This window comes from Sceloporus undulatus, chromosome 3 (genome assembly GCF_019175285.1).
Source record: "Sceloporus undulatus isolate JIND9_A2432 ecotype Alabama chromosome 3, SceUnd_v1.1, whole genome shotgun sequence".
Lineage (NCBI taxonomy): Eukaryota > Metazoa > Chordata > Lepidosauria > Squamata > Phrynosomatidae > Sceloporus > Sceloporus undulatus.
Genome location: NC_056524.1, coordinates 111,094,172 through 111,166,260, shown reverse-complemented (window position 1 = coordinate 111,166,260; position 72,089 = coordinate 111,094,172).

The following is a 72,089-nucleotide window of genomic DNA, read 5'->3' as shown; positions in this document are numbered from 1 at the left end:
CCTTACAAAAGGTGCACCTTTAATGTAGAATTACTGAAAGTTCATCTCTACCAACTCTCCTTTTTCTCCCTCTTTATGGATATAGTCACCTCTAGCAGCTTCGGGACCACTTTAAGTACTTGTTTGTGAAGGTTTTTGTTCAAATAAAATCATTCTTTTGAGATGTGAATATGACAAAGCAGGAATAATTCTAATTTGCAGCTTGTGCAGTCGGAGAACTAAATGTATAGTAGAAAATAGATTTTTGTGCAGTTGGCAATGTAGAGTTTAATAAGAAACATGGGTATTTCCTAAAACAAGTAGATAAGGAAAAGGTAAATAAATAAATAAATACTGTTACTTCTCACTCTTTTTGACTTTCTAGTACTGGGACCAGCTGCCTGTCTACATGCTACTTTGGATATGATGGTGTTGTTCCACGCATTGTCAACTACATCCAGCACTCCTTTTGCACCAGAGCTACAGGGTCCCTTGACATTTAGAATGTACTGCTTTTCTTCACCAGATTTTGTGTAGACTTTCATCATTAAGTACATTTTGTTATTCACTGTTTCTTCCACAGTGACATCATACTTCATGGACAGTGCCAAGGTATCTTCGCTTAGTGTCTCAGTGAGGCTATCTCTTGTCACTTTCCATGATGTGCTGCATGCGCATGAAAATATGGTAGGAAGACTGGGGAAAAGTGTCTCTTTGATACCTGTCTTTTGGCTTCTTGTTTAGTAGGAAGAAAAGCTTAGAATAAATTCCGAGGAAAAGATGCATTTGGAATCACATGCACTACAGAGAGGCATTTTTTTTTCCTGCTGCTTCTTCTTGAGTCAGTGGCAAATTCATGTTTTTTAACATGCAGATCTAACAAATCACTGAAGTTGGTATCACCCAGTGCAGGACTGGGAAAGGGCTATGGGGTGGGCAGTGGAGTGCCCTATCCTACTTCTCTCATGCTGCCTTGCTCTCCTGCTCCCCCAGCTGGCAGCTGTGCCAGGCTCTAATGGAAGGTCGTGCCCCCCTGCAGTGGCTGCTGCTAAAGATGGTAGTACTTGGCCTATGGAGCGGGTGTTTGGGGTCTGGCATGGATGCAGCTTGAGTAAGAAAGGTAGACAGCTCACCCAGTAGCTGCACCAGTACCAATGGGTGTAAACTCCCCCTAGAGCATCACTGAGTGCAGTCCACACTCCTTGCACCCACCTAGTAACACCTCTGCCTTAGTTGATGTGAAAAGAAAAGAGAAAACATTTCAGTGTCTTTACTACATTTTAATCCCAATAGAAGATAGGGTCTTTCTTTAAATGTGGTTGACCTATGAAAAGGCATAGAAATACTGGGCTGAAATTAATTCAGTGATAGGGGACATTTATAATGTCAAGACACAGAAGAAATCAGAAGTTCTTCTGCTTGGAATGTTCACTGACATCAAGAAGAAATATAGAAAGACACTGCAATATATGATCATAGCAGAGAGACTAATATATGCTCAGAGACAGAAGAATACTGATACGTCAACACAAAAAAGATTAATAAACATTGTGGTGGGATGAAGACAATTGAACTTACTGAAATGGACAAATTGACAGTGTTGATCAAAGAGAAATCTTAGAACAATTTTTAAAAAGTCTGGGAATTGCTTATTACATATTTGCAGTCTCATCAGGGATATGAATAAGTTATTAGTTTTGTAAAATGAACAGAAGTGGTATGTTGTAGAGACAAATATTTTATGATAAGTGAAATAGTAGTATACATTCCCCAGTTGATGGGGGAGACGAGTCATTAGTGTACATTTATTTTTTGTTTAGTGATTAAATTTAGTTTCTTCACTTTCTGTTCTTATTGGTGGCACAGTGGTTAAATGCCTGTACTGCAGCCACTCACGCACAAACTGCAAGGTTGTGAGTTCAATACCAGTCAAAAGCTCAAGCTCAACTCAGGCTTGCATCCTTCCTGAGGTCACTAAAATGAGTACCCAGCTTTTAAAGAGCAAATAGCTTACACATTGTAAGCTGCTTAGGGAATGCTTAAATGTACTGATAAGTGGTATAGAAATGTACTTGCTATTGCTGTTGCTATTAACCAAACAAGAAGACAGATTGAAAAGGTCTCGAACCTGACATGAAGTAGTCTCAAATGAAAAGGAATGAAGTATGTTTTGCCATAATACTGGCATATATTACTCAAACTCAAGAAAGTTTTAATATTTAATTTGGTTTTAAATCATAGCATAGAATCATAGAAGAGACCACAAGAGCCATCCATTCATATCTAATGTGATATTTTAATGTTACCTATTTATTATTTGTATAGCATACCTATACTTTTTGTGACAATCTATGGTCTTGTACAATAAACGTGATTGATTAGTTGATTGACATTGTTTGTGTGCTTAATATATCTATCAAATTTGTGATTGTGCTTATGTTTAATATATTTTTTAAAATACTGCATTTAATCCCACATTTTCTTGAAGCTCAAGAAAATCTACATTTCCTCCATTGCTCTATTTATCCTCACAGTTATGTCAAGAAGGATGTTAGGTTGAGCAACAGTGACTGGGCCAAGGTCAGCTAATGAGTGAAAGAATAGAAATAGAAGGATAGAAAAATAGAAATCTCTCTAGCCCTATTTTGGCTCTGTAATCATTATAGTCCACTACATCATATCACATTACATCCCACCACAATGTTTATTAATCCAATCAGTCTTTACAGACTGTTTTTCTTAGACTTCAGACAAATGTTCTGCAAAACAGAAAAACTCTATAACAATTCCACTTCTGGTTTCTAACCATTTACTATGGTGTTCAAATGGTCTTTCACTAGTCCTTGTTAAGCAGCTAAAACTTTCTTGCTGAAGGAAAACAAATCCAAACTTGATTTTTTGGGTATGAAGGATTTTTACCATACCAATATTTGTCAAATGTATTATCCATCATGCTTTATAGTTCCATTCCTCCTCTCATACTCAACTGAGATTAGTCATCTTATAAAACCAAATAATAAGAACATTGAAAAATGAAGAAATATATAAATGACATGTGTGCAGATATTTGTAAGGAGGGACAGATTAATTTTAATACTCCTTTTACTATAAATAAAAGACCCCCTTCCTTCCCAGCTGAAAAAGAGTCTCTGCCAAGTAAAATATCAAAGGACATACGACTGGCTATCAACCATGACACCCATCTGCCTTATATCCCTTCCCTTGCTGAGTCTTGAGACAAGATTGCATTGTTAAGAGACCAAAGAAAACAAATACAAGCCGTTCCCTTCTCTTCAGGGAACAGCCTTAGTTTATACATCTTCACACAGCAATGCATACTTTGAGAAACTAAACAAACTGTCCATTCAACAGAATGTAAATTTGTCAATATGGTGTTTGTTCCTCACAGTCAGGACATTTTTACTTTAGGAGACAGAGGTCCTGTTGTTCAGCACCTGTGGCCTTGGGAAAAGCAGCATCTCTTAGCTTTTGAAAGAACATTAGTCTACATCCCTGTTCTAAATGGTCCAAAATAATTATGAACTGTATTACGTAGTCAAAGGTGGGGCATGGGGGATGTTGGATACATTGGACACGGAGAGATAAAACTGGTCAATTAAGAACCATTAACTCAGAGTCAAAGCCGTTACGGATTTCCATAACATTTCCATATGCTATTTTACAAACAGAAAGATAGAGGTATTTTACTTCTAATGGGTATTAGTCTAATAGATCAGTTATTACCAAGGTCTACCCTGAATCCATTTTACAGAATTATGTTTTGAAACAGTGCTTCCATATAGCACAAAGCTATATGGAAACCATAAAGCACATGGTTTTAATAAATTGCCTCTTTATTTTTATTTTTTTGGTGAAAAGATCAGCGAACTTGCAGTGCTACTTTTGGTAAATTCCATTCAATTCTAGTGATTTTTTTTTTAATATTCACTTTTTTAAAAAAAGTGTTTTTAGACCAGCATCTGCATGAAACTTGGGAATATTTAGTAAGGTTCATAGTTGGAGTAAACTTTATGCCCTGAATAGTTGTTTCTGTTTTTCATTAGATGGTAACGTTTAAAAATAAAGCAAATAAATATGAACTGCTTTTGTCAAATAACTGTCAAACCTCATTGTTTGTTTTCTCTCTCAGGGACGAATGAGAAGTGATGTTTTATACACCTTCACATTTAATCTACATTTAAAAAAATTACAAATAGTAGTTATGAAGGTGGGCTGGCAATTATTACAAGTTTGCAGCTGTTGTGGAGCAGGGTTTTAATCTTTTCTTTCTTTTTGTAATTCTGATGAAAACCAGTCTTTTGAGCTGTATTTTGAATGGAGCAGAATTACATCCTTTAGCCCCCTTGAGTCGGATTCTATATCTTTCCAATGGATTCTACAAGAGCCTTGACATTAACAGGTTAATTGTAAAAAGCCTATTTTGATAAATAGCAACTTTTTTGGTATAACAGGCTGGAACTTTTTGTCAGGACTACTTTTCAGTGTGACACAAAGGAGGTTTTGCCTGTTACTCTTTACTGGTATAAGCTCTGGGTGATCATATATCCTCCCTTTCTCAGACATGTCCTACATGTCAATCTGTCCTCCATTTTGAGCACGACTAAGAAGCCAATTTAGTAGCAACACATTTGCTATTCCCTTTCAAGAAATTTCTCTACTTGGCAGTCTGCCCTCATTTCAAATAGGGTGATAGAATGGAGTTTTCCAAAGTTGTTTTTTCCAGCAGCAGACAAGAACTGTCCCCAGGAAGCCAAGTCATATTTGTTTCTCGGAGGGGAAAGGGACAGCAAATGTCTTAGGCAATGGGCTACCTGATGACACAATGCAAATGTTGAAAGGTTTCCCCACCCCTTAAACTCAGTACAATGGACAAATGAAAGAAATAATTTAAAGGTAGGGTTTGTTGTTAGTAAAATACAATTTTAAGCATTCATCTTGCTCAGAGTTCTATAGGTATATTGCAAGCCAACAAGACAATGAAAAGTTGATCAGACAAATATGGTCGAGTACATAATAAAATACAAGATATAGGTAATATAGCTGAAAATAAACCATATGAAATGAGTTTATATTTATGTTGTTTTTTTTAGCTTTTATTTTGTAATGCCTTTCATTTTTCTTGAATGGTTTACATTTTGCACTGTCATGTCCTCCGTTAAGGTTAGGACATCTGGTCACCCTGTATAAGTTGGAAGTGTGAGTTTTAGGAAAGGAAGACTACTATGAGGATTTATGACTGGCTCTTTCTTGACTCCTAAATATGAACTCATATCATCTGCCTAGTGAAAGGGGGAAGAGGGTCATATTTAGAGAAGGACTATGCTTTTGCAGGGCTAGTGTTCAGCAGGTGTCATTTGATCAGCCAGCAGGGCTGGAACAATTGGGTTTAAGGCGCATTACAGACTGCCCAGAAGGGGCAGTCTCGCGCTGCCGCCGGTTGCAGCATCCAGGAACCGCAGCAGCCAAACGGCACTGTTCCCAGACGCTGCAAAGAAGGAGCACGATTTTCGGGCTCCTTCCTGCAGCCTGGAAGAGACGCTGCAAGTGCCAAAGCGCACACTCACGGCGTCACTTCCACTGTGCAACGTGCGGACGCAGAGCGTCCGCTACGTCAAAATGGCGGTGCCCATCTGTATGCGGCACCACCATTTTGATGTAGTCATTACACGCGAGGGGCAAGGCGCGTCAGGAAGTGCCGCCCCTCGCGCGTAATGACAGCACCTCATGGGCCTGTCTGTAACGCGCCTAAGTTAGAAAGACTAAACAGAAGAGACAGTTAGCTCAGTGCAGGTGGGACTGGGAGTCTCTCTCCCTCAAATAGAAGCTGAATAGCCATCTGTTGAAGGTGATAGATCTGGATTTGCTACATAACCAGGGAGTCAGTCAGAAGGCATAGAAGCTCTCATCTAACTCCATGAAAATTATATTCCCAAGGATCCCTTGCTCCCCAGGAAGCAAAGGAAGAAGGTGCCCTCCCCCTAGTAAAATGATGTCAGCAAAAATGAATAACAGGGATACAGTTTTGGCCAATACACTGAAAACTTTTTGGATACCAACTAGTCTGAGGACTGTAGTCCAAAACAGTACCTTTCCAAAGCTTTGGTTCTGATCTGACCTCCACCCTCTGTCAATAGCTGCTGCTGTTTACAGAATCTGATCACAGGTTCTCACTATTGTGTGACTAAATGATGCATGCATATGTGAAAGTAGCATCATGATTGCACTGCAGATGATGATGATGATGATGATAGTTTTGCGTAGCTCTGGAAACTGTGTGGTGTGGTGTAGGAGAAGTCTTCCTGCTTGCTTCTTATATTCACTTAAACAGTTGGTATTGGAAGCCAGTGATACAGAATCAGCAGAGTCATCACTATTTCTGTAAAACTGTTGCAGTGACAATGGTGAAAAGCATAATTTAGGATATCAGAACACTGACCTTCATGGAAAATGCAGCCATGTCCCCACATCCTCCTTTACCCTGTGCTGACAATGCTCTCTTCCAGAGCTATTATTTTCCAGTCAGGTGGGTTGCAGAGGAAACCGGAAGGTAGCTTATGAATTGAGTTGTCACAAGGGTTCTGTGGCTGTCATTGTGACAAATTGCCAGAGTGTAAATTCCATGCATTCTGTCACAATCATTGGCTACCTCTTATATTCCTAAGACTGCCTCTTAACGTTTAAGCTCAACAACATGCAAATCAAGAATATGTACTCAGAACAGAACATATGAGGCCCTTTTCCAAAGAATCTCACAGTACATGTCCGAGAATATTTAAAGATTTTGAAAGAAAATTTTTTTGTAGGCTGCCCTGCAATGTTGTAGTGACAAAGGAGATTTTTGTTGGTTTTGGTTTGGAAAGTGAACTGAGCTAGCACTTACTTTCTGGAGGAATATGTGGGTCACAGCACAGTTATTTTTAGCTCTGCACCAGTGATTCTCAAACTTTAGTCCTCCAGTTGTTTTGGACTTCAAATCTCAGAAACCCCGGCCAGCTTTGCCAACACTCAGGAATTCTGGGAGCTGAAGTCCAAAACATCTGGTGAACCAAAGTTTGGGAATCACTGCTCTATACATTTTGAAACTCAGTTCTCAGCTCAAAAATTGCATTAAAAAGTTATGTGTTAAGGAAAGCTGTGTACAAAAGTAATATGAAGGGTGGCTGCATACAAAAAGACATGAATAAGGCCCCATCTCGATCTAATTCTTTAATAGTGACATTGTGTGAAAATCTTAAATGCAATATCGCATTTTGCATGGGATAATGGGCTGTTTACACCCTGATTTTGCCCTATTTCCGCCATATAATAAAGTCCTTGGTATCAAAAAGAAGCACAGGATCAGAATTGTTGGTTTCAATAATGTTTTCATGCATGATGAGTTTTATGCTGTTGTCTACCAAATGTCAATGAAATGAATAGATAATAAAATATTAATTTTTATGCCGTGCTTCCTAAAATACGTTACAGATATGCAGAAAAGACAGCATTTTTCTGGAACTGCTTCAGGGCCCCAGCTACCTCAACCTGGCTTTGGGGCAGGTTTGTGGAACTAGTGCTGCCAATACTCTGCTCTAATCCAGTGGTAGCGAACTTATGCCACACGTGCCAGAGGGGCACACAGAGCAGTCTCTGTTGGCATGCACCCCATCATCACAACACTGCACCACATTGGCTTTCTTACAGAATCATAGAGTTAGAAGAAACCACAAAGGTCATCCAGTCCATGCAGGTATTTTGTTGCTGCTGCTGCAGCTGTTGTTGTTGTGTGTCTACAAGTCATTTCTGACTTATGATGACTATAAGGTGATTCTATCATGGTCACCTACTATGTCTTTTTTGTGGCACTACAATGATCCAGATCTTTAGTAGTGAGAACTCACTACTGTAGCGATCCAGATTGTGTGAGAAATCATTAAAAAAATTATCTGGTACCCCGAGAATGTCCTCTTCCTCCTTCCTCCTCTTTCTTTTCTCCTGCACCTGCCACATCACACCCTCCTTTTCCTCCTCCCCTTCTTACCTTCTGTTTCACATCCTACCTCCTGTTCTTCCTCCCTCCTCTTACTTCCCCCCCCCCTTGCTTCCTCCCCCCCCCTCCTCCTCCCCCCCCCCCCCCCCCAGCCATCCCATCCTACTTTCTTCTTTATCTTCCTCTCCTTCCCCCGGGATGTGTTGGCACATTGTGATAAATAAGTGGGTTTTGGTTTGCAGTTTTGGCACACAGTCTCTAAAAGGTTTACCATCACTGCTCTAACCTATAAGCAGTCCTGACCCAGGACCCATTTCTTTTCTCACACTGTTCTGGCCAATGAAAATCTAGCAGGCCTCGCTCCTGTGCATTTAAAAAACTGTTTATGTGTGCCTTCAAGTCACCTGTCAGCCAGTGGTGATCTCATGAATTTCATAGGGCTTACTAAGGCAAGGAATACTCAGAGTTGGTTATGGCAGTTCCCTTCTCTGAAATATATTATACAATATTCACTGGGGGCCTCTCATCCAAGTACTAACCAGGACTGGCTCTGCTTAGTTTCCAAAATCAGTCAGGATTTGGTTAGAAGGCCCTTCTGGACAGGCAAATATTTAGAAGGTGAATTTTGTCTAGGCATACATTACAGTGATAGGAAATGCTTCCTTGCTGAATTTCCACTTATCTTGCATATACTTTAATAAAATAAAATAATGGAGAAAATAAAAGAGCTTGAAAAAGTTGTGTTTTGACTACAGATCCCACAATCCTCCATGATGCCTGGGGATTTTGGGGAGTTGTTTATTGAAGTTTTTTTTTTCAAGCTCTACTTATGTTGAATAGTTTGACTGACATCCTAGATCTGTCAGACTATAGACCACACTGACCTTTGTAGTCAGCTTCTCTGTTTGATGTCACTGAAGTTCAGGTACATTAACTGAGTTCCCAAGAAGCAATTGGGAAATATCTGAGGTAAGGATCCTTGACACATAAATAGCTTCTTTCTCCTGCTGTGAAAGATATTATTGTGAAATTCAGTGAACAGCCCCATTTAATGGGGCTAATTATCTGCTGCAGTTTCCACATGTGCCTTTGTTTTTTAAAGGTTACTGAGCTAGGAGAAAGCTGGGTTATTTTATTTATTTATTTATTAAAAAATCCAAAAGCAATAATTGGTCCTCTACTTGTATGGTCACCTGTCAGTCACTGCTTTAATGGATGGATCAATTTTTCTTAGGCATCATGCTCAACGATTGCACTGGACTCTAGCTACTTCTCAGGGGGAATCCAAGTATTTTAGTCATACCCCCTGATTTATCAATGCCTTTGCTTTGCCTTTGGGAAGCACTTTAAAAATGGTTAGGAGGACATAGCTATGCTATAACAACTCTCATTAAGGTCAGTCCTACCATTAGGGTTGCTTTCTGTCTCTCTCTCTCCTTCAGACCTTCACATCTTTAGATGGCACCAGTTTGGCGAGTGCTGATTGACTCCTTGAGGTGTGGGAATATGTGGGGGGGGGGGGGGAGATATATTCATCTTGCTCAATCTTTGCTGTTTCAGCCTTTTTTTAAAAAAAATGTCTGCTGAAACTTTATTGAAAGAGAAAGGTGGAAAATACAGAATGTGAAATCCCTGTAGATGCGTGCACTTGGGAAAAGCTAATAATAGTCAGAGCTCAGCTGGACATGATAGATGATTTAGTTCTACAACAACTGGTAAGAAAAACCTACATCTGGGTTTCATGTAGCTAATGTAGCTGCATTTGTAGAAGAAAAAGTTCAGAGTCAGAACAGACAGGACATCTTATTTCATTGGGACTGAATGTAGTTATAGCATTTGAATCTCATTATAGATTAAAATTGGGCAACTGATTTTACTTGTAGAACATGCCCATGCATCTATATCAGCTAGTTTACAACCCCCTTTGTTACATATCTAAGTAGTGTCTCCTGGCCTGATCTGACCAGTCTCCACTGACTGGGCAGCAGCTGCTGTGAGTGATGGAGATCTGTTCTCCTGTCAATCAAAATGCAGCAGACGGATGTTTCCACCTGCTCCCATGAGTGATCTCCACTGTGTCAGTTGGTAGCAGGATCCCTCTTGCAATTCTCCCTTACATTGGTGATTGCTTGAGTGAGGGGAGAGTGGGAACATCAGTCAGCTGCTTACAGACAGACAGGGGAACAGACTCCTCTTGTTCACAGTGGTTGCTGCCTGGTAAAGGGAGATTTGCAGACTTTCCTAGTCCTTATCTAGTGAATATGAAGCAATCATACATATAGACCAGACATGAATGCATAACTCAGTTATGCATTCATAAAAACTTGGGTTAATTCCAGCCATAGTTCTCACTGTAACACTTTTTGCCATCCCACTTGGATCAACATTCACAGTCAAACCAGACATTAAGAGAAATATGTATTTCCAAGGATTAATGTTTTTCTTTTCAGAATAGAATTTTCTCAGAGATACAGTCTGCTTCAGACAATCTGTAAATTAAGTGGGTATTTGCCTTTCAGTGCCCAGTCACAAAACAAAACATTCCAAATGCAAGATATATAAGAAAGCAGTAGGCGGGTTACAGACGGGCAAAAAGGGATGTACTCATGACGTCATGAAGGTAGAGCCTTCAGACGGGCTTTACCTGAATGCTGTCATGAACACGCCCCCCGCACGCCCCAAGGCGGAAGAAGCGGCATTAAAAAGGTGCTGCTTTTTTCCGCTTCTTTTCTGTTTGATGCGTATCTGCGCAGCTCCGTCTGTAAGCCCCTGCACCGATACGTCAGAATTGCTACGCCGCAAATATAAGTTGCCGGTTTAAAAGCTCCGTGTCAGCTGCGTCGCATAATGGGTCGGGTTCCCGGGACATGCGTGGTTTGCAGTCAAGCTTTAATTGCAACGTCCGCTGCCATGGAGCTGTGGAAGCTGAGGCACAGCTGCGGCGCATTTTAAGCCTCGTAACCCTAACCCTAGAGCCACTTGTGCGCATGCGTTGCTAGAACCGCGGGAAGTTGTAACTTTTGCCGGCGGATGTTTTGGTTGTAGAAAGTGAAAAGGGAAAGTTTGGGATTTAAAGTGACCCCCTACACACATTCCTGCGCCATTCTCACCTGGGAACGGGCACAGTTCGGCTGCTCCTGGCACAGCTGTGTGGCGGCTCCCCTTTGCCACCAGGCAGGATGGCACAGCCATCCACCAGCACCCCGAAAAAAGGCAGGGGGACGTCTTGGTCTCATACTGAGATGGCTGACCTGATAGCTATATGGTCCCAGCCAAACATTTTGCAGAAACTGGAGCAGTCCTACCTGAATGCTGACACATATCGAGAAGGGGAAGAAGCCATGAGAGCTGCTGCACCGGTACACCAGAATTGCTACGCCGCTACTTTAAGTTGCCCATTTAAAAGCTCCGTCGCATAGTGAGTTGGGGTCTTGGAACATGCGCAGTTTGCAGTCAGGCTTTAATTGCAACGTCCGCTGCCATGCAGCTGTGGAAGCTGAGGCACAGCTGCGGCGCATTTTAAGCCTCGTAACCCTAACCCTAACCCTAACCCTAGAGCAACATGTACGCATGCGCTGCTTGGAAAGTTTGGACTTTAAAGTGCACCCCTACACACATTCCTGTGCCATTTTCACCTAACAATAAAAAAACGCTAAAACTGTAAATATTGACATATGTACAAAGGAGGTGAGGGGAGATGGCAGGGGGACAGCGGTGGCAGCGGAGACAGCTGTGGCTGCGCATTGCAGATTCAGCAGGAGCACGGGGACCAAAGGAGAGGAGGCATCTATGATGCTGCTGACACTGGCAAAGTGCAAGCGGACAAGGATGCCAACACCAGCTGATCACCAGCTGGCAGGAGACCACCATTGTTTTAAAGGGGCTTGGGCACTTTAAATGTGCCCATAGGCTTTCTTCTGCCTCGCACCCTCAGAACGTCTGGGCAGCAGCTACTGAAGGTGCCTGGAGCTAGAGTAGTCTCCACCACTCGGAGGACGTTTTCTATAGCTGCTCCAGCCATTTGGAATGCGCTGCCCACAGAGCTCCGCTCGTCCACTACCCTGGCCCAATTTAGGAAGGACCTCAAAACCTTCCTATTCCAACAGGCATTCCCCGAGTAAAATATCCTGTGGGCCTCCCTCCTCTCTTTCGTGGCCAAGAGGTTGGGCTTTGGGGCTTATTGTTGGTTTGTTTTTAATGTATCTGTTTTTAATGTATTTTTATTGTAATGGTTTGCATTTTTAAATATGTTGTAAGCCGCCCTGATCGGAGGAAGGGCGGCATATAAATAAAAATTTTATTATTATTATTATTCTGCCGCCGCTGCTTAGCCCTGCGCAGCTGCGCATTCGCCAGCTGGCAAAGGAAAAAAAAAAGAGACCCCGGAGCTTGAATGTGCCCAAGACCTTTTGATGCCCTCTAAACTTTCCCCCAAAGGCAAAGGGCAACTACAGGGGGCCTGGGCCTGGGATCAAGGGGCAGGGAGCACTGACAAGGCACTAGGTCCCATGATGTCCCATAAAGACATCATTTTGCCTCCCAGGACATGTGTTCCCTCCCAGCCCTATCTACTCTATTCTACCCTTCCTGTTCTCTCCTCCCACCATGCCTGGCTCACTGGTCCCCAAACCAGCAATGTCCAAACTCTGTCCTTCCAGGCGTTTGGACTTCATCTCCCAGAATCCCCAGCCACCTTGCCCTGTGGTCTAGGATTCTGGGAGATGAAGTCCAAACGCCTGGAAGGACAGAGTTTGGACATTGCTACCTCACACCACTCCTGCCTAGCTTTAAAGTCACAGGGAAAAAGTTTAAAGGGGTTTGGGTGCTTTAAATGCACAGACAGGCTTTCTGCCGCCGCTGCTTAGCGCTGCAGCTGCGAAGCTGCGCACTTCTCATGCGGCAAAAGAAAAAAAAAGCCGCGGTTTGGGCCGCCCGTGCGGAAGCTGCTTCTCTTTTTGCAGCGTCCTCCGAGGCGGCAGTTTGGAAACTCCGGGTCCGAAACGGACCCAGGTGAGGCGTCTTCACTGCCCCCCCGTGTGGAAGCTCCAACACCTGAAGCACGCCCCCGGGGTGGGCGGTCTGGAGGCTCCGTATTCAGCTAAATACACCTCCAAGACGTCCTCCCCTGCCTGTCTGTAACCCACCAGTAATATGCTTTGACAGCAAATGTCTTTCACCACTTTGGTCAGTAGGTATGGAAACGATACCAAAGATATCACTGGCATAGACTTCATTTGAACTGCAGAAATAATCCATTTTGACATAACTTTAACCATCATGGCTCAATACTATAGAATTCTAAGAAATGTAGTTTGTTGTGGCACCAGAACTCTCTGACAGAGAAGGCTAAATGACTCACAGAACTACAATTCCAATAATTCCATAGCATTGAACCAGGGCAGTTAAAGTGGTGTCAAACTGGATTATTTCTGCAGTGTGGATGCAGCCTTAAACCCATACTAGGAGCAGCTGATTGATCTGTTGTTACAGGGATCAGAATACATCTAAACTATACATTACCTTCACTCCTCCTGCAGCTCCTCTAAACTGAACTAAGAAGATTATTGCACAGAGATGGGATAAGGACAGGATTGCTCCCCTGTTCTTATCCTGTCTTTGACTGTGATCCCATGAAAAGCTTTCAGATCACAGTGCTATGTGAACTTCCATTAATGCAAAATGTTGAGCAATGCCGCTTCAGTGAAGGGACAATGATGGGATCTGTGTGGCGTCATTTGAAAGTCTTTTGCATGATCTTGGTCAATTGCACTTTCTGGACAGGATAACGATGGGTTAAGTGTGACATTGTATGAAAATCTTCTCACAATCACACTATAAGAATGGGAAAAAGATAGGACAGGGACATTTTATTCCCCATTTGATAATCTCCCCAGTCTGGCATCAGTAGAGCTCTCAAACAACTCAAAGTAGCTGCAGCAGGATCAGGGCAAAATTCCCAAGGGGACTGGCTGTGCCCATCATCTTTATCCAGTATACTTTGAAGCCAACTCCTCATCTCCCTAGGATAATGTCCATTTTCCACCTTGTGATATTGTCAGTAAGGGGAAAATCCTCATGGCTCAGGTTTGCAATGCATTTTCACAAAGTAAAATCGCCACAAAACTATGCATTCATCTGAAAAAACGTGTAAAGCTGAAAATGTGTTATATCTGAATGATGTATATGAACATGCTTTAGTCATTAGAAAAAAAGAATGAAAGTATGTAAATTAATAAAAAGATATAGATGACATGCACACTAAAATAGGATCACCACTCTAAAACAGGGTCACACAACTGTGTGTATGGGTGTAGAGATATCTAGGTTGGGACAAGAGTGCCAATGAGATTCTGAGAAACAGGATGAAAGCAAGTGTGGCAGGTTTTCATATCCTTACTTATTGCAGACATCAAATGATATTAATAAATGAATCTCATCCCTAAAGGACTCCACCAAGAATAGATAATCTGGTGAAGCAGTAGGGGGGGATCTAAGGTCTAAATAATGTTTTTCCCATTTTTTCCTCCCCATCATCTCTCCCTCTTTCTAAACATACTGCTGCAATGTTAACATTTTAATTAAGTAAGATCTCATAGCACATTAAGCATGATAGAAACTGACAGCCTGCAGTCTCTTAAGGAGATAATAATCAACAATATATTATATTACTGGATCATGGCTTGGTGGATAGATGTGTGTTCAGCTTTCTCCGAATATAGATTTCCATCTCTCTGTTAATTAAATATAATAGCCTTAGATTGCCCATAACAGCTCTACACTTGCCATGTGAAACCTCATTCATATTCTAGCCAACCCTGATGTCTAATCAGTGAGCCAGTTTGGTAAAGGTTGGTCATGAAGACAGAAGTACCAATCTATCCGGTGCTTTGCCTTTGCTTCAGTTGATTCTTAGCGATACAATCATATAGCTTGGAAACATTATTTCTTCTCCCCCCACCCTCCCCTGGATTATAGCTCCTAGAATCCCCCATACCAGGATGTGACGGGATGATTCCAGGACCTGTAATCCAAAAATAACTTTTCCAAGCCACGATGCTGAGTAACTGGCATTACCACAAAGCCAGTTCTTGGTGTTTTACAATTCTTTCTTAGGGGTGTTAACTTGAAAGTCCCAGTAAATTCAATGGTGTTATCTCTCAGGTGTTGTGAGCATGGAACTGCAGCCGAAACATAACTGGGGCTGAGTGCCTTGTGTTAAAACTTCAAGCCAGATTCTGAGCTTCTTCTTGAATAAGGTAACAAGAATTAACAACAACCCTGTAAAGCAGGACTGCCATCACACCCTTTCCCCCCAGCTCAGCTAGAGCCAGGGAACCCAGACTATAAGGACACTCTTGAGACATCTTAGTAACAAAAGGCAATGCAATGCACTCTCTGTTTCACATTGCTCCAAGCCAAAAAATATTCTGCAGCAATGACCAAAGAAGTTATATGCTGGATTTAATACATGTACACAAAAGCCAAATAATATGGAGGTAATTTGTTTTTGTGGACAGACAGCATGGTAAAGTGGTTTGAGTGTTGGACTATGACTCTAGAGATCAGGGAGCCCATACAGACAGGCCAAAATAAAGCTGCTTTGCGTCACTTTGGAGGTATGCTGTTTAAACAATGCATGTGACAAAAAAGGCCAGAAGCTGCACCAAAGCCATGCTCTAGTCCTAAGTGCTGCAACACAGTTTTGGCACAGCTTCTGGCCTCTTAAGACACATGCATCATTTAAACAGCATACCTCCAAAATGACCCAAAGCAGCTTTATTTTGGCCTGTCTGTACAGGTCCCAGGGTTTGCATCCCAGCACAGCTATGGAAACCCACTGGGCGACCTTGGCCAAATCACAGTTTCTCAGCCTCAGAGGATGGCAATGGCAAACTTCCTCTAAACAGATCTTGCTAAGAAAACCCCATGATAGCTTCGACTTAGGGTCGAAATAAGTCAAAACTGACTTCAAGGTACACAACACACAAACACATTTCTTTACAAATATAGAGAAAGAAGGTAGATTGTTACAACAAAGTAATCAGAAAAACAGAGAATATTCAGGACTATAAACAACAGGAAAAAACACTGACTTCCTACCAAAGCAGAATTTGGGGAACATAATATCAGCACAGATGTAACAGATCCAGAATGAAAACACAGGAAAGAAGCTATATTCAGTGTTACAGAAGTGATTTTGCAGGTGAGCACCATTAACCAATCAGGAATTCCTAGCATTTGGGTACCCAAGCAGGTTCTTTGCAAATGTAATGATTTTCTCACTAATGAGCAGTCTTTGAACACCCTTGAAGAACTCACAAATAAGAGCTGGCACAGGTGCTTAGAGCATTATGCCATCCTGGAGCAGTCTCCCAAAAGCCACTTGCACCCAGGCAAGCCACTTGCTGCTACAAAATGGAAACTACAGGAAAACCAAGACGTGAGACAAGATTTCTTTGCTGTTTGAGTACATAGCTTTTCTTAGCTATATTAGTGCATGCTAGCAACCCCCCTCCCAAACAAACTGAGATTATTTGTGATCAAAATACGAAGTCCTGTCTCTTTTAGTCCATGAAAAATATATATGTGTGTCTCAGAGAAAGAGAGATGTCTTTAGCAAATACCTGGTTAAACAATTTTCTGCTTTGTTTACTAGATGTTAGTTTAAAAATGAATCATTCACTTAGAATGGGAATAGTCTCTGAGGTTATGAACTATCTGTGCCCTTAATGAGACTTGCAAGCTTAGGCTGACTTCAGACCTGCAAAATAATTCAGTTCCTGTGCACAGTTTTGCCTTGTTAGTGCCACACTTCCACCTTTTAATATGAACTCAGATTGATTTTAGAGGTGGCTCTAAAATCTGCCACCTGAAGTCACATCTGCATAAATGGGGTTTTCTACCAGAGCCAGCATGTAATGGTTTGACCATTGGACCATGATGCTAGAGACCAGGGTTCAAATCCCTGCTCAGCCATGGAAACCCACTGGGTGACCTTAGACAATTCACACTCCCTTAGCCTCAGAGGAAAGCAAGGGCACCACCCCTGAAGAAAGTTGCCTAGAAAATCCCATGATAGGTTCACCTTAGGGTTGCCATAAGTCAGGAAAAACCATCAGTCTGAAGGCTCACAGCAAGCACCACCACAATAATTGTCCATGTGTTCAATAAATTGGATTATTTTGGGCTGCAGTGGTTTGGGGTTTGTTTAGTATATCAACCAGTAGCCTTTCTTGTTTTACTGTCATTCTAACCAGTCACCCGCCTGTTGATTTGAAGGGTCCCTCACCAGGTTGCCTTGCGTGGGAAAATTAAACACCCTTTTATTCAAGTTAAAGAGAAACTGGCATTAGCTAGGGAGGAATGGGGGATCAGAAAGTAGAGGCACTGCTAGGTCTCCTTTCAGCTCCCTTCCCCCCTCCAAGCACCATAACAATCTGGACTCCAGATGCTGACTGGAGTATAGGATCTTGGAAGGCAAAAGAAAGCTGAAAGGAGACTACACAGTGCTCCCCACCTTCCAATCCCCCTTATGTCACCTATTCCATTATTTTGCATTTAAGCAGCTTCAGTGATACATTTTGCAGTTTAAAAAATTCCTTTTGCAAGAGAGAGAGAGAGGCTCTGGATTTCCTGCATGGAAAGACAAAATGCAGAGTGAGAGGATTGGGAAGGCTGTCTGAGGTTTAAGACAATTTAGAGTTTCTATTTTTTTTCTCCCCTAGAGGAGTGAAATCACCCAGATTAAAAATAATAAAAAATAAAAAATAATAACTACAGTCCTCCGTATGTTTTCATGGGGGATCCGTTCCAGACCCCCCCCTTGCAAAAATGGAAACCCGCACATATTCAAGCCCTGTTGTCTTGAATGGAGGTGCACCCCATTTTAACTCCCTACATTTGCCCTTCACACATAATCAAGGGGCATGGATCCCAAGTCCTCAAAAACTGAGGGAAAGCTGTATTAAAAATAAAAAAGGAGCCAGTAATGGATAGGGCCACACAAGGGCAGGCAGGGACAAGCCAGTGGGGGTACCTCTGGCATATATCTCTCTGTGTGGGAGTAATAGAGTTGATTGTGGCTGCTTGGAGGTGGCAGAAGCATGTTTTTCCTTGTGCACATGTGGGCTGAGAGACAGCAGTAAACCTTTGGTGACTAAGATCATGTCTCTGGTGGCAGCTGCAGTGGTGGCAGCCTTTTGCTGGCCAAGATGTCAAGCATTAACCTGGAGAGCCAGAGCTGCCACTGCTACTGGTCTGAACTCCTCCTGGTTGTATTAACTTTGGATTGCTGCTTGTGGGATCCCAGCACCCCTAGGCTTACACTACCTTCACCACCTTGCTGCGATATGCATCGATATGATATGCACAGAGCCACAGCTTTAAAACCCTGCTGATTAGATTAAGAGACTCAAGCTGCAGATTATGAAGGGAGCATCTTCAACTTTTCTCCCTTCATAATCTCCAGGCCCTCATCCATTTGAATGCCCACATATTTGAATGTTTCAAGGCTCATGGGGCTTATGAAATGCAAGTGTGACTTCAGACATTCTAATACACTGAACTAAAAGAAATGATATAAGGAAAGGGTGAAATGGGGAGTGGAGATGGTGAGGGCACTCTGTTATCTACATTTGGTCTTCTTTCCCCTTCCAAGCATTCCAACATTATGTACTCTCTAGTGATCAAAAGAGAAACATTATCATTGGTTTGGGGTAAGAGAGCATTCTGCACATTCTCCATTACTCCTGGCATTTTTATACCTTTGATTCACAAAGCACAGCCATTACAAATCTCACTGGAATTAACAGGACTCCCAGTTGCACAAGAATTTTGAGGGGATCACAAGAGAAGACTTCAACTGTAGGAGTTTATCATAGGGGATGGATCCTGTGCAGAAACTGGATTTAAACTGAAAAAAACTTGCAAAAGTGGGTACTTTTTCAAACGACGTTCAGGGTTAAGCTGAACAGAAAGTAGAAAAAACTTGCAAAAATGACTTTTTTTCAGACGACATTAGCATTAATGAGAATTAGCACAACATTTAACTGAACAGAAACTAGACAAAACCCTCTCCTTTTTATGTTCTGCAAATTCCGAAAGTACAAAGGGGTGGGTTTTGTCTACTTTCTGTTTGGGTTAATGTCCCATTAACCTGTCGTATGTGAAAAACTACTCGCTTTTACAGGTTTTTTTTTTTCCTGGTTTTTAAATCTAGTTTCTGCACAAGATTTTTGCAGTTTGCCCCCATGTGATAAACTCCTTAGTCCCACTGAATTCATTGAGCCTTGTGTCCACTCCTCCTTTTTCCTTCTGCCCTTCATCGTCTTTCCTGGGGCCGCAGTTGGTAAAGTAGTTGCACATCAAATATATATTGAAAGGGAGGGTTTTGTAAGTTTGCCATACAAAGGTGCTCAGGTAACCTCCCACCAACCTGTTCTGCCCACCAAACAACAACCCTCTCACCAATTCCACCCTGATGCCAATTTGTAGCACAGGGCACATGTTCAAAATATTGGATTGCCCAATAAAAAGGTTTTTTAAATTTTGTTTTAAAGCCCTCAGGTATAAAAAAGAAGTGCTTTCACTCTGAATTGAGAGAAATCCATGTGTTCTAAAAGGATCAGCTTTAACATAAGTACAGTAAAGATTATTTTGCAGGTGTGAAATCAGCCTCAGATACCAATCTTTTCAATGTATCTCTTCCTTCGTTTTGAGAGTCTAAGACCTGCCTATGTGTCTTCTAGTTCTGTTTCTGTAAGATTTTTTTTTTAAAAAATCAGAATGACATCTCACATAACTGCTTTTAATATATGCCTTCAGAATTGAGCCACTACCCATTTAACACTTGTGCAGCGCCCTCTGAAACCACAGCAGTTACTAAACTTGTACCCTATCCTAAGTTCATGCCATATTTATTTTATTTATTCTTTATTAAAGTTGTATCCTGCCTTTACCACCTCACAATGATGATACAAAATAAGATACAAAATATTCAGAATGTAATATCAAGAGATTGAAAACAAACATTACTATTCAGAATATTTAAACATAATATGCAGGCATACCTCAAAATACAATAATGTTCAAAATTAAAAATAGCAACCCATAAATCTAAGTGTTTTTTCATTTATTTATTTATTCTACATTTCACATTTCTCCCAATATGAAAGCCACAGTAGCCTGAAGGGTATTGTTCTTACCACTACAACCAATGGCAGTGTGGGAGTCTTAAAAACAACCTCCCAAAAATAGAAGCGAAGTAATACCCTCCTACTCCAGAACCACAGTGACCAACATGAACCAGCAAGGCTTTTGAATTAGTGAACCAATCAGTCACCATCACATTTAAAATTTCTCAGCCCTTTCTTGAGTTGGTACCCTATTTTTCCATCAAATGGAACTTACAACAATGAATGCCAGCCAAATGCAAAGTCAAATAAAAAATACCAAACAATGGCATAAAAACAGTCAATAAACCAAATATGTAATTGATGAAGAGATTAATGAAATGGAAAAAAAGTAATGAAATGGAAAAATACACAGCATACTTTTTAAATTATACCAGTTAATAGAACTAATTTCTTAGATAATAGAACTAATTTCAGTTCATGCAGCTGGACTTCTATTTTTACAGACATTAAACCTTTTTATAGAATTCTCCCCTCCCAACACCATGATTTATTTTCCATATCAGATAGAGTAAGGTACCAAGTGTACCAGGCACCTCTTACTTGGTTACCAGTCCCTGCAGACAATGCTGCTGGAACTTGGCAGAAGATTGCAGTTCTGCAATGTGTCCATTTTATAAGGAGGATCTACTTTCATTCCATACTAATTTGCTTTTCTTCCTGCCAATGTCTGACTTTGGCATCAATTCTCAACACATTCTTGAATGTCTGTGAAAACAATGCCAACTCGCAGATCAGGAAGTTGGAAGACATGAGAATGGGACAGACCTGGATCTTCATCAGTGGAAAAGAACTCTCTTTCCAGGTGAGTACTTGTGGCCTAGAGGCCTTGATGCAACAACAGGGTGTTCATAAGAAAAGCTCTATCGGTGGGCTTTCTGCATAAGGTAAATAAATCTCAAAACAAGTGTTTTGGAAACAATCTGAAAACAGAGAGAGGCTAGATGAATGTAGATCCCATGCTACAAAAAGTGCCAGAAAAGTTCGGATAGGGTATGGGATGCCATGATCAGGGCGCCTCCTGCCTGGGCACAGAGGCATGCAATAAAATCCATGTTTAAAAGTTTTCATCCCATACCCAGCTTGAGAGGAAAGGATGGGAAAGGGCAGTGCAATAAACTCCTATGATGTTTTGCACGCTGGAAGATGAAGGCTTTCATGGCCGGCATCCATACTTTTTGTGGTTTTTTTGGGCTATGTGGCCATATTCTATAAGAGTTTATTCCTGACGTTTTGCCAGCATCAGTGCCAGCCACAGATGCTGGTGAAACGTCAGGAATAAACTCTTATAGAACATGGCCACATAGCCTGAAAAACCCACAAAAACTACTTACTCACTTACTTATGGCATTCACATCATACCTTTCCTCCAATGAACTCAAAGGGGCATACATAGATCATTTTCCTTCTCTAAACCATATTTCCTGACAATCACCTTGTGAGGTATACAAAGCTCCATGACAGTGTTATAAGTACCGGTCCAGTGAGTTTCATACCACCAAGCACATTTCAACCTGGATCTCTCTCGTTCTCACACTCTCACTACCACACTGCATTGGCTTCCAGAGAACAGGAACAATTTTCAAATGCTAATGCTTCTCATTCCTAGTCTTTCTAGGATTCCCATATGGACAGCCATACCATGTAGCAGAGTGAAGTGAGTGCCTTAGCTGATCCTCGTTGCTGTGTTCCTTGAAATCATTTCTGACACATGGTGACCCAAAGGCAATGGGGTTTTCATGGGGTTTTCAGGGCAGGTTTCTTTAGGGGAGGGGTTGCCATTGCCATCCTCTGAGGCTGAGAGAGTGTGAGGTACCCAGGGTCACCAATGGGTTTCTATGGCTGAGCCAGGATTTGAACCCTGGCCCCTAGAGTCATAACCCAACATTCAAACCACTACACCATGCTGGCTCTCTTGAAGCTGACCTAGGATGTTGTAAAGGGACAGCACACTGCATTGCGTAATCAATATGGCCTTTATACTGTTTGCAGCCGAGGAGGAGAGACATATTCAGGATAGTATGGTCCCAGTGCCAAAGGATTTTGTTTGACCTATGCCTATTATAGTGAGGAATAGGATATAATTTGCTCTTCACCTTGTTCAGCAATAAATAAATAAATAAATAAATAAATAAATATCTGAGGATACTGACAATTCTCTCTAGTATGTATATCATCAATCTGATCTGCAAGCTGATATGAACCATTAGCAAATGATGTGACTTTGGGACAAATTTATTTTACTACCGTAATAGAGCAAAAGTGACTAAACAGCAGTCTCACAGCAACCAAACTGACAAACAAAAGCATTATGGCAAAGGAACTCAAATGGAGGTTCAACTTATTTAGTCCAACATATGTTGTTCCATACCTCTGAACAGAGAGGACATTCAGGAGCCCTGAGTGATGAGGGATATCTCTCTCAGTCTCTACAAGGGCACATATTGAAATACATAATAGATGGCTGAAAGACAGCAGATACCTCTTCTTTCACTTCAGTGGGGCTTGAAAGGTCTCCCGCAGTCTGGAGAAATGCACATGGCTTTGTGGCTTTGTTTTGTGACCTACAGTGCTCATCTTTATTCCCCTCTCTGAAACGTAGACATTGGATTCCTGGAAGCTTACATTGATTAATGGATTTTAGAGCAAGGACAGTAACTAACAAAGGAATCAATACCCATTATTCAAACTTGGCCTAGCAGCCTGACTCTATTGTATAACAGATACCAGGTGGGATGTTGTGGCAGGACCTTTGTTTACACAGCTCTTTCCCAGATGATTGCTTGGTTAGTATTAGCTGAACTGATGGTGTAGGTCGGGGCAGCAGAAAGTAAATCGGGATGTACTAGCAGATCTATGGATGGTTTGCATAGATTCACAAGACTTTCTCCTGCTCAGTGGTTTAGCAATAACAAGTAACAATAAAAAAAATCATTCCCTGCCATGGCTGGACTTTTGTTAACTCCTTCTCTCCCAGCCTCCACGTTCCTGACCTATAAAACGCTTGTTTGTGTTAGCTATCCTGGTGCCCTTTCACATTACACAATTGCAACATTTGCATCCTGTGGAATCCTTGGGTCTGCAGTTTTGTGAACTCTGCCTGAGAATTTTAAGTCTCCCTCACTAAATTACAAATCCCATTATTCCATTGGATGAAACTATGGGAGTTAAAGTGGGATTATGTTGCATCATTACTGCAGAAATAATCTAATTTTACACCACTTTAACTGCTCAATGCTATAGCATTCTGGGAAATGTAGTTTTTTTAGACATTTAGTCTTCTCTGTCAGATTTGTAACAAATTACAATTCCCAGAATTCCATAGTACTGAGCCCTGACAGTTAAAGTGGTGTCAAACGAAAGTATTTCTGCAGTGCAGATGCAGCCTCAGAGCATTATAACTGTATAGCATGGAAGTGTTCCAGCTCTATGGCCTCTGTATTGCAGAACTGGCTCTTCTTTTTTAAGCAGCATGCTTTACTTTGCTCATCACTCTTATAACCATTTTTCCCTGGCTCTATTTGGTGAGCCTTGTAGTTTTAGAAAACAAACAAACAGGCAAAAAACCCAATAAGAACTTATGGTAAGTTCATGAATTTCATAAGGTTTTCTTAGGCAAGGAATATTCAGAGGTGGTTTTGCCAGATACTTCCTCTGAAATATAACCTCTAGCTAGGGTTGCCATAATTGTCCACTATTACCAGGGACAAATTCGAGACCAAACTGTAGGACAACTGCAGGACAAAACTCAGCCCAAAATGTAGGACATTTAAGGTCCCCCATTTTTCTAAGAAAACCTTATGAAATTCATGAATTTACCATAAGTAAACAGGCAACTTGAAGGTGTGTGATTGTGTATGTGCGCATGAACACACACACACACACAATGTCATTCAGTGTACACGTCTGAAAATTAAAATATACACTTGATTAAGTAGGCACTCTTTAAAAAAGAGAGAGAGCAGTTCTTCTCAACATCCTAACTGAGGACTCTGCCTTAAAAAGTAATTTTTTTTTTAAAGTGATAATTATCTTTTGTGGACAGGGGCTCACTCACATAAGATGGTTCTCTTCCAATGAGAGCAAATGCAAAATTCACATCCATTAAGTTATTACTCTGTATCAGGGATGCAAATATTTACTTATTTAATTCTTGCAAACAAGAATGAAAAAAATCAATTTTTCTCCTTCACTAAACAAGATTACAACAGTTTTTATTTTTTGTTTTGCTTTATTGCATTTGGGAACTTTTTTGGTGAAATTTTTACTTGAGCATATTGTGGGTGGGAAATACATAACCCTCTTTTTTTGCTCAAAAATCCCCGCGTGAAAATGGAAAACCAAAAAGAAACAAAAAGCAGTAGTCTTTTCACTTCTCTGCAAATACAAAGGCAAAGAAAAAAATATATAAAAATAAAAATAATTTAAAAATCTTTCATTAGTTGACATGCAAAGTGTCTCAGAATGCCAAGAGGGAGGGTGATGCAAATATTCCTTTCTTTGACACTTTGCGTATATTTGATTTGGATCCAAAAGAATGCAGATCATTTGTCAAGAACCAGGAAGAGGTGTAATAACCTACTTGAAAAGTGTTCAAATAGAACAAATTAAATTGCAGAGGGAGGGAGGGGGGAATCCAATACTCCATTTTCTTTCATGTGACAGAGAACATAACTATTCAGGCAAGAGAGAGTCATGCCATACAGCAAGATTCAAGGTTTCCGTGGAGTTCTAAGCGAAGTTTACAAAGTTACTCTGGACACAGCATGAACACATATTCCACTTTTCCACTCCTCATCCATGGTTCCGCTGCCCTCTCTTTGACTCTGCCTTTAGAGAGGGTCCTAATGGGCATAACTTAGCTGCTTCCCATCTGCTGATCCTGAGTGACTACCACCATTAAACTTTCACACACACCCTGCTGAGGAAAAACCTTGGAAAATAAATGATCTTTCAAGAGGCTGGCTTAGTTAGGACTTCAGGCTTTTCAGAAAGAGCCACAAAGTGGTGTTGGGTTCAAGGGCAGGTTTAGAAGAAAAAAGTGTGAAAAAAGTCTCCCTCCGTCCCTCTCATATTCCCATTTAAAAAGGGAATTAATAGTTTTATACTGTGCAATTCTTGATGGCGAGATATGCATCATGTTAAGTTGAGTTTATGTGCAAGTGTTTGTTTGTGTGTCTTCTGTCATTTCTTGATTTCTGTTCTTGCCCTATTTTTGTTTGGGAGTTTATGTATTCATTTTCTATAGATTTCTCATGGACAATGAGCAAAAAAAGCAATAAGATATTGGACCTAGAGGTGATTGCTTTATTATTGTTATACATTAGCAGAAACCCTTGCTAAAACAATCAGAAACGTCAAAGGATCTCAGCCAGGGGGTTGCACTACTGTTGTGTCTTTCTTTATGGAACTCTCCATGCATAAGAGTGAACAAACCTGGTAGCACATGCATTATGCAAGCATGTAACTGTTCTAGTCAGGAGTAAACCTTTCATTTTAATAGAACTTATTCCAGGGTAAGTGTATATACCATTTTAGTCCAAGCATGAAATCCTGTTCATGTCTTCTTGAGTTTCACTGGGAACTCACTCCTGGATTGTCTGTTGGGCTGAAGCCTGGAATCAGATTGTCTCTTGTGTACATGAGAGTTATTTGTTGTGGTCTGCAACTCTTTGCATAATTTCCAGTGTGAAGGGCACACTGAGCACAAAGAGATTTGCCTCTGAGTAAATGTCAGGCCTGATCCATGGTATCTTGCTTTCTGAGATGAAAGGCTGCATGGCCTCTCCCTCATTTGATATATCAATGTGGGCTGGAGTTGGTAAACTTCAGTCATTCAGCAACCTGGAAATAATGAGTCTAGGCACATACAGATGTGTTGTAAATTGGCCTTTTAAATTAAATCTGTCTTATTTATTGATTCCCTCATGAGAGCTGCAAAAATGATGAGCAACCTAGTGTGGGTGAACAGCTAATGCACATGGCCATTACTCCAGACTTCCATGCCAGTCTTCCCTGGGCAAAAAACTGGAGCCCCAAGGAGATCCCAAAAGCTGGGTTGCTCCCCAGCTGACCTACAACTGAAAGGTCAACCTGAGATTTTCTCTCCCAAGTCACAAGACTTAAGGTGATGGTTTAACCCTCAAGTCAACCCCCCAAAAAAGTCTCTTTCTCCACCCACCCCCAGTTGTAAGTCCTAAAGAGGCAGTCCCAGAAGCTTCTCCATCTCCAAAAATGGTGCCATGGGAGCTCACCAAAATCCTACATCTTCCCCCACTTCCTGCCACAAGTATGGGGCAAGCATCTGCTTAGTCCTTAGCCTGACCAAGCTGACCAAAAGGCCTCTCACCTCCTTTTGCAGATTCCTGTTTCAGACAAGTGCACGCTGTCCATCTGGTAGAGTTCAAGTTGGTGGAAAACTATTTCTGGGTATGGCAAAAAATGACCCAAGCTCTTTGTCATGGCATTATGTATTTCTCTGTTTGTTCTATACCAGGCTTTGTCAATTAAACACAGGTCCCCTTTCCTTTCAAAGCAACAAGGTGAACCACATTACCATGGCCCGGAAGCCCTGGGGACAAGAAGGACACCACATGATGTCTTCTGGATCAAATGTCCACTGTGTGACCACTTGCCTTGCACCAGTCACATGGGTATCATTAGCTACATCCACAACTGTGAATGCAATTTGAATGCATCTGGGGGTGGGATAGATGGCAGCTTTCATATGGAAAGATTCATAATATAACAGCTAAGCTGGACCCAAGAAGTCCATAAAAGCCTCTCTAGGATATCAAGATGCACAAGAATTTCATTCGCCACCCCCCTCTGTTTAGACACCTAAAGTCTTTTTGGGCGGAGGGGACACCAGTCTGGGGGATGAGGTGCTTCAGATTGTTCAAGAACTTTAACCTTGGTTAGGAGGGCCTCTCATGGAATATCCTTTTCCTCCGCATCTGACGAGGAGGGAATTTCAGCAGGTGGGCACTTAGGGGGATATTTCTTGACAGACTCTTTTCCCTCAGAACCACCACCACCCTTTTTGGGTCCTATTTGGGACACAAATCCTAGTCCAAAACACTATACAAGACTTCCCATGCAATTATAACCCAGAATAATCACCCATTGAAACCTTCCCAGAAGTTATTGTAGGGCTGTGTGTGTGTTTGTGTATCTTAAAAGAAAAGGAGAAAAAAAAATTGAGGGAGTGATCTACCAAGCCTGACGGGGAGGTTAGCAGGTACACAACACAGGCTGGGTCTAGTAAGGCTCCAAAATATTCAACAAATTGTCTTGTGAAGGCCTGATGTCCAAAGTGATGTGAGAAGCCTATGTCATACCATGCAACCTAGGAAGTCATTTATGGCCACCTGGCAGTAAATTTCAAAGTAACGAGACAAGAAACGAACCAGGCCCAAGGAACAGCAAGCAAGGCATACAATGGATTGCATACCAAAAAAAAAAAAAAAAAGAGTCTTCACATGGCTGCTGCAGAATGGAAAGGGTGGTGTAATATCAGGCCAGTTCTGCTCATGTGGTTCCTTTGGGAGTGCACTGCCTGTTTGCTGGGACTGCCTACTAAAGTCACAAACTGGTATGCCAATTGAGGAAACAGCGGGGTGGCGTGGAGGGAGAAGGCTAGATGTGGCCCTCAAAAAGCTGTATGACCTGCAGGTTTCAGACAAACTCTTTCCATGGAGAAAACTTCCAAAAGCATGGCAATTGCTTTAATAATACTGTTGGCACTGCTAGGGACCCCAAATGAAACCCTTGCTCTTCTCAAAACATCTCTCATCCAAGGACCACTGGAGCAAATCCCAGCCATGCTGCACCCAAGCAACAGGGGATTCAGGCAGAGTTATGTGGTTCACCCGCCTTAGTGTGGTGTGATCAGGTACACTCCTCCAATCTGAAAAATATTTATCCCATGAAGAGGTCTTAGTGCAATAATAATAATAATAATAATAATAATAATAATAATAATAATAATAATAATAATAATAATGTAACCCACCTCTCCCTACGGATCGAGGCAGGTTACAATAAAAAGATAAAAATACGGAATACATTAAATCATAAAATTTCACAGTCCTCAACCCTCCACCAAGATAAAAATAAAGGCACTTAATACAAATTCAAAAACACTTAATAACAGGTTCAAGTTATAATTAATTACTGGAATAGTTAAAAGGATAGGCAGATGATGAAAATAGTTCTGGGCAGATGGGGATTTTCTTTTTATACGAGGGTACTTGAGGAAGGTTGGCCAGAAGATATCTGTCTTGACTGCCTTCTTAAAGGCATTAAGGGTTGTAATCTAACACATCTCCTCCAGCAGGTCATTCCACATTTTTGGAGTGGCTGATGAAAAGGTCCCCTGGGAAACCGCAGCCAACCTGGTCTTCTTCGGCCGCAGTAGATTCTTCCCAGAGGACCTAAGTGTGCAGGGTGGATTGTAAGGAAGGAGGCACTCCCCCAAATCAGCTGGACCCAAGCCATGTAGGGCTTTAAAGGTAAAAACCAACACCTTGCACCATGCCTGGAAGCTAATTGGCAGCCTGTGAAGAGATTTTAAAATAGGTGTCATGTGGTCTGATCTGGATTTACCAGCAACCAACCTGGCTGCCATATTTTTCACCAATTGAAGCTTCCGAACTTGGCATATGGGTAGCCCCATGTAGAGTGCATTGCAGAAATCGAGATGAGAGGTTATCAGCGCATGTACCAATAGTTCTAGGTCCCCCAGCTCCAGGTAGAGTCGCAGCTGGCATATCAACCACAGCTGATAGCAGGCACTCCTGGCCGTCACATCTATCTGTGATGACAACTGAAGTGACGAATCCAAGAACACCCCCAAGCTGTGAACGCAGTCCTTTAGGGGAAGTGTGACCCTGGCCAGAACTGGCTGGCATATCTCCAAACCTGGATTCGGGTTTCCTATGGCAAGTACCTCCGTCTTACTGGTCTGTAAGTTGAGTCTGTTTTTCCTCTGTTTTTCCTCATCCAGTCCATTACTGACTTAAGACATTTATTCAGAGGAGAGATGCCTTCCTTAGTCACTGAAGCAGTCTGAGACATAGCGAGACATATCTGGGTATCAGCAGCATACTGATAACACCCCGCCTCATATCTCCCAATGATCTCACCCAGCAGCTTCATATAAATGTTAAAGCGCTGTAAGAGACAGAATGGTACCCTGGGGGACACGAGATTTTAGCTCTCTTCCAACATCTCCATCTGGAATCTGCCTGAGAGATAGGAATGGAACCACTGCAATGCAGTGCCTCCAAAGGCACTATGAAGGAAAGAGAAAGAACTTGCCACGTGGAAGATACGCAACTGCTATCAGCAATAGAGGAAAAGGAGAAGACAGCCAGACATTAAATCTTCTCTATCTCCAACCCCTCATTCCTTGTCATGGAGCCAGCACCTACACAGCTTTAACTTGGCCTCTTTTTCATGGAAGGCCAGATAACATGCATCTCCCTCTGCATGGATACCAGGCAGGATGGATCAGAAATCTGGCAATGAGCCAGCAATGGGGCTGAACAGACTGCCCCTAAGGAACAGCCTGCAACTGCCCCTTTCAGTGCCGGATCAGGGCCAAGGCAACTACATGCCACAGCCCAGATCTGGCATTTCTGCAGTTCAAAAAGGAGCCTCAAAACAAAACAAAACAAAACAAACACACACACACACACACACACAAACAAACAAACAAAAACAAAACACAAAAAACCCAACCAACCAAAACAAAACAAACAACCCCCCCCCCCAAAAAAAAAAAAAGAACCCCCTTTGTGCACTGCAGAAAGGGTGCCTTTACCGCCATGGCAGCACCTAGTGCTGCTTTTGGTGCTGCATCATCTGGCTGCAGTGCCAAAGGAGCACCATGATGTCTCCCACCATGTGGCCAGGCACACAGTTTGACAGCACCGTCATGGCAGTGTGGGGGTGTGCGCCGTGTGGATACCATGCCCTCACTCTGCCCTGAGGCCAACATTTATCACCAGTCTGCAAAGGCTGTTTGTCCACCATATCCAAGGGCAGAAAATTAGTTTGGGGAAATAGGATGCACCAATAGCTCTGTATTCCAACTAAGTGTAACTCCCAGAATACTCAGAAGAAATAGTAAAGGGATCATCTCTGTTACCTGAGGTGGCTGCCTTACTCTCTTCAGTAATAAGACTGTCCCTAATAACTATGCACTCAATTGTGCTTTAAGGTTACTTCAATTTCTTAATTTTGTCTTAAGCTGATGTGGTCTATCTCCTCACCCCAGGTTCAAATTCCTGCTTAGCCATGAAGCATACTGGACTATTTTGCATTAGTCTCTTTCTTTCAACCTAAGCAAACATGAAGGTCTACTATGAAGATGATCTTAATTAACTTTATTTATTTGTTATCTTTCTCATCTAAACTGTAACTCAGTATAGCAGATTTGGGGAAGAAGGTTACAATAAAAATGTAATAAACTACATAGTGCAAATAGTTGGAAGTTGTATGGTACCATTTATAGCCTCATGATTCTTACACCTAATTCCACCTCATGCTATTAAACCAGATCATTGTATAAACAGGAGTGAGGAACACATGCCCCTCCATGTTGGCTTGCAGTTTCAATCAGCCCTAGTCAACTGAGCCAATGGTAAATGAAAATGGAAGGTACTAACATCTGGAGAACAACACAATCTCCATCTCTGCCTCAATGGAAATAGATTAACGATTGGTGAATTCTTGTTGCAACGACAAGTCAAATAAAATGAATAGCTATCTGATGAAGTATATCACAGTAGTGGTGGTGGTGATTTACTTTATTTATATGGTGTCTTTTCCCACAGACCTCAGTCTCAGACTCAAAAACAAAACAGATATTGTGATAGATAATAGAGAAAAATCATTGATGTAATGAAGCTGTCCATAACATTAAAAACAACAGAAACATAAACGATAGAGAAATGCACTACTTTGTCTTACATTTCCCAGTACTTTGAGTCAGATGAAATTTCAGGACTCTTTTCAAAGGCAGTCAGATGTATAGCTAAGATATGATCATTGCCAGATTTGATATCTCCAGGAAGAAGTGCAGTTGGCAAATTACCTTCAATTGTGCAAATAGAAACCTAGGTATCCAGGCTCTGAACTGAATTCTAAAGAACCTCAAAGCAACACACCTGCCTCTTCAAAGGGAGCGTAAGCCAGTAGAGCACAGGCTGAACCCTTATTCTTTGACAAGTCTTTTTAGGAGCACCACTTCACCATTTATCTCCTTGTCTTTTTTATGAGCCAGGAAGTGCATGTGTGTATTGTAAACATAGCTCTCATCTTTTCAAGGAGCCTGTCCATATCTTTAGGTTATATAGATTTTTTAAAAATCCATTATCACTGAAGCAGGGACCAAATTTGCATCCACTGGAACTGTGGCAACCAAATCAGAATGGATCTGAGTGATCTTATCTGAAAAGTATTTTGCAGACTCCTCACAGGAGGGTGCTCAGTAATTCTGTCCAGTGCTCTCTTTGTGAGGCAGGCTGACCACTTGAACCAGCTCCATTGGATGGCTTTTTGCACACAATGGTGTGAGAGAAGAGTTATTGTTTTCTTCCTGTTATTAATGTCTGTGCTGCCACAGAGGATGCTTTTAGGTTCCATTTTTTGTTTGGTCAGACTCTTTCTAAGTGATTCTAATGAATGATGTGTTCCTTGGGGATGAAATATATTCCTATCTCTTAGCTTTAAGCACCCCTTTCCCTCTCTTCCCCTCCCCAGAATTTTGCTGTGGGTCATACTGCCTACAGCCAGCAAATGGATACAATCACCAAACTTCTTCCATCAGTGCACTTGGTTGAAATGTATTGACATTTTAACCTTGCCCGATACTGAGCAGTGAGGTTATATCGACCATAGGAAATTGGTTACATGATGTGGACACATACCAAATATCAGACTGGAACTGTCAGACACATTTCATTTTGACCTCAGAATTTAACTTAATGCCCATGTTGTTTCCAAAGATGCTAGACTTTCTATCTCACCCAAAGGAATCTGTTGATAATGGATATCACTTTAGGTCAGTTTCTTCACAAATGTGCAGCCAGACAGAAATTGGGTTATGAATTGACATGGGATTTAAATCTCACTTTATCTTTCACATAACAGCTATTGTGTCAAAGAGTTAATGGCACTGCTTTTTGTTCATATGTAGCAGGTATTACCATGATACATTAGAGAGAGAAAGAGAGAGTACTGAGAAAGGGAATTCTTAGAAAATAGGAGAATTCTGGGTAAGCACTATGCAAACTGCTAATAACAATGGGAGAATGAAAAATATATCTATAACTCATTATGTATTCTTGCATGCTTTATATCGTTGTTTTTGCTGCTGGTGGTTTTTTTTAGATAATAAGAAAAATATAATTAATTAATTAATGATCTACAGATATATTTCTCAGGCTTCAAATGCTGCCTCTTACACCTGTTGCCTGTAGTCTTTTTGTTGAAATGAGAATTTGTTTAGGAATAACTTTTGATGTTGCAGCAGCTCAACTGATTTTAAGTGGAATTTCAATAGCCTCATTGTCATGGTCAGATCATTTACTTGTGATGTTTGGTTTGGTGGTAATTTTACTGAGAGCTTGGTTTTACTATGTGATGGAAAGGGCTACTGATACAATTGCTCCTATGTGCCCAATTCAGCGTGCTTGTGATGACATTTAAAGCCCTAAATATCTTGGGACCTCAGTACTTGATGGAACATCTCTAACCATATGTACCTGCAACAGCCCAAGGATTGTGGGAGTGAGATCCATATCATGTGTTGGGACATAGGAGAGGATCTTCTCAGCCATGCAAACTGTGGAATGCCCTTCTACTGGAGGCTCAACTGGTGCCAAAACTCGTGTCATTTAGGCACCAAGTTAAAACTTGGCTTTTTATCACAGCCTTTGAGCCTCTGAATTTACCCCAAATATTGTGCATACTTTTAAAAGCTTTTAAATCCTTTAAATCTGTTTTTAACTTATTATGGCCATTTAATATGTTTTATTGTTTTAAACTGAATAACTTCTTTTAATGTTATTTGTAAGCTGCCTAAAATCTTTGGGGTTTTAATTATCATCATATTTTCAACACCACCACCACCACCAAAAATAAATAAATAAATAAAAAAAAAAGTCCACAGAGTCTAAACATAAAAATGATGATCGGCTTCTCGTCCGAGAATCTGAATGAGAAAAGCTTATGGTTACAGATTTTAGCAATGAGGCTGAAAACACAGAAGAAGAGTATTTCAGTGAGGATGGTGCCAGGTAATGAAGGTCAGCTTTGTTCCAGAAAGTTAGTATTTTATATATTTAAAAATGGACCTGGGTGGGAAAGTAACAAATAGTCTCACAAACAGCATGATCCAAGATATTTCATACCCCACCATTCTGTCACACAGGGTGTGCAGAGGCACTGGGAAGTCTTGGTTTGGGCTGACTGCAGGGAAAGGAGCAGATATAAAAGGCAGGAGTGAGGGACTGTGGGTTCAGTTGAGGGGGAGATGAGAGTTGGAGGGGAAATTTAAGAGAGATGAAAGGAGTTGAAGGGAACTGAGATGAGGGAAGGTTCAAGTTCATGGGAGGTACTTGTGTGAGAGTACTAGGGAGGGAGTCAGAAAGGGAATCTGACTGGGCCTAGAGAAAGTCATAGAGGTATTCTGACAAGGCAGTAAAGTAACAGGCGAAAGAGACAAAGAGTCTCAATTGTTAAGGAAAAAAGCAACATGGGTCATACAGTAAGAGAAATAAAAATTTGTATGTGAGAGTCAGAGTGACTCAGCAGAAGCCAATTGAGAACCACACAGGTGTGAATGGTAAGACAATTAACAAGTCCTGAGTGCCAAGGACAAGAATTGCAAAGTGGATAATTGGACACACCTGACAATTGTTAAGTGGTCAAGGCTGAGATGATGAAATCATTAATTGTGGGATGAACAAGGAGAACCAATGGGAATGATGTACACGCCTACTGGGTGGAAACAGACCACAGTAGGTGGTGCCATGATTTGGCTATAATAATGACTATAGATCCCAATGCATTTTGTGGGTTGTAGAGTGGGTTGTAGTTGAGAGTAGTTGGATTGGAGAGTGAGGAGTTGAGTATTGTTTGGAGCTGTGTATATAGTAGAATAAAGTAGATCTTTTATATAAGACTACTGAGTTGTCTGGTGTCTTGGGTGAAGCTACAAGAACCAGCAGGACCCTGGTGAAGAAGGGTGAAGACTTCTGTGGAAGCAAGAGTGAGAAGGCTTGGAGAGTTTGTCAGGGTCTTCAGCCAGTTCTCTGCAACTCTTGCAAAGATATAACAACTGGCCAAAACTGGTCAGCGTGGTGCACAACCAGGTGGTGAGTTCCAGGCCAGGTGAAGAGCCACAACTCCCATCATCCTTGACATCAATATGGTCTGAGTAGGATACTGACTGGGAGTGATTGTAAAGAGGAAACTGTGAAATGGCTGAAACTGTTATATTAATGTAACCATACCACATTTGAACTATTGTATCTAGGGGCTGTATAAACCAGCCATTAAGGCTGGCATGGGGGGTGGAGTGGGGGCATGGTGTCCGCATGACCCACTCCCTGACTCTGCCTCAATGCCAGCTTGATGCTACATGCCACACTACATGGCGGGCAGCATCACATGCTCCTCTGGCACTGCATCCAGATGATGCAGTCCAAAGGAGTGCAGAAAAGCCATGGCACTGGCGGCTTTGCTGCCCTTTCTGTGGCACAGAGAGCTGCTTTTAGTGGCTCCTTTTTGTGCCATGGAAAGGCGAGATCAGGGCTGTGGTGTGCAGTTGCTGTGGCCCCAATCTGGCACTAAAAGGGGCAGCCTGTAAAGCCCCTAAGTTACTTTAAAGCCTCTGCCTGAGTGAATTCTAGACCATATAGGTCCAGACAAGCAGGCTACCTAAGATATTAAACTTCTAAGAGGAAGATACTTGAGACTCTAGCCCTTATACATTTAGGGAAAGTGTATAAATGGTAGACACTGGGCAGGTGTCATTGATGAGGGGCCTTCTATAAGTGAGAGGTAACAGGTAACCTCAAGGCATAGGAAGGAGGTCGCGTAGGGTGTCTGGGAGAGATGACAATTATAAAGTAATTGAATTTAAATTATAAATACTGAAACAAATAATGAACACACATAATTTAAAGGCACAGTTAAAAACACAAGCCTAGTAAGCACCCACATAGTTAATTTCCCTTTAACAGTTGCCCAGTTTACAAGCAAAACCTACCTGAATAAAAATATTTCTGCCTGCTTGTGAAAGGAAAACACAGAGATAGTGAAAGTAGTTGCTTTCGTCAGCTGAGATTCAAAGTCTGAAATCTGTCCATCACTGTAAAGAACACCAGCACATAATTAGAAAGGACAGCATGCAGAGATGAGTAACCCTGGCAAATTTGTGATTCATTTATGCTCTCTCCTCATGCATATTTCCTTACTGGTTGTGCTATTTGGAGAAGGGAAATTGTGGCCAGGAAGCCTAGAGGGCAGGAAGGCCAAAAGGGTGGTGGGTTTATGTGAGTATATTTTATTTAGTATGTAAACAGATCTTGTAGCACCTTTGAGACTAACTGAAAGAAAGAAGTTGGCAGCATCATAGACTAAAGACTTCTCAGATGCACTTGGAAAGGTTTTATTTACTTCTTTAAAAAAGGTTTCCATCTAGTGAGTGTTCTGATGTCCAGTTTGTACTACTGAAATCTCTTTTATATTTATTCATATTAAAGGACTTTAATGAATCCCCCCCCTTAAATAACAATTCCAGCGTTTATGCACAAATGTTCCTTGAAATATGCTCTGTGCACATTTTACATAATGTTCAGTTGAGAAGTAGATACTACTACTACTACTACTAAATGATTTATTTATAGTCCACCCAATCACAAGAAATCCAGGTGGATTACAACAATAAAAATACATAGAAAATACAATAAAATTAAAAAATTAGTCCCTTCCCAACCCCCCATCCCAATACTAAAATTACAATTAAATTTAAAAACAGTAAAATACAATAGTGTTAAAATTAAGGAAAGAACTGGTGGACAGAGTGACATGAATCACAGTATACGGAGAGAGGAGCTAGGTTGGGATCATCAAGAGCTGAGTAATTTGCAGCACTTCACATATTGCTGTACTCCAACTCTCATAGTCCCATCAGCATGACCAATGGTCAGGGATGATGGGAGTTAGAATCCAGCACCTGGAGGGCCACAAATTCCCTATCCCTGAATGAAGTGTGTTATGTGTTCTATGCCTTCAAGTTGTTTCCAACTATGGCAACCCTAAGGTGAACCTATCATGGGGTTTTCCAGGTAAGATTGGTTTAGAGGAAGTTTGCCATTGCTTTTCCCTGAAGCTGGAAGCCTGTGACTTGCCCAAGGTCACCCAGTGGGAATTTTCTTTTGCAGGAAGACCTTCTCTCTCTCTCTCTCCCCCTCCCTCCCTCCCTGTGTGTATGTGTGTGTGTTTAGGGAGATCTATACTACACAAAAATGTGCAGCTTGGGTAATTTGAGGAGAGTATAGTGCAGTGGAAGGGTATGAACATGGGACTTTCTTTTTATGGATAAAACCCCAGGTTCATACTCTGCCATTTCAAGTTAAAAAAAAACTTTGGTATAATGCACCTTGAACTGGCTGGGCAGAAGCACCATTTGCTGTTCTGCTTCAGGCACCAAATTGTCCAGTTTCCAGCTAGTTCTGGAAATGGATGTTACAAGTAAGGGATGGAGGAGCTCTTATTGTTGTTGTTGTTAATTGCTGTCAAGTCAGTTTTGACTTATGGTGATCCTATGAATGAGAGATCTCCAAGTCAACCTGTTATCAACATCCCTTCTGTTGCAAACTCAGGGCTATGGCTTCCTTGACTGAGTCTATCTGCTTGTAAAGTTGTTTTTTTCCTTTTCCTACTGTCTTCCACCTTGCTAAACATTATTGTCTGCACTGCTTGTTTGTCACAAAATAGGGAACCAAATAAGATGCCCAAATTAGTCTCCACATCACTGCCCCAATCTGTTTGTGAAATACACATTTCTTTCTGTTTTGCTTTGTTGACAAAATCTGGGATGGTAAACTTTGGAATATCATCTTCCTTACATAAATCACAACATTTCTGGGGCATTTCCCTTCCCCTCCACAGATTCTTCTGGCAATTTGTGCCATGAAAATAGTAAATAAAGAACTCTGAAGATTTCAAGGTCATAGAAACCTCAACAACTCCTCCCTGTCTTTTCTCACCAGATGACATGAAAACACAGAAGGAGCAGATGGAGGCCAAGGGGAACTTCCCATGGGATGTTGTGATAAGAAGAATATGTGTTGCCTTTACACTTGATAAGGGTCATGCCAAGGGCACCTGTCCTCTGTGATTTGGGGACAGTTATATGAGTTGTTTTATTTGCTTCTCTCTAATCTCCAAGGCCCATTGCTCCACCCTTATCCTTCTGACCTTCTCTAATGAACCAATATTGTTTCTTAGATCTACAGTTTGAACTTTTCGTCCATCAAACATTAAAAGTTTATGTCTTCCCCGTATACTAAAATATTACTAAGCCTGCCTTACAGCCTGCATTTATGTAGGATTTGTCTCTCACAATAAAAAAAAGTAAATCCCGTACATTTTTAAAAATTAAATAGCTTTGAATGACTATGGTTTAGTAGTATTCACTGTATTTTAAGTAGCTTTTCTCCTACTGTCCTTTCTTTCCACATGGCTTTAGCAATTTTTGTTTCCCCACACCTGCCTGCCTTGTCTGACATCTCTTGCAGCACAATCAATAAATTTCATGGCATGTTTACTTCAGACAATGTTCAGTTATTAGTGTGAAAAAGAGGAACGAGAGGACCTGCTAACCCAAAACTGTCTTTCTGTCTTAACACTAAAGTGTCAGTAGCAGAACCTTCTCTTCATCTCCCACTGTTCTCTTGTTTGTGTCTGCTCAGTCCTTCTGTCAGAGGAGTTATAGCCTTTTTATGTTTGTTTGTCTAATCATTAGTTTCCTCTTAGAAACACTATTTGTCTTTCTAATACTCTAAGAACAATTAGTGGTGCCCAATATGGCATATTAGTCAGACAGAAGCCTTGTAAACAAAGAGCTTTTGTGGGTGCATGTGTTAAAATCCAATCAAGTAGCGATGTACTATAGTAAAATAGATACTGGCTTCTACCATATATTGCTTTTGTGTGGGATGCAGTAGCTTAGTGATTAAGATGCCAATTCTGATCATCTGAAGATCAGAAGGTTGGCAGTTTGAGGCCCGAGTGCTGCATGATGGGGTGTACTCCTGTCACTAGTCCCAGCTTCTGCCAACCTAGCAGTTGGAAAGCATGCAAATGCAAGTCAATAAATAGATACCACTTCTCAGTGGGAAGGTCACAGCATTCAGTGCAGTCATGCTGGCCACATGACCACTGTAATAGTCCACAGACACTGCTGGCGCTTCGGCTTAGCAAAGGAGATTATTTATTTATTTGTTTGTTTGTTTGAGCACTGCCACCTACAGTCGGTTACAACTACATAATCATGTCAAGGGACTACCTTTACTTTTTAAATAATATCTACACCACAAACTAATTATTGCTTCCCCCCTTGCCTGCCCCCCTTGTGACATTTGCTCTCATCTGGAAAGTGTTTCAAGTCCCAAGAATAGACTTTGACAGGATATCAGGGAACTTCAGAGGTAAAAGAGAGACAGGATGACTCAATTTTATGAACAGAAGAGATGTTAGGATCTAGCCCACCACATTTTCTGATCAGTATCTTCCATCTTCCCTATTTGAGAGATATCATTCAGATACTGGTGAAAGAGTTTCTATAATTTTACAGAAGGTTCATAGCCAGTTTGTAAGAATGTACTTCATACCAAGAACAGAACCACTGAGAGTTTATTTGTAGGCATACAGTACTGCACACTGGAATCCATTCTGGCCTTCTGCACTATTTCACCCTTCATATCAACCTTCCTCACTTTGGTTAACATTGTGATTAGGATCTGATTTTTATAAAAAAAAAATGTTTGGGATGAGTTGACCACTACCTGGCATTTGATCACATAAAGTGCACATGACAAAACAGTTGTGTAACTCAGGAAACAATTTCTCAAGATCAAAGCAAAATTTGTTCTTCACCACCGTAAGGACAGCGGATGTGCATCTGATCTGGCCAAATCCCAAATTAAATTGGGCAGCTATAGAGAGATTCTATGGCATTCCAAAGTCAAGTGTGTTACCCTCTATAGAACTGATTGTTCCACTAGTTGTACAAGTAGAACTGTAGAACTGGCTACTCAATCAGTTGCCAAGGGACCCCATTTCATGCAAAGAGGTGCAAATGTCATGCATAATAAACAATACCAAATGTTCAGTGATTCTCAGTGCTACTGCTTGCACAGTTGGAAAAGCTAACAAAACTCTGCTAACATAATATTTTTCTAATACCAGTCCTTAACGGCAAAGTCCTATACAGTTTTATTTAGGGATGCAATAGTATTTCACAACAGAATAAAGTAACAATTTTGTTCGTGTTCTACAGAACAGCATATTATTATTATTATTATTATTATTATTATTATTATTATTATTATTATTATTATTTTGCATTCACATAGAATGACCACTTTTCCTCCCTTTCAAAACGTAATGCAGTCCTTTAATTTCTTAAAGAATGCAAAACAAATGTTTTACCTTTGACTGGCTCTGCATTGGTGCCAAGGCTTCTTCTTTGTCCATCTGTGCCTTCTAGCCATTACGTTTGCAACTCAGACGCTTGCTCACAGCAACCTGTGGATTGCATTGCCTGAAGGAATATTGTTCAGGAATAACAGGATATGTTGCCATCATCAATGAAAAATGGGAAATAAGATCTAAGATGTAAGTATAAGGAATACTTGCCCCAGTTAGCACTGTATATATAAATAAATGGAGATGATAGATTAGATAGATAGATAGATAGATAGTACTATATACACTTTCAAAGAGAGAACTATGTGTGCATTAAGGTTATACATACAGTGGTGTATAGAGACGAACTGTATACATTTTCAGTTACATTCTGTGAATATCTGAGCAAGAAAGAAAAAATAAATTTCCAAGGGAGTGAATGACAAGCTACATACAGTAGTTGGTTGGCATTTACTATGAGATTGCTTGGAGGAACAGATACAGGGTGGTAGTACATCAGTGGTTTACTCAGATTTTACTTGAGTTCAGTGGAACCTACTTCTTTGTACATGGTTGTAGGATTGCAGCCTTCCCTTTTTAAAATGAATTGTGAATGGAAATAAAGGACATTTCATAAGAGCAGCTGCAAATGGTGTTGATTCTCAGTGATAACAGATAAATTTTAAATGCCTATGCCAATTTCACTTTTTCTAAAACGATTCTAAGTTGCATGTTTTTGTCTTTGTTTCTTCATTTTAAGTATTTGTGCTCTTTCTGGCATGCCAGTCAGGAAAGAATTATAATCCTCCCACATCTACAATCTGTTTTTTGGGGAGCATGGAAACTGGGAAAAGTCAGAGCATTCTATGTGAGATATATATATATATATATATATCCCCACTTCCTTTATGCCCATAACTGATATTATAAATAGCTTTGCTGTTTGTATTATTATAAAAATAAAATAATATTACATATTCTGTGACACTTCTGCATATTTAGAAAGTGTCTTTTATCATTTTAAGGTGTCCTCAACCTAATTCAACTTGGAAGGTAATGTTGGCATAGCAATAATTTAAGGAACTCATCAAAGTTTGCAGCGCATATGTCACCAAAGGTTTATTTATGTATACTGCAGTTTCTGAAAGTAGATAGACTTTGTGTGAGTGTCTGGTGTAAACCTGGAAAGCTGCTCTTCTTGGAAAGGTAGATGTTCATTTTTAAATAAAACCTGTGCGACGTCCCCTCATTTCCATTGAAACAGTCTGAGCTGTCAGTTTGCCTAACCTTTGTTTGCCTGTCACTGTGTTCCCATGATTAAATGTGAAGATTATAATCATTAACTGTGCCAGAGGTTCGCTGTGGGTGGATTTTGATGTGAGGATAACATTCTGTTTATACTACGAAGTCAAAATCCGACTCCATCTCTTCCAGCTCAACACCTGGAGGTCTCTAGGTTAGCTACTAGGGCTGGCTATATTTGTGTCACCTGACTTTAATATTAAATGCTGTAGCTATGGCAGATTGGAAGGTATTTCACTATAGTCTTTAATCTCTGCCATTTCTTTTAACTGGAATAATCTGTTGGACATAAATGAACTTGATTTGACCTAGACATGAACTTCTTTTAAAAAAAAGTGAGAGAGAGGGAAAGAGAAGGGGGAAAATCTTATTTAATACACAGAAAATCCCTCTTTGTGCACATTTTTAGTCATTAACAAGTTTATGCCTGGAGCCTCATAAGAATGTAGCAAACCTCTGTCGCCTTTGAAATCTTGTCAAAGACTTCTTTCTTAATACTCTATTGATGAGTTCACAGAAATTAGGGTAATTTGGAAGATCTTTTAATTTCTGAAATAGAAAACATAATGCAATATTTCAGACATTTCCTGAATGAACAGTTTTGCAACCAGCCAAGAAACTGTATCTTGTAATCTCAAGATAAATTCTTCAAAGTTTACTTGTGAAGAGTTGAATTATGAAACTGATAGTTTTGCTTTTATATATCTGAAACAGCAGGGTAAAAATCTCTTAAATCGCTAATATTCATAAAGAAATTAAATGTGCATTATAAAAATATGTTACATGTTTTTATAAATAGATGTTAAAATATGCCGTGGATTATTATGGTTGAATTCAAAATGTTTTCCCTGCATTTAGTGTACATTATATTTTATTTATTCATTTGTCAAAGTAAAATGAACATTGTGTATATCAAGAACACTTCTATGTGAATTCAGTTTATCTGTTGTATTCTTCAGCCAAAATTAGACATTTTAAGTCTCACTGGTTTTAATTTGATGGTTAAGCACCTGCTTAAATTTATGGGATCTTTTGAAATAAGGCCTTGCTTTTGGCTGAATTGTGCTGCTGGATTTGCTTCTTCCTCATTTCCATGTATTAATAATATGTAAACACTGCTACTGAATAACTTTCACCAAGCATTTAAGATATAAACATAGGCAATTACTTTAACCTACGAATACGGGCTTTCTGAAATAAGTCCGAAATTGCTCGAAGGGAGGCTGATTAAAAAAAAAAAGACATGCATGCATTTGATCTAAGTCCTAAACAGACACCAGCCTCATTGAACAAAATGTGGTACAGTATGTCTGAGTAAACAAAATATAATATGCTGTTTATGTTTTAATCATACATGAGATTGTTGTCTATCAAATCTTGCAGTTTTAACTTTTTTTAAAAAATGAGATTTTTTTGGTACTTTTAAATTGAACAGCAAAACTAAAAGATGAAATGCATTTACAATTTTTGGACAAGCCAGTCTGTTTATTTCACTTACTGCTGGGCATTGGTTTAAATTCAAATTTAGTTTAGATCTAACATGGCACAAAACATTAATGAAACTGGTTCAATCAACTGCCTGTTGAACAAATTGGAGCATATTTGCACAAATTACTACAGTCTACCAGATGCTGAAATTCATGTAGCCTAAGCTGCAAATCAATAGAAATAAGATGTATAAAATATTCATCCTGATATTTACTGTCTTCTTCACCATGGTGTAAGAGGCCATGCCAATCACAGCTGACCTTGTGATGAACCAGTCTGTGAGATATATATATATATATATATATATATATATATATATATATATATATATATATGCCAAAGGCTAAACTGATGCTACATTTCCCCTGCTCCACCTTTTCTAGTTCAGGAAGAAGCAGTGTGTGGAAATAATTTAACTTATTCCTTTGAGTCTATTCTTTTCTAAATAAGTGTGTGATAATGAAAAAGGAGTATGATGAATGTCTGAACAGCCTTTCTTCAGCTGAGCAACCTACACACAAAAGGTACAATTCCTACCCCCTGCTAGAGTTCTAAAAGTCAACAAAAATACTATTTTTAATATGCAACATATAGGTACTGCTGTCTCCAACCTCACAACCCCATTCAATAATAAAAAAGAGAGACAGAATTCAGACTGAGACCCTAATTTATAAGATGTATTTAATGCTTTATTTTCTGCTGGTCCTCAATAAACACCTGCACTTACAGACTGAAATTCCATTTAATATGGCCTTCCACTCAAGATGGTCTTCTTTCAAAATTAGAGATGTGTAAAGGAGCTATTTGATCACAGCAAGACACTCTGAATGTGCTTTTTTAAAAAAATGAAGATAAAAGAACAGATATGGTGACATTCTACATAGCAAAGATAATGTGTAGTTTGGCTCTGTGTCCCATCTATTTGCAGACAGAAATGGGGAGGTGAGGGAGGAAACATAAAAGAGTGTAGTTGTTTGACCTAAAGGCCATATCTATTTAACATTAAATTATGGGAAAAGATCTGCAAAAGAAAGAAAAGGAAATATCCAGGGAAGCCTAGTCCTGACTTCTGCAAGCACAGTACCACCCTGTCCATGGAAATTGTCTCAAGGCATACCTGCTTTCATTTTGCTGGCAGGCAAAATCCTTTTTGTTTAAGTGGGCTTATAATATGTAACTGTCTCAGGGAAACCTTTTTATTGGGGTGTTTTTTTAAAAACAAGTTTGTATATTTTAAAATGATTTTGTTTTGGTTTTAATTGTGATGATTTTTAATTGTTTTTAAAATTGCATTGGTAGATTTCTATGGACTTCCTTCTGTGAGCTGCATTGGTTCCTACTCCAGGACAAATGTAGCTATAAATAAAATAAAATATAAATAGTACTTGCCTACCCTGACCTTTAGGCCAGACTCCTCAAGTGGGGAAGGTGGCCTCCTCTTGCCACTACTCCCCAAAGCCTCCTAAACCTCCAGGTGGATGGCATTGGTTGGCCAGAAAGGAACACCTATAATTTGCTCATGGGTCCTCCTGTAGCTCTGAGTGGCAGGTTCTCAATATGGCCAGTCAGCAAAAGGTAGCATCAGATGACCATCAGACTTACCTAATCTGTACATGCATGTACAGTTAATTAATAATAATAATAATAATAATAAATCAGGTACATAGGAAATCCATAAGCAGCATAAGGTTGTATAGTAAAAGAAAAGAGAAAGGGAAGGGAAGGGAAGGAAAGGGAAGGGGGGGAAGAATTATTTGCCTAGAGTCTTGGAATTGAAATCTAACATTAGTTTTTTATTCTTATTTTGGAAACTAAGAAGGGTCATCCCTAGTTAGTACTGTACTTGGATGGGAGATAGCCAAAACATCAGGTACTGTAGGCCATACTTCAGAGGAAGGAACTGGCAAAACCACCTCTGAGTATTTCTTGACTAAGAAAACCCTATTAAATTCAAGGAGTAACCATAAGCTGACAGGTGACTTGATGGTACATTCACACAATAAAATATTCGTAGTAGTGTAAAAAAAGAAGGAAGCAAAATTTAAAAAGGGAAGAAATATAACCTGGAAGAAAAGACCATGTTGAAAACGTAAATGTAAGTAATTTTTAAAAGCAGCAACAACCCTGTAGATGATAAGGAAAAGAAGTATAGAGCAGGCATCTGTTAAGGAAAAAAACAACATTGAACATAAGAAAACACACTGCAACCACAAGACTTGCTTTTGATTGAGAACACCGAGAAAATGCCATACAGAAGCATCACATCACATTGCCTGCTTTCATCTAATAGACTGGAAAGGTACAGGACAGTCAGTATAAAAATTTAAAATGATCCACATAAATAATTACACTCAAATCTCAAAACACGTAAGTCCATGTGAGAGCCATGATAGAAATATATTTAATGTGTCAGGACATGGTTTTAAAACAGCATTTCCAGCTGAGAAAAAAAAAATATTGTTTTCCCCCTCCCTTTCAATTTTCTGCTCATATTTCCCCTGGAGTCACTAGAGTCCACTGATGCAAAAGTAACATGGAAATGACTCTATGAGCTGCCTTTTGCAGTGGCATTTGGGCTCGATTCAGCTCTTCTGAAATGTTCCTGACAGAACATTCCTGTGCATGATGACTTGGAAGAAACTTTCCCCATGTTTAGTAAGGTTTTGTCTGAAGGTGTACATATGATTGCAGGCCAAAAGTGTCCAGTGAAGCTGGATCAGCTTCCTTGTGTTCAAAAATGTATTTATTCCCCCCCTTTTTTGGGGGGGGGGACACAGGAGAGCTACCATTTGAGCTTTTTGCTGTGCTGTAATGAGATCTGCTGCACTTCCTTCAGAAAAGAGAAAACATCTGAATGTTGCTCCTGTTGATTTTTTGTGGCCACAATCCTGCTCTTTATTGTGTGGTTGTGTGTGTGTGTGTGACCTATATTGCTCTGTTTTCACAATTTCGTGCAAGGGAAATGCAGACACAAACACACACACACACCATAAACACAGCACAGCATCTAAATATGGGCTAATCAGAAAATATTTGCATGGAGATTCCTGCTGAATTCCACAGAGCTACAGACAGAATGTCATATTACATTTCTCCAGCCTCTTTGAAATGTCTTACACAAATACCCAGAATATTTTAACATACTTTTATACAATTAGAAGGGTCCTTTAGCAAACTGCCATTTAGAGTATTTAGATTTCTAATACCACTGATCACATAGGAAAATGTGCACATAGCAGCATAAACGCTGTGTCATCATTACTACAGAAACATTTGGGTAAATATACATTTTATTCAGATGTGTTCTCTTCTATGTTAACTATGGAGGAGCAGAGCTGGAGAATACTATATGGAGAATAATATATATATATTAGGGTGAATGTTTCCTTGTTGCTAAGAACAAAGGATTGGTTAATTATTATCATATGTGTTTTCCAAAACTTTAGATACCACCTGACTTAAAATATAACAGTGTGTATTAACATGACGCTGGCAGGTGGTCATATTCAAGATGGATATAATTTTGTTGAAGTTTCTAAGAATAATATTACAAAGCTTGGTGTAGTGTTTTTTTAGGTCTGTTTGTGCCATTGGTGAAGTGAGGTAGAACAAATGTCCCGAATGAAAGAGAGCAAATCTTTGCCTGGTTGTTTAGGGAATTTAATATTAAATTTGATAAGAACCTAGTTTGATCCCACTCTTTTTAGTCCAATGAGGTCAGTGGTACTTGCCCTGGCACAATTTATTTGACTGCTAGGAGGGTCATGCTTGAAATACCGGTGCTGGCAGCTGGAAATTATTCTCAGGAGAAGATATCAGGTGTGTGTGCTTGGAGAGTATCTGTTCTGGCAGACATAAGCCACAGCAAACAGATGCCATGTGAAAGCAGTGTGGACCTACAGTATAGACTTCCATAACATAATGATACTGGATGGTCTAAAATGGAGATTGTCAAGTTACAAAAGAAAACGAATTGTAAAAAAGGAAAGTCAGCTTTGCACGTTTCTAGCAGAGCCTGGGAAATAGTGGAGGGGCAAGGTTGTGTGATGGACTTTCAACTTCCACAATCCCCCAGCCATTATGGAGGGTTCTGGACATTGTAATCCATAAAGCTAACTTCTCAAAGCTCTGATCCTAGCTGTCATATGTAGCTTACCTTTTAAAAGAAGAAACCTGTGGGCCAGTGTCAGGTGGCATGTATTTCCCAGCATGGTGAATCTGCAAGAAGGGGGAAATACAGCATATGGTCCAACTTTGCAGTGGTGGTATATCAACTATTCTTGGAAACAGAATCTAAATATGTTTACTAGTTGCATCTCTTGGGCTACAATCACAAACTCACTTGGGAACAAACCTTAATGAACATGATGGGACCTACTTTCAAAGAGCCTGGCATAGGACTGGAAACTAGAATCCACAAGGATTCAAGGATTGTCTTGTGTTGCCTCAGTTCTATGCACACACACACGCACATGCACGCGCACAAACGTATCAGTATCAGTAAACACCACACTATGGCCATTCCTTAATTTAAACCAAATCTTTTTGGTTTCTTGCCCCCTTCCCTCTGTCTCCACTCCTCTTTTCAGATTTCCACATATTTGTCCTAAAAGGCAGCTACAGTTTAAAATGAAATAAGCATACCTGAACCTTTAAATATTAGCAAACTTCTTACTGATATTATTTCCACCTCTAAATATGATTTTTATCTGATGCATTGTTGATTACATTATACTTATTCCATTGTTGCATTCCTTCTATTTCTACCTTTCCCCAGGGAGAATAAGGAAGCAAGTTTTTGTTTCTTTTCTTCTGACATGGAAGAGTGACTTTCCCACTGGGTAAGATTGTAAATGGCCTGCACTCTTTCATTTCATTTTTGCAATTATCTTTATATTTTAGGGTGTGTTTTTTTTCCGGGTGGGTGTTTTGTTTTTTTAAATCCCAAAATATGACAAATTTATGTGTTAACACACCCCTCTCAGGGAAGACCGAAAATGGGCAAGTGCACTTGTGGGTTTTTTGAAATCATTTTTACATTTATATGCCTTTATGGATCTTAATAAATTTTAATTTGCTTTGTTTTTAACAAATTGTAAGTTGCCTAGACTCCTATTAACAGTCAATCAACCAGTTATCAGTAGTGAGTTATAGCCTTAAAATGGGGTAGAAATAAAATGTCACAGTCACACTTAATCACAACAATAATAATGGTTTTATTAGAGCTTTTATTGTATTTATTTTATTGTTTATTTATTATTGGAGTTTTTGAAATGGGACACAAAAAACAGATCCATCTATTCACACTCCAGTTTGTCTGTCTGGTATTTTGAACAAACATCAGTTGCAAAGATTAAATAAATTACTGCATATTTTCCTAAACCCAAAAAATCAAGAGATAGATAGCTTGTGTGTGGCTTGAAAGATGTGGATCATACAAGGAATAACTCACTAAAACAATAGAGTCCTCATCAACATCGCTTTACATGGCAGCCTAATGCAATGTGTCAGGCAGTAATCAGCTCTGTTTCACAGTGCTTTGCTCCATAAAAGCAGATTTGTTTAACTACAGCCTCCATTTCAGCATGACTGAGAATGAAGAATAACCAGCGAAGCTAGGCAGATCTCCCGGGTTAGAGCATGGGCACAGAGTGAATCCATCATTTGCTGAAGAGGCAGAGAAAAGCTGACAGGCTCATTCATGCCTCAGAGTCATTTTTAGGCCTATTGAAAATTAGAATCTGTGCACTTTGGATGAACTTCCCCACTTCTTAATTTAGCACATGCAGCCATGTGGCGAAGGCCGTCTGTCTCCCAATAGGACAGACCTGCTCCTCTAGGACAGAAGCACCTCCAAGCTCTTTAGCTTCCCTAGATTCCGCCTGCTGATTTGAACTTTACATGGACATGCAAGCTCCATTTAGAGGAGGATTTCAGAATTAATTAAACGCTGAATTTGTTTCTTTAGAAATTGCAGATGTCTCAAGGCTAAGTCATAGCATTCCAGCCCCAATTAAAACTGGGGCCAAAGGTGGTGTCCTTCGATTAATATTATTTTAATGATGTCTCCTCTTGCATTTCTCTTTTCTTTCTTTCTTTTTGGCTTCACATCTATACATACAACCTCCATTCTTTGCTGGCATAAAACTTTCCTTCATAGTTTTTGAGTGGATTACCTAAACAACAATAACAACAACAACAAAACCCCCGAACACTTGCCTGCGCATCATTCACATTTTTCATGCTGTTTCTGTAAGAAAATGGCGAAGCAGAATATTGCTGTGAATTGTAATATCATTCAAGTAAAGGCTTAAGTCAAAATAATTTAAATGCTCTTCACACTGTCAAAATTGATACTTCAGTCTCTGTTATTAAAAGTGACAGTACAGAGGCATGGAAAGTACCAAAGCATAACATGTATGAATGCATAAGTGAAAAGTGACAAATTGTATTAAAAAGCAGAGTTTGGCATATGCTCATGACATTGCCGGAATTCACATACAACATGGGGAAGCTATGTTCATACAAGGCAGCAAAATGGTTTTCTTTTTAAAATACTCTTGGGGAGAGATTAATGATACATTTGAAACTGGTGGGCTTTTGGAACATTTTCATAGAAAAACACAGTATAAACGCATTCATTTTTATTGACACCTCTGGGCTGCAATACTTTCAAAATATCTATACTCCTGCAAACTATGTAATTTGATGGGTCACGGGTTTATGGTGAACTGGTGTGGGGGGAGAAACAAAGGGGGAAAGTAACATAAAGTTGAATTTCAAGGAGAAATAGAAGTACATACAGTTCCAAAGCTTGCAAAATCTCTTCATAATGTTTTAATCATCTAATTTCTGTTGTGAATTGTATTCAGTTTTGTACTTCATTTTCAGCTGTTTCTGTCACACATCACCACCAAAGATTAACACAATGAGACACGAAAAAGATTATAAGGGTCAGAAATGCAAGAGCAATGGATAATTCAGTTTTCTAATTCAAAGTTAGTTTTAAAAGTGGAACAGTGCATTCCAGTGTACTGTAATCCAGGCAGACAGTGAGATGATTGAAAGGTAAAAAGTTCAATCTTTGAGAAAGAGCAGATACTAGTTACTTTTGGTTGAAACTGTGTAAAACAAAACAGGGCAATACATATGCAATCAAACTATAGTCCATAAATCTTATTAATTATATTTATTTGGCTTCTAATTCTCAAAAACATTTTAGTGTGGGTTTTATTTATTTATTTTTTTGCATATTCCTGATATGAAGATGTGAACAAAATTTTAAATTTGCTCAATAAACAGTTACAAAAAAGGAATGAAAATGAACAATAGCATTAAAATAATTTCATGTGTCATTTTGATATGTAACAGAATGAATATGACATGATAATGGCAGATGTTTTATGTTTTTATAAACTGTCACGTTTAAATAACACATCCACTGGAGACTGAATAAGGAATATAGCGTTCATTAGTGTGGCACACTTAAATTATTATTGTTGTTGTTGTTGTTGTTGTTGTTATGCTTTATTTATATAGCACTGTAGATTTGCACAGCGCTGTACATACAAACAATAAGATAGATAACAGTAAACCTGCCCATGGTGTAAAATCTAAGAAATAATAGCATAATACAGGTTCCAGGAGTGAGGGGCAGCAAGTGAAAAGGGACAAAGCCGAGATGGGGCAGTGGAAATCCTAGGTTGAGACAGCAGACCTTGACTACCAGAATGGATGGCACGAGTGGAAAGGTGAGGAGAAAGAAGATCTGATAAATAAGGAGAGGCCAGCCAACAACAGGAGCTTATACTGAATATAGAAGGGGAAGGGATATTTTATCACATCTTCAGAGAAGTGCTGAATTTAATAATAAGTTAAATCATGAGAGAACAACAGTGTATCTACTAGCACTGAAAACTTAAATCAATTCAAGAAAAAGAAATGAAGGCCTGAAAATGCTGCTTAGGGATCCAAAGCAAGTTCCTTATTTCCTGAGGCAGTTCTCCTCTGTCCATGGAATACTGAAGACCCATTGAGAAAGTGCAGAAGTGAAAAAAAATTCTTAAAATTTTGAAGTCATGGTGAGATAGGCTGTAAAAAGTTTCTGAGAAATCACCAGCTTCAGAGAGGATTCTTGCATTCAATATGAGATCAGGACAAGGAACACTTCTCTAGAAAAGCAAGGTTTCTATAATTTGTGAGACTTCCTGATTGATGAAAAATAAAAAGGATGTGAACCATCCAGCAAATGCTTCTAATCTTTGAAGTCCTGTGTAACAAAGCAGGAGCTACAAGCTGAGTCTCCCTTATCTAGAATTCAAAAATCTGAAATACCCCAAAATCCAAAATTGTCCACATGGCTGGTTGAGGTAGTGACACCTCTGTTTTCTGATAGTTCACTGTACACAAACTTTGTTTCATTCACAAAAGTATTAAAAATATTGTGTATAAAATTACCTTCAGGCTATGTTCATAAGGTGTACACAAACATAGATGAATTTTGTGTTTAGATTTGGGTCCCATCTCCAAGATACAATGGACTCTCTCAGCTGGAAATCTCTCTCTCTCTCTCTCTCTCTTTTACAAAGGAAGTGTCCTAAATCACTCCAAAGTAGTTCAGCTGGGCCTACACCTAGGAAAGTTTGGATAGACTTGCAGATTTAGCTACAAACTAATAGCAACTACATCTGAAAATTGCTTGCTCCAGGTCAATAATATTTTCTTGTATCAAGTGGCAAAGCTGCAGGGAAATATAGAGGCCAATATCTTCATTGGCATGTATTTGTCCTTTCTGTCTCTCCCTCTCAAGCTTTCCCTTTCCAACTATACTAAAATTCTAGGTCTTTTGAGAGTTATCATTCATTATTCAACAGAAAATAGGAAGAAGTCTAGCTGATAACAAAAATAAAAGAAAAATGAACAGTTCATTTTCCAATTTTATTGAGCATTGTTTTGTTTAAATCCTATGCAACCATAGTGGTTGGTCTCTGTGTACAAGGACTGTAGTGGAGAAACTATCTGCAGAGGTAGTTTCTTTTTTGAATAGTCCAGTGGAAGTTGCCAGCTGTCTTTCAATGACAGACTTTCCACTGTTCAGGGATGCACATTTGCGTTCAGAAAATGTGGTTCAACTTTCAACTGGAGCAGTATATAAATTGGGGAACAATGCAAACAGACCCTCCCCTTTGTCCAAGGGGAAGAGAAACTGTTGGTCAGTGCTGATGCATGGCATGTTTATCCACAAGGAAAACATTTAGCACTTTCATCAGTTTCCTTTTATCTGCTTCTTCCTGTCGGCACCACTCAGCTCAGTTTTCGATCTGATGAGAGGGCACCAGTGTCATGGCAGAGAATGTGAGCTAATGAAAGTGTAAAGCTTTGGTTCAGCAGAGTAGAAAATTCTCATCTAGTCAACAGACACTGCAATCTGATATGATTGAGCTTTTAGTAGAAATGGCTATTATGTGTTTAAAGGTCCAGAGTTGTTATATTTCTCCTTAATCCTTTAAAGCATTAAGCATCTGAATTTATCCATCATTGTCTTTCCCCTCATGAGTATATCTTTTACCTTAGGTGCAATGTATGTGGTTTCTCCCCCTTCTTTTCTTATAGAAACAGTTGCAAATCCATTGCTAGATTTTTGTTGCAACATCAATTCAATAATGATAAGACAGCCTTTAATTAGAGATGTAGTTGTTCTAATTATTACAGGTTCAGATTTTTATCACAGATGAAAGAGATTGTCGAGATTATTATTTTACCCCAAGCCAAACTGGAGTGAAATCTGAAATTGAGCAATGTTAGGAGATCACAATTCCCCATTGTGATCTGATCTGACAAAATGCTTTTCTGATTTGAATCTGCCCTTTGTGCTCCATTTACAAGGCTAAACAGAGACATGGAATAACAGCCAATTTTCTGCTCCATATATTATCAACACAGCCAACCTAATAATTTAAACAAACAAACAAAATCCTTAATTTAGAGCTTTCCACATCAATACTGAAGCTGCTGTGCATGATGGATTTCCCAATTCTTTCAGCAGAGGGCACAACCTGATGGCCAAGAAAGGGTTGTGTGTGAACAGTTGTCTCTTCAATAAAAAGAAATGGGGACAGTTATGTACGAAGCTTCTGTGAATGTCTGACTGCCACATTGGAACAATCTTTATTGAGTGATTGGTCAGATTGGATGGTTCACATGTTCGCTGGACTAACACTCTGCAAATGAGGAAATCCATTGGGTGACCATGATTGAGTCACACACCAACATGTCTTCTGAGACCAAATATAAGTTCCAATAAAGAACAGGATGAGGAAAGTACTAAGAATAGTTAATAGATACAGTTTCTTATTTCTGCCTGTTTCCTTTGTACTGAAATGGGGGAGGGATTATTGATTAATTTAAAATATTTAGCCAGTCCCAACTGCAAACTCTCAGGGTAAATTCATGTTCTAACCTGTTTTGGATGATGTGATCTCCAGAATAATGCAGGCTATTACACTTTAGTGTCAACAATGGTAAACCTATTAAAATAACACAAATGTTGCATGACCGTTGATGTTGGTGGGGGTATATTTCTTTTCACTGAAAGATTCCACAAGTGTATTAAAAATGAGATCAAAATTTTCAAACACTTATTTTGTTCACATTACCTACTGGATATTCATTCTGCACTGATAAATCCTTTATTGTTTTCCTTCACAGCACCTATGTGGCATCAAGGGTCAACATAATTAATCATGTTATGAAAGCGATAGTCTATATTTTTAATCTTTTGTCCTGCAGTTGCTGAATGGTTGACCTATTCTAGTGTATAGTTAGATGATAAAAATCATCACAGCTTTTTGTTGTGCTTTTCTTTTCTTTCTTCCTTTTTTTTTTAAATTAAGGGCACATAAAGTTCACTTCAAGCCAGTGGCAGTCTACTTCCTCCTCAGCAAGCATGTGGCGATGGCTTGTCTGGACCTGCATATTGTTCATTTCACCCAAATCTGATAACAGTAGCTCATATACAAACTTCTTTTTTAAAAAATATTAACATCACTGGAACTGGATAGACCAAAGCTTTGAAGGCTTTGTGTAAAAATGTTCCATGCAAACACCAAGTAAGAAACTTATAATATTAAAATCATTCCACATTTATCATAGCTGACAAAAATGTTTTGGCAAATCCTTCAAGTTTCATGGTGTCCACTTCCAGCCACTGTCAGTTAATACAGCTGTCTTATATTGAGGAGAAACATAAAAACGTAGCCTTGCATCGAGTAAAACCTAAAATGTGCCATCAAGAAGTTGCTGAGCGACATCTTTGGCTTCTATTTTGTATATCATCTAGTCTAGTGGATTCACTTTCCCTGTCTTTCCTTAGGGCATAAACAATATAGATAGGTTATTTACACAAGTTCAGACTATTTGTCATAGAATCATAGAATCACAGAGGTGGAAGAGACCACAAGGGCCATCCAGTCCAACCCCCTGCCATGCAGGAACTCTCAATCAAAGCATAACCAACAGGTTGCCATCCAGCCTCTGCTTAAAGACCTACAAGGGACGAGACTCCACTATTCTCAGAGGGAGTTTGTTCCACTGTCGAACAGCCCTTACTGTCAGGGTTTTCCTCCTAATGTTGAGGTGGAATCTCTTTTCCTGGAGCTTGCATCCATTGTTCCAGGTCCTGTTCTCTTGAAGAGCAGAAAACAAGCTTGCTCCCTCCTCAATATGACATCCCTTCAAATATTTAAACAGGGCTATCATATCACCTCTTAACCTTCTCTTTTCCAGGCTAAACATCCCCAGCTCCCTAAGTCATTCTTCATAGGGCATGGTTTCCAGATCCTTCCCCATTTTAGTCACCCTCCTTTGGACATACTCCAGTTTCTCAATGTCCTTTTTGAATTGTGGTGCCCAGAACTTGATACAGTATTCCAGGTGGGGCCTGACCAAATCAGAATACAGTGACAATATTATTTCCCTTGTTATAGATACTATACTTCTATTGATGCAGCCTAAAATTGCATTGGCCTTATTAGGTGCTGCATCGCACTGTTGACTCATGTTCAACTTGTGATCTACTTGGACTCCTAGATTCCTTTCACAGCAAGTGGCACACAGCAGAGGTGCATTCCAGCCCTTGTGTTGATGGAACTCAGCGTTCCCTCACAGCTAGTGATAGAACTGCGACCCTAAACAACTAATTCAACATAAACTATCCTTGGCTGGCAATTCAGTCCTCCATGGTTGGGTAGATAGAGAGTCCCTGGGTTGGGCTGAACTGGGTTGTACACACACACACACACACACACACACACAGACCAGGTGAGGATGATGGATGGCGGACTCCCAATGGTTTCATAGTCCAGAAGCAAAAAGAAAATGAAAGTGTCCAAGCAGGACTCCTTTCTTACCCTGTCTATAGGTATGATAACTGTGCAAGCAGTTTAATAAAAGAGGCAAATTCACTTCCTCAGTCCATTCTCAGACTTCATCTCTTTTCCTAGAGTTAAACTGCTAAGCTAATATAGGCAAACAAATAAAAATCAATCAAACAAAGCCATTAATACAAATTAACCCTTTCAAGTGTGCTGTTAATGCTTGGACGGCTTGATGTCAGGAAGGATTTTTTTAAAAATCATCTGCTTGGTGGCAGAGGCCCAGCTTCCTGTATGATCTATGATTCTAACATGAGTTAGAAACCCTATTTTCCTGAGGAAATCAGGGATTCTGAAACTGTAGGCTGGAAAACATTATTATGCTCTGAAAAGAATTGTTTAGTCTCTTTTAAAAAATCAGCCTTATTGAATATATCCATCACTTGATGATGTCCTTTGGAGTAGGAAGACATGTGTAACGTTAACCTCTTTTTCAATCTGCCAGTTTATGGAAAGTGACATCATCTTGAAGTAAGGATGGGAAAAGAATTTTGTCTGATTCTGTGTCCTTGATTAAAGGATCAGTTTTGAACTTCTTGAGATTTTTTTTGAAAGGCAAAGCAGACCTTGCAGCAGAAATCTGCACACATGTGAGGCTTGCAGTGCCTTTTGGAGAAATAAAATATGCATAAACCAATGTTAAAAAGTGCATTCTGCTGAAAAATACAAACACACTTTAGTTACTGGGGAATATGTGTATTAAAATTTACACATTAAAAATGTGTTCCTTTTAGAATGCAAAGGAACCCAACACAGATCCCTTTGAGAGAAGTAAAAATAAAGTTTTAAAACTTAATATGACTGAAGAATAGGACAAGAATTCAATTTTTTTTTGGGGGGGGGGGGACAGGGGCTGAATTCCTGAATGGAGATATTTATTGCAAAATTCAACAGGGGCAGAAGTATGACATGTCTCCTCTAACTCCCTGAAACCACTTTATAAATTGTAGCCTCAATCCCAATACAGCCATTTACTGACCCATGGAGATTTGGGGGCGGGGAGTCCCGATAAGCATCCAGATGTTTTTATAGCAGAGTGACAGGCATTATCCAGGTCCTCCTAGTGGTCCTCCACATGTTCCCATGAATGATGTCATTGTTATGAGTCCAGCAATAATAACATAACTGGATGCTTTCCTTCTACCACCACTACCTTCCACTGATCACTGACCAACAAATTGCCACTACAGCAGCTTAAAAACTGGGTTTAGGGGATTTTGGACATGACATAGTAACTATAAATGTTCAGATTTCTATCCTGATAAGCAGACTAGGGATTTTCTGATGTACTAGAGCAGTGATTCTGAAACTGGTCCTCCAGCTGTTTTGGACTTCAGCTCCCAGAATTCCTGACAGTTGACCAAGCTGGCTGGGGCTTCTGAGAGTTGAAGTTCAAAACACCTGGAGGACCAAACACTTGTACTAGAAGGTCAACAGAATCCCTTACCTTATTTACATTAGGTTTCTTCTTGGAAAGAACACAAAACAGTGCCAAACAATGTCAGCTAGTGCCTCCAAAGTCAGTGGGATGGCCAATATATTCTGGATAACAATTTGGATTTTGAAGGAGCTTTCCTAGGCTCTGGATCTATTTGAGGGATAGATTTCCAAGCCTATGATAGTGCCTTTAAAGCTGGGACTAAAGCCCAGAGCAGATTCACTGATCCACTGGTATGGGAACCACCAGCTACATATGATGCCAAAGCCTCAGAGACTAGCTGTTTTGCTGAAAATGGGAGGGCTATGTGGGATCTTAACAGGTGATCATAATGTAGGAGGGAGAATACTCTTAGAGGGGGAACTGATCTCTGAGATATGGAAGAACTGAGGGTGTATCTAAATTGTGGAAATAATACACTTTGACACTACTTTAACTGTTATGGCTCCATCTGGCAGAATCCTGGTATTTGTAGTTTGGTGAGGCACCAGCACTCTTTGGCAGAGAAGAGTTGTAAACCTACAACTCCCAAGAGTCCATAGGATGGAGATACAGCACTTAATGTGGTGTCAAATTGCATTATTTCTACAGTGTAGATGCTCCCCTGAAATTCTGAAAGGGTATGGGAAAAATGGGTAGAACTGTAGATAATACTTCTATACAAATCTGGACCGTGGCATTCTGCTCATAGTTTCAGCACAATGATTTGTTTAATCAGGTGAAATGGACCTCATTAAATTATATGTCCCACAGATGCATTCTTATCTGAACATTCCATCTTCATATTTTGGTTTTGCTAGTAATTTGGGAGGCGACTGTTGAACATATGGTTTGTTACGTGCCCCCATTATTTAATTTTACAGAAAGCTGTTGCAAAAATAACAGTGACAATAAATAGGTAAACGATACAATCCCTTTTATCTGTTGTGCTCCATGAAATGTAGTAAATAAATAAATATTGGAAAGTCACTATTAAGATTTTAAAAACAGAAGAAAATAATTTTTACTGAGGTTTGTTTTCAAATGTATCACATTTGGAAATAATACTTACATATAAGTAAGGACAGTGAAAGGAAGTGCATTTCTAAAGCAGGGAAGAACATGATAGCCAAAGCACCTCTATGCAACTTGTGATTTATCAGGTTAAAAGAGTTACTTTTTTTTATTGGTGGAATATTAATCCACTTCAGCACCTCCCTGGCTGATCATGGAATTGCACACAATTGTTTGTGAGATATCTATACATCTCAGGCCTCACAATGAATTTGTTGAAAAATATAAATATTTTAAAAAAATATGCATGCATTTGAAAAATATACAATCTCACTATGCAATACTGTAAACACATGCAGTAAATAGCAACATTAATTCAGTAATTCTTGATCTCTTGCTTATTCTCTCTGGATTATTGTTTGTTTTTTGGTTTTGAAACAAATTATTTTTATTTAACATTATGCAATTATTTGAATGACTAATCTCAAAGTGGGCACATTTTTTAAACATAAAATGTGATTTTTAGATATACTTGACAGATTTTTCCATCTGTAGGTTTTTTCAGTATGCTGTTTTAGATTCCTGCTTGGCACAAGGGCCATGATAACAAGAGAATTATGGGAGCTGTCATTCAAAAATGTTCTGACAGCATCAACTGTTGATGCTGTCTAAGCATTGGGTTTTCTTTTTCATTCTTTATTCTTTATTTTCTCCTCGCACCTTCCTGGATTCATGGGCAAGGAGATAACTGGATGGTCCTTGTGGTATCTTCCAAGTCTGTGATTTTATGATTCTATGTCCCTGCCATTGCATAGAGAAAATACAGTCAAGAGCTCCAAGGTGTTCCTAGTTAATCTGGTCAAGTGCAGTTGGGAATTTAAGAGTGAAAATATAGGAGGGGCCATCTCCCTTCCAGAGGCAGCATAGATAGAAACCCTTGTTATTGTTTATGAAGTTTGCTAAAATATTGTGGTTATCAAAGAAGCCACAGATCTACTCCTGTTTATATTACCTGAATATTGTACTACCTTTCCAACAAGTCATTTCAGTTTTCAGTGGAAACTGGAGTTGTTGTTGTTGTTATTATTATTATTATTATTATTATTATTGTTTATTTATATAGCACTGTAGATTTGCACAGCGCTGCACATACAAATAATAAAGTCGATAAAAATGAAACCTGCCAATGGCTTACATTCTACAAAGTTCCTCTAAAACAATTAATAAACTGAAAATGAATTATCAGTCAAACAGTCAGAAAAGGCAAAGGGAAAAGGTAGACTGGCTCTCTTGACCTGAATCTAGAGTTGACATTTGTCTCATAAAACTGGGAAAATCCAGTATAGAAGGGACTAAAAAATGTCACTTAGCCATTACCCAGTAAAATGCTGAAGACAAATACATGTGTGCATGCTCACATATTCAAACATGTGTGTACACACACATTCAGCCTTGCTAACCTCTGGGCCACTTGTTGCAGTAAATCCTGGATTCCAACGGGTAGACTGGCACTGGTGGGAGCCTCATCCTGCTCTGGATGCACAGGCATAGCATTGCCACCTTATTCATCCATTTCCTTTTTACTGTGACAAGTCCAGAAGGCTGGAAAGAAAAGGAGGCAAGTGAAGACAGCCTGAAGTGTGATGAGTGTGTTGGCAGCTTCAGACTAAGGCCAGGCAACATGGCATAACTTTGCTTCCAAACAGCATCCAGAGAATAAAAGGAGTACTTTTACTCTATTGGGGCTGCTCTTTATCTTCATACCAGCTGGTGGGGGGAGAAGGAATAAAAACCTCTTAAGTTGGTATTGGTACTGAGGTTGAAACTGAAAAGTAGAAAAAGTGTAATGAAACTTGTGCTTAATTTGCATAATCAGAATACAAAATTAATATTATGCAAAATTATAATAATTTTCATAATTATTTACATAATACGCAAATTAGACACCCAGATATGAGGCACTGCAATATGGCAATCCTACCTGAATCTAGAGGCAAAGGAAGGGAATACAGACGGTTTATGGACAAATTCCACCTAATTCTTCATTAAGTAACACTTTCCAGGCTTTCAGTTTCTCTTTTAATGAAGAGACAGTTGGCCTGTTTAGTCTTTATGCCTTCATGTTGTACAGGGATCTTGTAGCAGCTTAGAGACTAACTCAGAGAACTGATTAAGTAGATCCATTCTACAAAAGCTGGGGAGAGAAAGACTGTGCTTTCTCCCATTTAGACTATAAGAGGCTGTACAGACTGGTAATAAACACTGGCATTGGGGCAGAGTGGGAACATGGTGACCACATGCTGCATACCCCGAATCCACCCCCATGCTGGCATGATGCTGTGCACCCCGCCGCACAGCAGAAGGCATCACAGAGCTTCCTTGGTGCAGCATGTATATGTGCTGTACCAAAGGAGCTCCAAAAAGCTGTGGTGATGGCAGCTGTGGTGCCCTTTTTGTAGCTCCTTTTTGCGCCACAGAAAGGCTAGACCAGGGCCAAAGTGTGCAGTTGCCATGGCCCTGGTCCGGCTAGGAAAGGGATGGTGAGACAGCCCCGAAATTGGTACAAGATTCCTTTGCCTACTGAGAAACACAATCACGGCTATGTCTTTGAATAATCTCTTCATATTATAACTTCTCTTGCGAGCCCAGAGATGCCAGAGCTGTTGCACAGATAGAAAAATAATGTTACCCATAACCACTTAGGAATGAATGATAGGATCTGTCACAGTGCTGCAAGCCCTTGTTCAAGGCACCTTAAAGACAAAAGTGAGCTACAGGTTGCCATAAAACAACAGCCTGACTCTCCTCTACAGATTCCCATAAAGGTGAACCCATGACCGAAGCAGATGGCACACTGTTTTATCACACTGAGCAGTGCTTCTAAATAAAAGTTTTAAGATTCACTGCAGGGAGGTGAGTAATTACAGGTCGAGACCTAGAGCACATAGAAGTGGTTGGAACAATAGTAAGTAATAATAAAGCTAGTCTTCTTGTGTGACCTAAAAGGACATAAGTGCATTCTATTGTGTCCTTTGCATTAGATGTCTGTCCTCAGATAAAAGGAAAACCTTTTAAAACACCCTGAAGGAACAACACAAGGAAATACGGTTCACACACCATCTTTGCAATGAAATAGTCTGACTATATATATATATGTGTGTGTGTGTGTGTGTGTGTGTGTGTAGATTGACAAATCTGTCTGTTTTTAAGCCTTAGTTATTCTCAGGTTTTTTTTATCCATAATTATACGCCATTCTATTGTGTGTTCACATTAATCTCATTAAAAATCACCATCACCATAATCTCAAAATAGTATTTAAATATGCTTTTTCTGCCCAGATAGTGTGTAAATGTGTGTTCAGTTCCAAAATATGTATGCACTGTAACTTTGAGAACTAAATCTCAATGTTTGGAAAAGTACAAAAACTGGTGGGCAGCTAAATTCCTAGATGCATATTTGTTAATGAAGTGGAGAGCAAGACTATTCTTATCAATAAAGGTCAAATTTGCCACAGGTCCTTGACTATAACTTTTATATCTCTATGCTCCATGCATCAAGTAATGATTGGAGGCAGAATATAAAGAGTTGAGAGGGAGTCATCATCCTTGTTCCCAAATGATGCCATCGGAGCCTACAACAGATTCTTTATGACATGTTAAGTAGTCATAATGTCTGCTACAGCTGCAAGCTGTTTTCCTCTGAGTGGGTTAACAATTATGAATTCTTAAGGTGTAGGCAATAAAAAGAAGGTTGGTGAAAACAGCTCCTAAGTAATGACAAATAAAGCCAAACCCTCCTTTTTATTCTATTACATTTCAGACTAGGTCACTGAACACTGGATATAAAACCTAATTATTCCCAGTTGAAAAGTTCAATGTCACTATTACGTTCTGACCTACTTTTTTCTGCAGTCCTTGAAAATTTTGGCGGCATTAATAGTTGGATCTATTTAATATTGTCGCAAGGCATTAGGTCTGCAAATTGTTTTACATATACCAAATGTAACGCAAAATGAGGAATGTTTGCTTAAGTAAATTAAGTGCAACTGTTATTAGCTGAAAGAAAGAACATCTCTGTGAAGCTGCTGAATGGTGCCCCTGCCTCTGTATCAGGTTACCCTGGGTGTATATTTAGCATTACAATGAAATGTAAATTATGTTGAATGCAAAAAGTAAAACAGAAATAATATCTTTCAGGAGTTGAATTGATTATTCTAATGAAGTAAATGTGGCACTCTCCATTAATTCTGTAAGCAGTATTTATGAAGTTTGCATTTCTTCATTGTGTTCCCTAATGATATTATTCTTTCCCGATCTGATCTGGGCACGACTGCTTCTACTGCCCATTAGTTTTCTCTAAAAGTGAAGACATGCCAGCATGTGAAAAATGAGTATTATTAAGTGAGTTTGTACCAAATTGAGATTATAAAATTAAATTAAATATGTGGCAGCTTGGGAATGTATTTCGCTCCCATATTTTATCAGAACACAATACGGGGAAAATGTGTTGTTACTTGCAAAGGCCTGGATAATTCAGAGGTCTTGTGATAGTTCTGTATCCATGTTGCTTTGTGTGCATGGAAGGAATCCTACTCCTACATTGAAAAGGGGATACCTGAGGTACCAGAAGTTTGGGCACACTGGAGCCATCATAAAAGCAAGACAATAGGGGTCTGAGACATGAATATGCCACCCTTTAAGATGATGGGTGTAGGAAGTATGCAACAGAGATGGCACATAATTTCATTTGGTTTGTATTTTAGAATAACCTGACCTTGTGCACATTTCCCAGACTGCTGTGAAGAATTGGAATGGAGCTATCTTCCTGTGGAAAGTAGATATCTTTCTGTGGAACGTGGTTGAAGTGATCTTATGGACACTTCCCAGACTAATGTGTAGACAGGAAGACAGTTATCTTTCCTGGAAATGAGTTATCTCCTCCAGCTTTTACAGTGCAATTTTCAGTGCAAAAACTGCATTGAGAAATGCTTATATTAGGAAAAGCTGCATAGAAAAATGCAAGTATTTAGTAAAGTTATTTTGCAAACAGAATGCATATGTTAGGGGAAATGTTTAAACTATAAATGAACATTTTTATGGTGTTTTTTTTAAAAAATCACAGCCTGTACAGAATGGTCCTGTGTCTCAAAATATGTAAAACTGGCATGGAATCAAAATATAATTTTATTTCATCCATCTTGAGCCTTTAAACTACTCAAATGATAATTTGATATGAAAAAGGACCACAGGTAAAAAGGTCAGCAACAAACTGTCATGTTTGATCCACAAATTATATTATTACAGTTTGCATCTGCGAGGTACATCAGCTGCTTCACTAGTTACAACACTCAAACCAAAATAAGACATATTTCAGGAATTGGGTTTTTGTGCATCTTCTAAATGAAAATACATTTAAAAATTGCATTTTGGTGTATACCTCTCAGATGCACATTCTCCTGGCTCTCAACTAGGAGTGTTTTTCCCCCTCCCTGGACATTGGACAAGGTCAGTGTCAGCCTGTGTCCTGATAATGTGGCATCATGTTTTACTGGGCTGGTCTAGTTAAGGCAGTGTGGTATAGGATTCAGCCTCTTTCCTGGATACAGCTCTCTGTCTTCCCTTCCTATATGGCATTGGTTATACCAATTGCCATTTTGGGATTTTTGCCATTCCCTGATTGGCTTTGAAAATGGTTTTTCATTCACTCCATGCACACACTCTCTTCCCCCCACTCCCCACACATACACATATACACACACATATAGCAATAAATAGGCAAAAATTCCATCTTGATTTGGCTTGTTGCATTGTCATATTGTGTTGTCATCACAAGTGACAAGGAGCAGTCAGTCAGTTTTTATATGCTTCTCTGTGGGGCTTCTTGGGGCATGTCAAGGTGAATGAATTTTCCCACATATCAGTCATTGCCTGCCAGATTGGGGTGAGATGTGAGGTGGTTTCTTGACCCAGGGAAACCCCACAAGAATGCTCATCTGCAGCATCTCTTGGGAGCCTTTACCCCCCTTTCACAGGGACCGGACAAGGACACATTTTGGTTCTTACACCCATAGTTACCCCCATAATTACAATCCAAAAGATAATTTATTTTGGGAGGCCTAACTGGGTTAAGAGGGCTCCTAAATATTTAGTGCCTACTTCTGCTGCACGGCAGATTCCTGTATTCAATAAAGTTTTGGCCCTTTCTCCCCAATTTCATGGTGCAGTGCCATTCTTTGTGTGGTAGAGTAATCTCTGACCCAGACTGGTTATGGGATTGTAGGACCTGCAGACCATATGCACTGTTATATATACAGTGTGCCCGCGTTATACGCGGCTTTCAGCTTATGTGTAAAGCTGCATGGGAGTGCAATGCCATGCTGCCGCACTGCCACATGCCCAAGCCCCATTCACTTGAAGGGGACTTGTGCAAATGCAGTATTTGGCTTACGCGGGGGGGGGGGGGGCCAGAACGGATCCCCCGTGTAAGCCAAGGGCACACTGTATTACAATTATGCAGAACCAGAGTACCAGATCAAGGAACAACCGCCAGACTATAGACCTTGTTTTGGATAGAATTTGCTAGAGGAAAACCACAGAACATTCTAGAACATTCTAGAACAGTGTAGGAAAAAGAGCTACCACTTCCATGCATACTTATTCCTCTTGCCAGCATCCTAGAGCTGTATAGCATCCTTGTTAAAAGGATTTTATAATGTATACCTGCTTGTTTGTTGTTATTAACTGCCTTTGAATCAATCAATTCATGATGTCCCCATGAAGGCGACACCTCCAAGACACTCTGTCATCAGCTATACTGCTCAGGCCCTGCAGGCTCAGGGCCATAGTCTTCTTGATTGAGCCTATCCTCCTAGTATATGTCTTCTTCTCTTTTTACTGCCTTTGCTGAAAATGAAGGGCTGTGGCCTTCAGCTGCCCCTTTTATAGCCAGATTGGGGCCATGGCAACTGCATTAGGGAGGAAGACAAAGAGAAAAGGTTGCAAAAATGTTTCTGAATACAATTCTGGATCCTGGCCAGTTATTAGAGGTTCATTAAGTTCAAGAAGAGAAATAAAAGAAAAAGAAAGGAGATCTAAATGTGTGTGTGTGTATGTGTGTGTATAAAGTGGTATATCATACAAAGTAAAAATAAATTCATATGAAATATCCGTGATAAACAAAAGCCTTATGTGAAGGTTTACAGATTAAAAAAACAACAATAATAAAACATGTCTGATAAAAAGAACTGGCAGTTGGCCACAGTCATTGATTAAAACATTATGAAATCCCTCTGGTAGAGTTTAACTGGAGAGTTATGCCAAGAGACATTGAGCAGTAGTAGTTAAATATGGTTTCCCAGGAAGAAATAAGACTAGGGGGAGGCTCCAAAGTACTAGATACTCGAGTGAGACATCTTTGTGTCAATAAAAGACATTAGAGTTGAGAAAGTTTTTTTATCCAAGGGAAGAATCAGCTTCAGTATGCAGCTTGTTGTTGTTGTGTGCATCCAAGTTGTTTCTGACTTATGGTGACCATAAGGCAGTGGTTCTCAACCTTAGGGCCTCCAGATGTTTTGGACTTCAATTCCCAGAAGTCCCAGTCAGTATGCTCATTGTTCAGGAATTTTGGGAGTTGAAGTCTCAAAAATCTAGAAGATCAAAGGTTGAGGACCACTGCCCTAAAGTGAAACTATCAAGGGATTTTCTGAGACAGAGAATGTGTGACTTGCTTGAAGTCATCCAATGGGTTTCCATGGCTGAATGGGGAATGCTCAAACCACTATCCCATGGTGGTGCAAAAGGAGTGAAGGATAGCAATGCTACTATGTCTGGGGTGTGCCCAGTGATATAATTCCACTGGCAGAATGTTTCTATTGTTGTTGCTGTTATAGTTATTATATTTATTTGTATCCCTCTTTCCCCACAAAATTGGTACTCATGGTGGCTTACAGATGAAAAGAGCAATACAGTTAACAGTATACAAAAAGGGAACATTAAAGTAGAATTAATCTAATCACAATATTAGAACACTTCAAATCTCTAGTGAAAAAATTAAAATGCAATTTAAAAGATTAAAAAGCTATTAAAACAGTTTAATTTAGAACAATGCAGTTCTTTCTATACCTTCTGTGAACAGTATTTTCCTCCCACAGGTTTCAAATTGAATACTTTGATTCTCCTTGCACAAGCCACTGCATAAACAAGTTGTTGCACAGCTCAATCAACTTAATTAGGCTGTGTGTTGTTTACATTGATTCTGCTGGTGTTCTGCTAGTGCTTGTGAAACTATGAGCAACACACTGGCATCCTTTCACACTGCAGAAATAATCCAGTTTGATACCACTTTAACTGCCATGGCTCAATGCTATGGAATTCTGAGAATTGTAGTTTTGTGATACATTTAGCCTTCTTTGTCAGAGAGCTCTGGTGGCACAATAAACTACAATTCCAAGGATCCCCTAGCATTGAGCCAGGGCAGTTAAAGTGGGGTCAGACTGGGTTAATTCTGTAGTGTCACTGCAGCCCTCTTGTGCTTTTTCTGTTGGCATGATGTTGGATGCAACACTCGGAATTATTTAACCAATATATCTATTACATTAATATGCCTCAAATTTAGGCTTAATAGTTTGTTCAAGACAAAGGAGATAAGAAAAGAAAGGTGGAAGGCACTGGGAACCAGGAGAATGAAATGCATTTATTTTGGCTGTGTACACTTAAATACTGGGGTTTTGGAGTGTATGTGTTTGTTTTGCAGCACTGCAGAGGTACCAAGGCTTAGGGACTTAAGTTTGTTCTTACTATATTCTTACATGTTTGAATTAAAATATTCAACTTTTCCTGGACAAAATTATGAAAGTTTTTGTGTATTTTTTTTCCACGGGGGACATTTCTGGACTCTTTTTAAGAGTTCTGTGATGGTTCTTGGGCAGAGAAAATGGTACTGTACACAAAGGAAATGGGGGGGGGGGGAGAAATTCTGATTAAATTTTCATAAAGAAGCCCCCAAATGTGAGAAATCTGAGGGAGTTGATAAGTCTTCAGTGTCATGTTCCGATGTGTTGAGATATCCTATTTCACTGAGGAAGATAAAATAAATATTATTTTCTCCTCTCCTGGAAGTACAAGGAGAGGGAGGAGTAATTTCAAGAACATCCTAAGAGAGATTTCACATCAAGGGTAAAGCAAGGAGAGGTTAAGAAAAGGTTGCCAGATATACATGGGAAATGAGGACAAATAAAATAAACAGAGAGCGTGACAACCAAACAGAAAGGGGAAAACAACCAGAAACAACCCAGAAAGTGGGCCAGAAAATTGTTGGAGAGCAACAGAGACCAAATATGGATATAGGTTTGTGTATTCAAAATTAGATTAGGTCGGCATTAATCCCTAAAGGATATTTTTACATGTAATGTGTATGTGGTTAAAGTGAACTAGAGTGCAGAGAATGCTAAAATGAACGGAGGAAAAACAAACACAGCAATTGGCAATGTGTTTATTTCATTGTTTCCAAGGTTTATAATAAACTAAAAATATAGAATTAAGGGGAGGAGGGGAAGAGATTTAATTTACATAATGTGGTCAAAGTGACAGTTTGGTGAGAAATACAAAAGACCTTTTCATACTGTTTAAGTTGGATAAATGTGACCATGTGGTGAACACCAGCTGCAGGGAACATTAAGCTGCATCCCATGTCAGAACTGAACAAAATGTGAAAACATAGACAGTTAATTGAAAGGTATTTGAGGCATGGTTAAGCAGTTTTGACTGGTTTGTATGAATCATTAGCTTGGTTTAGGCTTGGCAAGGATCTGAAGAATAGCTAGGAAATATTGCTGTTTATTGCCATTAATTTGGAGCCCTAGTGATTATTTCCAAGTACAGAGTATTTTGCTTAAGTTTATTTTCTCTATAGGCAAATCTAATAGCCTTATCATACACCTTCCTCCGTGCCTTACCACATGCTTCAGTTTTCTTCCTAAGGAGATGATTGTAAAAGCAATTCTTTTGTTGAACAGATTTTTTTCCAGCTAGGCGTCTCTGTTTTGGCACATTCCAGATCTCTTTTTTCATGCAATAAGCCTCTATGATAACTCATAATGTTCAGACAATCAGTCTTTATTGTTACAATCAATGACCAACATTCATGGCGTCAAATATACTCTTAACAAAATCTGACAGCTTAACTGCTATTTCAAGCCATAAATGCTTGGAGTTTTGTTGAAGCTTTGCACGTCTGCGGAGGTTTTGTCTAACATTGCAACCAATTTTCTGCATCCGTATGTGGGAATAAGTCGCCATGAAATCTGGACTGAAGTAGATGTAAAACGCGAGATCCATGATTGGTTGAAACATTTTTGATATTACTCATGTAAAAATCTGCCAGTTTCACATGAAGTGTTCTATGGGTGCCTTTATTTGGGGCCTTAATTGTCCATTTCTTATATGTAGATCTGAGGCCTGTGTAAAACATTTGGGACCAAGGTTCAAAACACATTGCAAAAATAATCCAGTTTGAAACTGATTTAACTGCTCTGGCCCACTGCTAGCAGATTCTGGGAATTGTAGTTTTGTGAAATATTTAGCCTTCTTTGTCGGGAACTCTGGTACCACAATAAACTACAATTCCCAGGATTTCCTAGCACTGAGCCAGGGCAGTTAAAGCAGTCTCAAACTGGATTATTTCTGCAATGTGTTTTGGACCCTAGTTGAACTTTTTTCCATGAGGCTCTGCTGAATGAAAGATGAACAAATGACTTTTTAAGGTGGATGTTTTCCCCATATTTCCCCAGTCTTGGTGGTGACTGAGATGCCCTACATTTATGTTTGTTGTTGTTTTTAATTTCTGCCAAGTCAGCTTCAGCTTATGACCACTCTGTGAATGAGAGATCTCCAAGTCACCTTGTTAACACCTGCTTATGTATGCAAATTCAGGGTCTTGGCTTCCTTGATTGAGTCTTTCCATCTGTAATTTCCATCAGTCTTTCTCTTCCAATGGTTGCTTCTCCTGCAAGTGACTGTTGGTGAATATGGGATAACAAGGTTTCTTATATTATGGACAGAGGCAAATTGTAATGAAACTAGTGTTTCAAGTGAAGGTGGAGTCTTGAGGTCCTTAGAAAGGTGGGGTGCTTTATATGGTCTGCCATTTGTACTTTGCTGTCCTGGTATAAGTGAAATTTAGTCAATAAATACATTTAAAATATCTTTGAAGAAAGATCCTAGCTCACTCAGTAGCCCATTTTGCAGCCTGTAGAATGGAGGAGGGAGCAGCACAATGATGCACAGTTTTGTTCCTTTTGACTGGCAGGTCCTAGGATTTATGCAGTATCACAAGAGACTGGGAAGAATTAAGTAACTTGTATTGGATAGGAGATTGTGAACTGTAGTCCAAAACCTACATTTTATCTGCTCAGAATTAACCCAGAGTACATCTACACTATAAAAATAATGCAGTTTGATACCACTTTAATTGCCTTGGCTCCATCCTACAGAATGCTGAGAGTTGCAGTTTGGTGAGGTACCTGCACTCTTTGTCAGAGAAGGCAAAAAACTTTGTAAAATGATAAATCCCAGAAATACATAGCATTGAACCTTGGCAGTTAAAGCAGTGCCAAATATTGTAATGTAGATGCAACTTATATCTCCCAGAGTCCTAGTCTAACATTCAGACCATTAAACCATGCTGATTTGTCTCAACCAGATAAGTGTGAGGAAAACTTGTACTGTGTCACTTTTGTGGCACTCCTTTTTTTCTCCTTATGGACAAGGATACAGACATGGTTTTGTGTAGATACACATTTCCATAATTTCATCCTGGATGGTAACAAAGTTTGAGTCAAGGATGTCTAAAAACTGAACATGCGAAGTTTATTTAAGACCAAAAGTAAAATGATATTGTATAGTGCATTGAGGTATCTGAAATGAAGTAGGTGAAACTATTGAATCACTCACCAGCCATTTTCTTTAGGAGTTATCTTTTCTTTTTCCAAATGAAAGGCATCTATGGTCCTGCTGTCATTCATCTATAGTAAATATGATTGTGGTATAAATGTTCCATTGTAAAATCAAGCTGTATTTACTGAAGTGATACATGAATGATGCAAGAGGTATGTGCAGTCTGTTTCCTTTTTTGTCTTCTTTAGCATGGATCTTTAACTTATTCAAGCCCTTAAATCTGATTAAAAGTCACACTTTTCATAAGGCCACTGAAAATATTTTAAGGCTCAAGAGACCTTATAGTTATTTTTCAGTCAAACTTACACAATATGGTGGAGCTATATTTTCAACCCACCAATAATATTTACAATGACATTGTGGTAATATTTAGAAAATACAGTGACACTATAATAATATTTAGACAAATCACATTTCTATGATTAGAAAACAAAACTCACTGATGTAGTGGCCATTGTGACAGCTCTTAAAGTCACAGTCTCAGGCAAGTTTGGGCAAACCTCAAGGCTCAGAAGCATATTTTGAGTTTGTCCAAGATCCCATACAGCCATATTGTGCCACACCTGCCATTTTTGATGACCGGAAATGTTGTTTTATGACACATTTCTGGATTATTTTTTTTAAAAAACCCCTTTGGAAATGCCTCCCTCCCAACACAGGACAGTTGTTAGTGTTTTTTCACATATTTTTGGCAGTGTGTGTGTGCATGCATTGGGATTTTTTTTTTTCTGGTGAGCAAAAGCATACAATTCAAAGCATTTGTTTCTGTTGCAATGATCCTTGAAAACTATTTACAGGTCAGGACTTACTCTGTGTAAACTCTGTGCACAGAAAAGTTATTTTTCACAGAAAACAAAATTTTCTTCAAAAAGGAGCACATTCTCTGTGTCGATAATCCCATTTTACAAACTAAAACACTTATACACCTTGCATCATATGTGTGCAAGAAAATCATGCGTTTGACCACAGAAGAATTTTGCACAGAAAAAGTCCCAAACTGTAAAAAATGTCACCATGTCTACATTTTCTTGGTGGGACTCCTGATAGTTATGAAACCCCTTTTCACTGTGGATTAGAAAATTTGATTAATACTCCTTATGTGCCTGATTGTCCAAAAATGCAGGCAGTTGTGCTGTTCCATGAAAACAATTTTAGTAGTTTTCATCCCCACCAGAAATATTTTTCATGCATTAGGTTATTTTTTGGGGGGGGGAGGGGTGCACATATAATGTGTCTATTCAAGATCAAGATCAACCTAAACCAGTTGAATTATAATAGGAATATTTCACAACAGTGTACCACTTTTTCCTTCCAGCGACTGTAAGGACTCACCAAAGCTAAGAGGGAATAGGGAGCCTGAGTGGGGTGGACAGATGATGTCTGTGTTATTGCTAATAAAAATGCCTTTACTCTTTCACTCCATGAGCCCTGGTTCCAACACACTACCAAGAAACATGATCTTGGCTTCTACCATATTGCAGAATTAATGCAGCTTGACACCACATTATCTGCTATGGCTCCATCCTATAGAATCCTAGAATCTGTAGTTTGTTGTGGCACCAGAATTCTCTGACAGAGAAGGCTAAATATTTCACAAAACTAATCCCAGAATACCAGAACACTGAGCGATGGTAGTTAAAGCTGTGTCAAACCGCATTAATTTTGCAATATAGATGCATCCTTTGAGGGTGTTGGTGGATGGTAGCCTTCTATCCATACATCAGAAGTGAAAAATTGTGGGGGAGCCAAGGAATAATTCTCCCTCATGCCCCATGTGAGTCAGCTCCCTCATCAAGCCAAAATATCTCATATGCAAATAACATGATTTTTGTCCATGAATTTTTCACAGAAAGGATAAGGAAAACCATTTTTAAAATAGAACAAAAATAATCTCATTTAGTGGGGGAGAAACTTTTTAAAGTATTTGTTGTTTTCATAGAATCATAGAATCAGAAGAGACCACAAGGGCCATTTAGTCCAACCCCCTGGCATGCAGGAACTTACAATCAAAGCATCCTCGACAGGTGGCCATCCAGCCTCTGCTTAAATACCTCTAAAGGAGACACTACCACACTCCAAGGGAGTTTGTTCCACCGACAAACAGCTCTTACTGTCAGGAAGTTCCTCCTAATGTTAAGGTGGAATCTTTTTTCCTGTAGCTTGCATCCAGTGTTCCGTGTTCTAGTCTCTAGAGCAGCAGAAAACATGTGGGAACAAAGTAGCTGAATATTTACATTTCCATTTGCTATCATGTTAAGTGTCATGACTTCATTCCACAGAATCCTGGGATCTGTAGTTTTGTGAAACACTTCCCAAACTCTAGTTCTTTAGTACTGAAGGGAGAAGAGCAGAGCTTTCTGGTAGAGAGTTTGCAAAGGATGAATGCATGGCACATAAAATGATATCATATTACTATAACTGTGTATATGAAAACACTTTACCCATACCATTTATGACTTCTTTTTTTCTCTTGTCTCCCGCCTTCACAGTCTATTGAATGAAACAGAAGACTAGAGCTGTGCTAGGCTGTGGAAGGAAAAAAGAGAAAAACACTTCAAGGTGAAACTACAGGCTCCATCCGATGCACCGTGCGCACCAGAGCCTCATTCTACTTC